The following is a 71,798-nucleotide window of genomic DNA, read 5'->3' as shown; positions in this document are numbered from 1 at the left end:
TTCATAGCATATCAAACATATTAGAAGGCATTCACCAGCCTCACTAAATATTTTTTTTGGTGCAAAGATATTTTAAAGGTTTTCGTATTTCAGCTTTTGAAATTATTTGACTGTGAGTGACTCCTTTAAGAGGACAACCTCTGTGTGCTTGAGAAGTCTTACGAAGGGAGATCATCTCAACTTGCGATCATTTAAGAAAATACAGTAAAATATTTATGACTGCTCAATTCTAAACCAAAAGGTGACAGGGTGTTTTGGTTTTTTTGCCTTTTATTAAACAGTAATTTTAACTTTATAGGGTTCTTTTTTTCATATCTTGAGGACAGTGCATTGTTTTCAGATCTCGTAGCTGTCGGCGGTTAGTACTGAGACCGTGGGAATACTGGTATAGTCCGAGAGTGCCTGATATTTAGTCCAAAATATACTCATTACTCATGTCACTTGCTACCTCAGGGTCTGTGTTGCTCAAATAAATGATGGGAGCTCAGAATGCCTAGTCAGCTTTTGATTTGTAATCCGGACTTGGGCCCCATAAAAAAATAATGTTCAGTCATAGGCCAAATTGATCATTTTGACTGTTTCTAGGAAAAAGAAAAGGCTTAAAAGTGATTTGGTTAGGTAACCATCTTATCGGACTTTGAATGTCCCACTGTAAGAGCATTCTGCTCATTCCTCTAAGTTTGGCTTGCTGGTCCTCCCCTGCGGAAGCGGGTGTCACGTGCTCTCTGCATCTCGCTCATTCTAGAAACATTTGTGAAGTTCCTACTAAGCAGAGGCCTCTGCTTGCTGTGGAAGAAAAGAAAAAGCTGAATGAGGCACAGAGGCCTGGAGATGGTTGGGAGGACCAGCGTAACACTTCTACAAGGGAAGACGAAGTCGGCGGCTTAGTAGGGAACAGGAAAGTGCTGTTCCGCGGAGAGAAGACTCGGTATTTCAAAGGCAAAGGAGAGGGATGGAGCGGGTTTCACGGAAGAGTTGCCGTTTGAGCTGAGCTTTGCAGGTGGATAGAGGTAGAATGGGACCCCCAGGTAAGGAAACACCAGAGCAAAAGCAGGGAGCGGGGGACAGGCAGAGCAGGGAGCCGAAAGGAGCCCCAGGTGAGAGGGCAGAGTCCACGCGTGGACTGGGAGGGCTTGTGGTCTGAGCGCGTCCTGAGGAGGATGACGCTCTACACCTTCTGTCTTCTCCCCCCACCTGGAGGGCAGCATTTTGTTCATTTTAAGTTTTCAACAAAGGTTTTGATTCATTTAAAAGGTCATCTCGAGGGGGGCCCGGGTGGCTCAGTCGGTTAAGCACCCCACTCTTGGTTTCCGCTCAGAGCACGATGGAGCCCTGAGTTGGGCTCAGCGTAGAGTCTGCTAGAGATTCTCTCTCTCTCTCTCTCCCTCTGCCCCTCCCCCTGCTTGCACATGCACGTGCTCTCTCTCTCAATCTTAAAATAGGAAAATCATATCTAATATAGATCTGGTACCAGAAATGCTACTATGTGCAGAACAAAGTCTCTGATTTCATAGAGCTTTTAATCTAGTGGGAAGAGACCCACTGTTGTGATCTCCTGGGTGGCTATGGGTGCTACAAGGAGAATGGAGTAGGTAAGGAAGGAATGGGAAAGGGGTGGGGAGGCCATGGCTCACCCTTTACGTGTAGTGGTCAGGGAGGATGTCACTGGTGAGGTGACGTTGGTTTGAGTAGAGATCAGAAGGCTGTAGGAAAGAAGCCAGGGTTGATGAATTGAAAAAGAGGGGGGGGCCTGGCTGCCTCAGTCAATTGGAGAATGCAACTCCTGATCTTGGGGCTGTGGGTTCGAGGCCCAGGTTGAGTGTCGAGATTCCTTAAAAGTAAAATCTTAAGAAGAAAGAAAGAAAACTTTAAAGGGAAATGAGTGACGTTTGCTGTTTGACCCCCTTGCGTCTGTTTCCGCGGTTTACGGTGTGGGGGCCGTCTTTCCCCGCGCCCCGAGAATGTCATAATTACACCCCTCGGAGTTCAGCTTTGCGGGAGGCTGCACTGAGCTGGCGGAGCGGCCTGGCCGGGACGCGGGCCTGTCTGCGAGCGGGGCCGCCCGCGCGTGCGCCTGCGAGTAAGCGCGTGGGGGGCCCGACTCAGGGTCATCCAGTTGTGGTCTCTGCTCCCCCGCCACCCACCACCCGCCACCCGGACGACCTCTGGGACACTGCACAAGGCAGGGGACCTCGCCGAGCGCATTTTCCTAGCGCTGATGGGGAGCTCAGCCAGGTGGGCCCGCAGGAAGCCCCCCCCCCCGCGCCCCGCCTCCCGCAAACCACATTGGCGGTGCCCGTGGCCAGTAGTCGCTGTGGTCGACCAGTGAGAGCGGCGAGCGGAGGATGTGCGGTCCTGGTTCGGGTCCGGGGACCCTGTGACTCGGTCCCGCCTTGCCCCCCCTCCCTGGTGCTCTAGGGCCGCTTTCCTGGACCAGCCCGAAGTACTCTCGAGGACAAAATAGGAGCCCGATGCCGGCTCCATCCATAGTAAGGCTCCCTAGTATTTGATGGCGAAGGGAATCGTGGACTGTAATCCCGCTGGAAGGGGCCGGAGGGGACCGAGCTGTCCAGTAGAGGAAAATGTCTCATCAAGTCTCAGGAAATGAGTTTCTTTTTGTCCAATCTGTTTCACGAAATTCTTCATCATTGCTTCCAAATCCCATTCTTATAATAGTCATAGTAGCATTACAGAGATCAAGGATAATAATTTTTTTTTTTTAATGTGTAGCTCTGGGTTTTGGGAGTGAAATGTGCCTCACTTGTAGGGTCTAGTGTATTTAACCAAAATACCCAATGTGGCAGAAGTGGGGAGGCCAGGGACAAAGTGCCTCTTTCCAACTGACAGCCTCCAGTCCGCCAGGCCGCCTGCCCCTGGCCTGAGTGGGGAGCTGTGAGTCAGGACCATGAACCTGTCTCCCCTTGGAGGGTTTTACAGTTTCCCCTTACATACAAGGAGCTCTGAGGTGAGGGGGGCATGGGAGCTCAAGGTACCCTCTGGTTATGATTGTAAAACCCCCGAGCCCAGCTCAGGGGCAGTGACCAAAAGGGGACAGAGGCTGCCTCGGAGTCCACAGACCCCGGCTGGAAACAGTGGGAGGGGGACCTGATTGCACAGACACACCAGGCCCCACAACTGCCTCTGGAGGGCAGCTTCTAGGGAATCAGAGGGGCTGTTTCAAGCCAGTGTCTGAATATCCTAGGATCTCACCAGCCAAAGGGCCATCATGATCTTTTCACTGGAGCCAGATTGATCCCGGTCGTATGTGAACCACAACTCTGACAGGGCTCTGACTTATGGTGAGACAGCTGCTGCTCGTTTCTGAACCCGTCACCAGAATGTTTACACAAGGTGTTGAGCGAAGGCGGCGTGCTCTGTTTTGCCATCATCCTTCCTGCAGTGCACTTCTGGTTTGCACGCGCCAGTTAGCCCATGAGTGCACACATGGGATGAGTGCACGCGTGGGATGTGTGCACGCGGCGGCTCCCCTTTCCCAGAAAGGCCGTGGTCCTTCCTTCCCCTTTCACTGAGCAAAGCCTATTAGTGTGTCAGGGAACGGAGGAAGAACACAGGGATTTAGAATCCTTCCAGCAGGTGGCAAACCTGGCTTTTAGTCAACATCAAGAAAAAAATGGTGATTGAATTTCACATTTTCTTTTTGGATCGAGTCATCCTGGTTTGCAGAGATGTTGGGAAATTGGGAAGTGGGAGGAGAGGGAATATAAATGGCCCTCCATCGTGGTTGTTGAAATAATCACAGTCAGCCACGTGGTGGCAGTCGGAGTGCAGTGTTTTCTTTTCATGCATTGGCCTCCTGACTGCTTTAAGAAGTTCCCCCATCTTGGGGGTACTGGGGTGTCTCAGTCCATTAAACATCTGACTCTTGATTTTGGCTCAGGTCATGATCTCAGGGTGGTGAGACTAAACCCCACCTTGGGCTCCATGTTCAGTGTAGAGTCTGCTGTCCCTCTCCCTCGGCTCCTCCCACACCCCCGCCCTCAAATGAATAAATAAAATCTTAAAAAAAAAAAAAAAGTTTCACCATCTTTAGAGAACCAACATGCTGGTTGGGGTGGTTTCCAGAGCGCAAATACACATGGCAATTTAATGCTATTTTTTTTTTCTTTTGAGAGAGAGACAGAGAGACCCTGAGAGGGGGAGGGTCAAAGGGAGAAGCCGACTCCCGGCTGAGCAGGGAGCCTGACACCGGGCTCTATCCCAGGACCCTGGGATCATGACCTGAGCCGAAGGCAGTCGCTTAACCAACCGAGCCACCCGGGCGCCCCTGAGTGCTATTATTCTTGTGGAGCCAAACTGCCCAGAGAGGTCACCCTCGTCAAACCTGCTTTGTCCGTGTTCTTTTCCGTATCTTTACCAGCGACCTCTGGAGAGGGCAAGTGAGGTGTGCTCATCCGGTTCACCGGACCCCAGCTCCATAAGACCACTGATCCTCGGTAGTCGAGACCTCAGTAACAATCTAAATGGCCTCAACGAGCTTATCAAGTGTTCCCACAAAACCAGAATGCAATTCCTTGGGGCAGATGCCGGGTAGTCAGTCGCTTGGGAACAGTCCCCCCGCTACCATCCCAAGCGAGAGAATGGAGCACAAGCCAGCTAGAAGAGGCTGTGGGACCACTTAGGGTAAGTGGCTCAACAGAGACCAGCCCCTTGCAGAACTAGATTCAAGGGTAGAAATCCCAGTACCGGGGCTTTCCCGTGAAAGGATGCACCCCTCTCCTGCTCTATCCCTCATGCACACCCAACTAGGGACACACACGGGGACACACACACACGGCACAGACCTTCTCCGTGGGGTACTTTCTATGGGCCGGGCAGCACCCATTTAATCCTCACAACGGATCTACCAAGGGTTCTCTCTCATCTGTGTGATGGAATTCAGAAAGGTAGGGCACCTACCTACCTACCTACCTACCTAGCCACCTACCAGGATCCCCCAGACAGAGACTGAGAGAAGGACGGGCGAGCGCGTGAAGGTTTCAGGTTCCCTGCCCAGAGCCAGGAGCCGGGTGAGAGCAAGCAGGGCTGCCACGTGCTCGGGCAAGCTCCCAGTCAGGATTAACTCCCTTGTCTTTCCTGAGATGCCATAGCGTTTGGCAGTCTGCTAAAGAAAATGATGAATGTGTTGCCGGTTAAAAAAAGAAAGAAAGACAGAAAAGGTCAAAGCCAATGAATCATTGGACGTCCTTTACCATTGTGGGGCCCCCAGCTTCAGGGTTGCCGATAGCCGGTCTTGCGTCTCGAAGGTGACTCTGGCTGGACAGAAATGTCGCCCCGACACTCCAGCTCAGGCTTTCGATGCTGCCGTTCCTGCAGGGCTCTGGGAGGGGGGAGCCAGGAACTACTTTCCCCCGTGGGATGTCTGATCTCATGCCTCTGTCTGGGAGGCCATCCGTGAGCGTTTATGCCACCGAGACCAAGAGGGCTGAAAAGGTGAGAGCGGAACGAGGTAGGCAGGGTTGAGTGAAGGGATAGGAAAAAATCCGAGTACCAGATGGGTCATTTATTCAGCCTTCAGCAAATCCTTACTGCGGCTCTGGGAGGCCAGCGTCTGCCCGAGTAGGACTATGTTCTGATGCACTGGTGACAGGCATGATCTGGCTGTCCTAAGACACAAAGCCACAGCAAAGGGGTTCCAGCGTTGCAGTTGTCATAAGTGTAAGGATGAGGGCGAGAGTCTGAAAGAGAGAATTTGCGGGGAGTGAGAGAGAAAGAAACGTGTTGCCAAGGAAGACCTCTCCCTAGAGAGGGGACGTGCCGGCTGAGACCGAAGGCCACACGCGCCGTGGGTGTGAGCAGTGGTAGGCGAGAGGATGTCACCGTTCTATCACACGACTTCTGGAAAGACTGAAGTGGACCATGTGTGGTGGCAGGAAGCCCAGCTCGGAGGCTGTCCTTCCTAGGTCGAGGGAGCTGCGCAAAGATGAGAGAAGTGGAAATGAGAGAAGAGGGTGTGTGTTTATGGAGAGAGCCTTAGCAGGACGTTGTGGGGGGCTGGGTACGAGAAGGTGGGAGGACGGAGTCAGCGACCACTCAGGGATCTCTGACTGGACAGACATTTTCTAGATGGAGAAAGTAGGCGTCAAAGCAAAGGGGCTCTGTGGTGCTTGTATGGGGTCCTAAAGAGCCAGGGGAAGAGAGAGCAGGGAACGCTGGTGGGTCCACTGGTCAGGGGTGATGTGGGGGGAAAGCAGAGGTGGGAGTTCTTGTAAGAATCAAATGAGGGTGTGAGATAAAGCCCTCGGCACGATGCTGGGAGCACCGTGATGACTCCTGAACGGGAGCTGTTTTCGCATTAGGAACAGGCCAGATCCCTTCTAAGAGCCAGGAGAGGACAGACAGAACAGGGAAGGGCAGGTGAGGCCTTCAGGGCAAGGCTGGAGGGCCCTATAAATGCTGGATGTCCCTTAGGGTCACCAAGGGAAAACTCGAAAGCAGTGTAAGGAGGAGGGGGTTTCCATCTCTGAAAACCTGGTGAGACATAGATGAGCTGTCAGTCTGTCCTCAGAGGTTCATGTTGCCCTCCAGGCTCCGGGCATGGGCTGGAAGCTTCTAGATCTCTGACTCTTGACTGCAGCAGCATTCAAACACGGTGCCTAGCCTGGCTCCGACGCCCTCAGACGGCAGTTGCCCTCACATTGCACCTGTCTGCTCTCCGGTCCCTGGAAGAGAGGAGGTCGCCGGCCCCTGCTGGCTCCTGGGGCTCTGCACTCTGCTGGGTCCCCAGCCCCTCTGTGCTGCCCAGTTCAGCCGGTCCACACAGACACAAGGGTGGTGAGGACACAGCAGTGAGATGATACGCAAATGAGAGCTGGGGCCCAGATGTTCCTCTGTGATCCCAAATGCTTTCTGTAGCAAAATACACTCTTCTTTTAAGACATGTGCTTTTTAAAGCTTCTAAATTGAACGTGGAACTTGAGCTGAAATCTTTAGTCTCAAAGTAGATTTTCACCGACTTTAAACAGGTATTTGACCTGAATAAGCCCGGTGCAGTCAGACATCATCACGAGGAGCTGGTATTAGTCATCGGGAGCACCTGTCTTCTTACCAGAAAATGGGGACAATCACAGTTATTCATTTCATAGGATGGGCAAGCTGTAATTACTGAAAGCTAATGCTATTTTTTTTAAAGATTTAATTTATTTATTTGACAGAGAGACAGCGAGAGAGGGAACACAAGCAGGGAGAGTGGGAGAGGGAGAAGCAGGCTCCTTGCTGAGCAGGGAACCCCAAGTGGTTCTCAATCCCAGGACCCCGGGATCATGACCTGAGCCGAAGGCAGACGCTTAACAACGGAACCACCCAGGCGCCCCTGAAACCTAATGTTTTTAAAAAACAGAACTTGAGTTTTCCCCGTGGGTGCTTTTTATTTTTAATTTTAATTTTTAAAAAAATTTTAGTTAACATACAGTGCGATATTGGTTTCAGTGAACTCAACACCCCGTGCTCATCACTAGTCGCCCTCCCTGATCCCCATCCCCCATCCAGCCCATCCCCCCCACCTACTTCCATCAACCTCAGTTTGTTCTCTGTTGTTAAGAGTCTCTGATAGTTTTTTCCCTCTCTTTTTTCTCCCTTCCCATATGTTCATTTGTTTTGTTTCTTAAATTCCACAGATGAGTGAGATCATATGGTATTTGTTTTTCTCTGACTGACCTATTTCTCATAGCATAATATATCCTAACTCTATCCATGGCATTGCAAATGGCAGGATTTCATTCTTTTGATGGCTGAGTAATATTCCACTGTGTGTGTGTGTGTGTGTGTGTGTGTGTGTGTGTATGACCACATCTTCTTTATCCACTCATATGTTGAAGGGCTTTTGGGCTCTTTCCATAATTTGGGCATTGCTGATAACGTTGCTATAAACTTTGGTGTGCATGTGTCCCTTCGAATCAGCATTTTGTGTTGTCTGGGTAAATACCAGTAGTAAAATTGCTGTACCGTTGGGTAGTTCTATTGAAGTTTCTGAGGAACCTCCATAGCGTTCTCACCAGTGTGCATTTCTGTGGGTGCTTTCTTTTTTTTTTTTTTTTTTAAAGATTTTATGTATTTATTTGACAGATCACAAGTAGGCAGAGAGGCAGGCAGAGAGAGAGGAAGAGAAGCAGGCTCCCTGCTGAGCAGAGAGCCCGATGCGGGGCTCGATCCCAGGACCCCGGGATCATGACCTGAGCTGAAGGCAGAGGCTTTAACCCACTGAGCCACCCAGGCGCCCCTGTGGGTGCTTTCTAACTACAGACGATTTACCCCTTCTAACACACGCAGACACACACGTGCATATGCACGCCATCACCCCTTCTCATGAGACCGCAAATATTTCCACAAGGTTCTCTCACCATCCTGATGAGAATGGCTGGCGGGGGCCACGATATCACAGAAACGAAGGCCACGTTGCAAGCTTTAAGTCAGGTGTTCTCCCTAGACCCTTGCCTTTGCAGTTTGTCATCGCGGGCGTATCAAGATCTGAGAAGATCTCATGGAGAAGCCTCTGGGAAATACGAAGCGTGGCTTCTGTTCTCATGTTTGGGACCTTCCCAGGCCTTCCCAGGCCCCAGGAGGAACCTGTGCCTGAGTCCGCGGCCCCCGGCTCCCCGCCTCTCCCTGAATTCTCCTCCCTTTAAAGCCCGGGGAGCCAGGCTGGGCAGGAGGGACATCAGCGGCGTCATGTTCTGCCCTAGAGGGGCGACATCTGGAGCCTTCCTGAAGGTTCTGCGCTGCCTTCCTGCGCACCCATTTCCCATGTCAAGACTTGTTCATTGAGGCCCACTCCGCGAGGCCGACAGGGTGAGCCTGAGGGAGGTTTCGCAAAATCATCCCTGGGCCGGGGGGCCTTTTCCTAGCGCTCTTAGGGCAGGACAGCTCACCGGTTCCCTGCCAGGGACCCTCGATGGCAAAGAAGCAAAGTAAATTGCTGCCCTCTAGGGGCTGAGGGCACAGCAGGGGTCAGTCACAAGCCCTGAAATTGCCTGTTTCATCACAAAACTCCTGCATGATGGTCCCAACACGGGCAAAGGCGCTCTCTTCCGACAGACAGCTCTGTTTCCATCCGCCGGTCCTGCTTTGGGCTCTGTCAAACCACGGAACCCCCTGCCTGCCGCTCCTCTCCTGAGGCTCTGGGAGCATGTTTGGTGTTCGTCGGAAGGGTTCTTGGTGTACCCAGGTGGCCCTGAGCCCTCCCTGGCAGCACCCCCCAAGCCCTCCCTGGCTGCCCCCCCCCCCTGCAGCAGAAGGGCCCCTGGCAGCTCGCAGAGTTGTTTGCACCCTGTACCCTGGGTCTTCCAGACACTCCTCGCTCTTGGGGCCGCCCGCAATCTGGCTTCCTCCCACCTTATCCTTCTGCAATTATCTCGCCTCTCCTACCTGGGTGTTTCCCCAGCTCCCACTGCTGCGTCTGTGGGAAAGTGAGATCCTTATCTCTCCGCCCCTTTTTCCTTCTTGTTTCTCCAAGACTGGTCAGACCTGGCAGACTTTCCTGCCAGTTTCCCAGCTTTGTCTGCTGTTTGAATATGTGGGCAGAGCTGGGGACCTAAAACAAACAAGTCAACAAACAAACACAAACAGGGCATTTCCGTGGCTGCATTTCTAAAGGAGTAGACATCACACCTCTGTTCCCAGACCAGGCTGGAGCTAGAGGGAATTCGGAACAACAGCATAAACCCCACATAGACGTTGTTCCTTCTGCCTCTCCAGCAGCGGGTCTGGAAGGCAGCCTCCTCGGGCTCATGGAGGAGATGTGGCCCGATACCCATGATTTAACGGACTCTTCCTAAACTGAGTCTGTTCAAGCCTCGTATGCGCGGAATCTTAAAGGAGTCTGTGGTTGCTAATGTTGTGATTTAGCAGATGATGTGAAAAATGTAGGGAAGACATTCTTCTAAGCTAAAGGAAAAAATGTGCAGTAATCAGGGACACAAGGAGCATCTTGGTGACTTAAAAAAAAATGGTGTCCTGTCTGTCATCTAAGAGTCTTATAAATGTAGACAGTAGTGGGAGCACTAAGCACTCACAAGCACTTCCTGTGACCCTTGGGCCCTGTGCTAAGGGTCCGCCTACATACTTAGTACTCCTTACACCTTCTGAAGTAAACTCTTAGGACCCCCGCCCCCATTTTGCAGATGGCTTAAGGGGACTTAAAAACGTCCCCAAAGTCACTTTGCTTCAAAGCAGTGGAGTCAATATCCAAATCCTGGTCCCTCTGACTCAGAAGCTCCACCGAACCCACACCCACTTCTTTCTCTGCAGAAAGCTTGCTTTTCTTCACGATAAGAAACAGTATCTAAAACTAACAAGGGAGCCAGAACTCTGGAACCAACGTTCTCTTTGTGGTTGGGAGTGTATTTCCAGCGTTTTTGTTATTTTATATTTAGGGAATGCGTTTAGTGAGGCAGTGTGTTTATTTTTCTGCTAGAGGTTATCTTGTCTCTTAGCAGTTAGAATTATTTCTGATAAGGAGATATTTACATCTATAATTTAGCCAGGATATCTTCTGGGTTAATTTTGTTAGTTCCTGAAAGCTGCCCAGGGCTACAGCCAAGTCCTAGGAAGGCAGCTTTCAACATCTTTCCGAAAGCTACCTCAAGAGGGCGCTCCTTGCAAGCCTGAGATGTATTTGGTTTTCTCAGGCCTGAAACTTGGTTTTAAACATGATTTTCAGACTCATAGAGAACAGGGTGGTGGTTGCCAGAAGGATTGAGAGGGGGCCAAAACGGGCGAAGAGGATCAAGAAGTGTAAGCTCCCAGTTATAAAATAAATAAGTCGTGGAGGTGTAATGTACAGCCTGGGCAATGCTACAATCAATAATATTGTATTAACTTTGGATGGTGACTGATGGTGACTAGACCATTGTGATGATCAGTTTGCAATGTATATCAATTCATTATATAATACACATGAAAGAGAATATTGTGTGTCAATTATACATCAATTAAAAAAAAATTTTTTTAAGAGACTGGATTGCAATCCTATAGGAAGTTCATGGAAGAGGCATGAGGAAACAAAATAGAAGTCCAGGAATTTGAATTCTTAGGATGTAGGCCATGAAGATCCAGGGATTTAGAATCTATAAAAATTACTATAAAGAAAACTTGAAGAAAAAACTTCTGTAATTCTTTTAGTATGTAGAGTCACAGTACTAAACAGGCTCCCAGGAAGGCAAGGAGAATCCCCGCATGTTTCTCTATTGTTAAGTACTTTGGGGAGGATACAGCAGGGAGGTGGGAGGCAGGATTCTCAGCTCTCCTCAGGAACCGTAAACGTAGTTTAATGTACTGATTTGGTATCCCAAGGCAGGGGGTGTGAGGGCATTTGTTTTTGTGCTTTATAAAAATCACATTAGCTCTTCTGAAGAAAATGCAGACGCACAGCTTAAAAAGCAGGAGAGAAATGAGAATGGAATTCTAAGAAAAAAAAATTAATTACTCCAGAAAAATGTATGAAAAGAGGAGCAGAGGAATTAAAAAAAAATAACAGTTGGGACAAACAGAAAACAAATCAGAGTAGCAGATTTAAATCCAATCACATCAATAATTAACATTAAATGTAAGTGGACTAAATACTCCAATTTAAAGGCAGAGATTGTTAGATTGGGGGGAAAAAAAGATCCAAAGATATGCTGTCTTTAAATATAAATACAGGTAGGTTAAAGGGAAAAAGATGGAGTAAGTACATCCTACAAATGGTTCAGAAAACTGGAGTGGCCATACTAATACAAGATAATGGACTTCAGAATGGTAAATATTATCAGGGATAAAAGGGACAATTTTCCAGGAACACATCACGATCATAAGTCTGTATCTAGTAATAGAGCTTAAAATACATGAAGAAAGCATTGACAGAATTTAAGGGAGTGAAAAGCCTACAACTGTAGTTGGGGATTTTAACATCTTTCTGACAGTAATTGATAGAATAACTGGACAAAAAAACATTTCCATTCATCTAAACGGGCCATCCACTGGGGGACTGAGTCGGTGTCAGCCACGGGATGCTCTACTCACAAGAGGTTTCCGTTCCATTTTCTTGACTAATGAAGTAGCAGCTGTCTCAGCATCCCCTGTTACACAAAAGATGTCTTGAGACTTATCATAATTGCTATGAGAGTGAACCTGAGGTCTTTACCTTGGCAAGCAAGTCGCAGAAGATTTCCTCTTCATCCCCACACTTGGGATCAACACCATAGTCTAGACAGAGGGAGTTTTTAGTGACCAGAGTAAATTGCTTCTGCCCAAATAAAGCCAAGGCCCCTTTCTCTGAGGAGCAGCACTCTGTAACTACTCAAACCCAGGCTGTCAGGAAAAGTGGGCTCCTTGGAGGGCTCTCCAGGCTCAATGTTTGACTATGTGAATGAGCCCTTGAGTTGAGACTGGAGTTTTACTTATACAGTTAAGTGACACTTAGCATCACGGACCATCTTTCAGCCACTCACTTCAAGACCAGACTGTTGTTGGAGGAGCTCCTTAATGGGATTACCACACACAAAGAACAGCCTCCCGCTTCTGGCTTCAGGCAGATTCTGCCACCCCTCCCCGGTCATCTACCCACGCTCAGTTTAGCCATCTCCCGTAGTGATCTGCGGAACATTTTTCCCAGCCTGCAGAGATTATGGATTCAAAAATTTTGGAAACTCTCTCAGGATGATACAGAGTAGTTATTTAGGTTAAAGCATCTTATGCTTCTGTATCAGTTAAGGCACTTGTGGTTGTGGAGACTGAACCCTTTGGAATGGTCTGGAAGTAATTCTTATTTCTGAATTAATACTTTCTTAGTTCAATTTAAGCCTCGTTTCCTTATGTTCTAACTTAAAGGGAGCTGGAACATGCAAGATCTCCTATTATTCAACTCTATGGAATCGGTGGAAATAAGGGCACACAAGCTCAAGTTGAACCAAGAAGTTATGAAAGAAATTGCACCTATTTGGTTATTTGGGAGGAAATATTCAAGATCAAAATACTATATTTTATTAGGCGAGGGAGGGAAGTCCTAAAATATGTTGAATTAACAGGGAATTGATTTGTAATGGGCTTTCTCATCTGTAGACCACTAACACACACTACAGTTAGAGCCAGAGCAGGAGAAAGTCAGAAAAACATTAGGGACTAATCCATGGAAAAGAGATAAGACTAAGTACTTGGGCTAATCTGTGGGATCATTTCACCTACCCTGCCCTGAGACACTTGGGTGCCCAAGTCGATTCTTTTATTTTTAGAATCGAGATTGTGATAAATGCAGTATTTGTTTCTTTTGTACAGTACATTTGGCATCTACCGCTCTTTCCATCTGGTTTCCTCAGATAGGTTTGTAACTCTACCTGATGCCAAAGAAAGCCTTTGTGTGCCCCTTAAATCCTTACTGGTCCCAGGGGTGAGTCCCCAGATGGAATATGACATTTCCCCATTTTGCCTTTAGTGAAAGAAATGGAACACAAAAGAAAGACTTTTCACTCTAGTCTCCTGAAAGACACTACCATCTCCCCCAAACTTTTAGTACTACCTTGATAATGGGTGGGGGAGATGATGGTATCATTTCAGAAATAATCTGATTAATCACCTAAATTCGTTACTTCCATTCTAATGATTTAATTACATCTTCCAAAGTGGAGAAAGACATTTGGAGCCCATTTATTTTTCTGTAATAGATGTAAGAAAGGAGAAAATGGTGAAAAAACATTTTTTAACCTTTTTTCTTCAAATCGTTTAATGTGTCAAGAATCATGGCACCGGGGGTGCCTGTGTGGCTCTGTTGATTAAATGTCTGACTCTCAGTTTCAGCTCAGGTCATCATCTCAGGGTCGTGAGATGGAGCCCTGCATGGGACTCCAGGCTCAGTGGGGAGTCTGCTTGAGATTCTGTCTCTCCTTCTCCCTCTGTCTCCCCTTTCCCCCAACTCATGCTCTCTTTCTCTCTCAAAAAAACACAAAAAACAAAAACAAAACAGAACAAAAAAACAAATCATGGCACTTTACTGGAAAAAGAGCACAAGACTCAAGTCAAAGAGGTGGCTTACTAATGTGGTGACTTTGGGGCTCCTCTGAGCCTCAGTTTCTTCATCTGTAGATGAAGAAACTCCCTGCGTCTTGAACGTGTGTGAGAGGGCCATGCTGCAGGTGAGAGGCTCACACAGGTGATGGTCTTCATGGACACGATGCACTTGTCAGGAAGTCCTACAGACCAGTCTTCATTACCATCTGGAGCTCCTCTCTCCAGCTAGTGAGGCCTTCTCATTACCCACTTTTCTTTTCCCTAAGTTCAGGCCATTATTCCCACTATAATGTCTTCCTACTTTTCTTTTTTCTGTTTGCTCTTTCACTCCACTGGTCAACTCTCATGTTTTTCATCATTTACCATGAGCCCAAAGCTGCAAATATGACATTTCTGTCTCCAAAACAATCCTTTTTTTTCTTCCAAATTTTATTTATTTGACACAGAGAGACACAGCGAGAGAGGGAACACAAGCAGGGAGAGTGGGAGAGGGACAAGCAGGCTGCCTGCTGAGCGGAGAGCCTGATGCGGGGCTTGATTCCAGGCCCCTGGGCTCATGACCTGAGATGAAGGCAGATGCTTAATGACTGAGTCACCCAGGCGCCCCTCCAAAACGATCTTTAAACATTTCACAATACTTTCCTGTTTTAAGGGATTAATTCTTTAGATTCATTTTTCTAATCTCAGGAGTCTGTAACTTGGTATTCTATACTGAGCCGCAGGATTTGAGTTCTGGTTGGGGAACTTGATCTGATGAAAGATTTGAGGACATTTGTGTCTGTGACTCCCTTTCCCAGGATGCTGGGTACCTTTGCCTCTGTCCTCTCCTTAGAGCCGCTTAGCAGGACTCCCACCTCTAGCAACAAACTCATGTTTTCCAAAGCTCCTTTCTTTTTCTATTCTTTTTTTCTTTTTTCTTGCATTTTTTTAGCTCCAGATAAAAGTCCCTTTTTAAAGATTTTTAACAACTGATTTGTTGTAAGACATTCAGCTAGAAAGTAGTTTTATCCCACATTGCCTTTTTAAAAATTTTTAGTTCAAAGATCTAATTGGCTTTATTAAAAAATTCACCAATTGGGCAGCATTTCATCTAGCAAGTAGAGGAGAACTCTGAGAATGCTACAAAAAAAATGGAAGGCTTTTATAGGAAGGAGGGTGGGGCAAGGAAGTGATTAGTAAAAGAAAAGATCCTTTCAGGCAAGGTCACCTTCCCTGAGGGAGAAGAGCAGTGGGTCTTATCATGCCGATGACCTCATCTTCCTTTGAGAGACGGAGAGGGCCCATTGGACAAATGCCCTCACTGGTGTTGACCAGAGACTTCCTGAGTGGTCAGTCCATTCTTCATTTCCGGGGGATGCTGAAACTGCAGTTAGATGAGGTATGAAGCCCCAGTTTGGTGACAGAGCCTAAGTGACACCATTTTAGCCTGTGGTTTTCTTTTTCACACTTACAAATCACAGTATTACAGTCCACCCCCTGGTCTTTGAACATGGATCCCTTGTAGCAGAACAGTAGTAAAAGTCAAAAGGTCCTGGCATGTGACTAGAATCTCATCCAGGCATCAATCACTACCCAGTCCATCATTGTATCTTATGAAAATGGCTCCGAGGTGAGGCCACTTGGGTTTGCAGTTTCTTCTGTTCCATCCGGTCAGGTCCCCAAAGCAGGAGTGGTCTCAGGAATAGAGGCTTTGCCAGAGGCAGAGATGCACAAGGTGACATATGGGGAGAGGGTACCAAGGTTCCAGGCCATGCCACTGTCCCCACATCTCCACATAGTCGCCAACCTGGGAGCTCCTCTGCATTACTCTCACGCTCGCACAGTTGAGGATTGGTGACCCAACTTTTCTTATGAGGCTATGTTTCATTGATGTAATTCTAAAACAATTTTAAATGCACAGATTAAGAACATGTGTCTCTTCATGTCACATGTTAAAAGAGACTTCAACTCATTCTGAAATCTATATTGAAGAATGTCTTAAAGCAAAATTAAAACCGTGTAGCTATATTAACTATAAATTCTATCAAATCACAGTGGAGTGACCAAGAGAGTCAGGTTGGAGGCCCATCTAACCTAGAATTCTCCCTCTGAAAAAGGCATCCAGGCTGTTTTGTTGGGCAGGAAAGGGGGTGGAGGGGCAGGTGTGTGATCAGTTTGGAAAGATATGGTTTCCCTCCCTCGTGTCAGTCTCAGAATGTCAAGAATGTTCCTCAAAGGTGGATCTGTCAGCATGCCCTTTGCTAACTCCTGCTTCAATCCTTTTATATTGTATCTGCTACCTCTTGGGACATAAGTTTCATATTTTTATTATCTACAGTAGTCCAGTATTTCCTCTTTTTGTCTTAAAATTACTTCTTTCAAGTTTCAAGAAGTGTGCCTTTAGGATCTGGAAGCAATGATTCCATCTGCAATTTCTCTATTCAGTTCCACTTGATCCTGGAGGCTTTGATGGTATCTGCTCGGCCTTTGTCAAGACAGAGAAAGCTAGTTTTGCTTCTGAAAATAGAAAATTTTCAAAGGAGCCTTCCTCCAATGAGGCAAATCGTTCTAGAGCTAGGGTGCAGTGACCCTCATTGTGGAGAGGCAGGAACACAACCTGGAGACTGTTGACAAAGGGTTAAGCATCACAGACAGCATGAGTAGAAGCAAAAAACAGAACTGATCCAAAACATATAACGTACACTCCAAAATAAGCCAGGCTCGCCCCACTTAATGGGATCACTGCAGACATGCCAAATTCTACAGCTAGTCAATTGTATACATATGGTAAAACTTTTCATACCATTCAACTTTTGCTGCCATATGATTTTAATTAAATACAGATTGGGTAGCTGGAAGAAAGCACTGGAATTAAATAGAATAAAGTTAAACACAAGCCCTTTTGTAAGTGGCCCTGGTTTAGGTTAGGATGTATGCAAATGCCCGTGGAGGACAGAAGAGGAATGTGTGGTTTGGGGGGGGGGGTGCCTCTGGGGATGGGCATGACTCATCTCCAATCTGGGGACCCAGTTGTTTATCTGGAAGGGGAGCGTTTACAGAAACGGGGATTATTCTCCTTTTGAAGTTGAAATTTATGCTGATCCTTGCACCTTGTTACATTCTTCCTGCCCAACTACAGGGTTTTCTCTACAAGACGAAATTGCTCTCTGGGCAAACATCGCCTTGAATTTTTTGAAAGGCTGTGGGTTTTAGAGATGCCAGATTGGTAGATGGGAAACTCCCTCCCACCCCCAGACTTTATTAGTCCCTGCTCCTTGTTTCTCTGGAGCTGATTTTATGTAATGAATTTAAAAGCGAGGCTGTTTACTTCATTTGAGAAAAGGAACGGAAAGCCAATTTTGCTTCGGATGGGCCTCAGCTGGGCGGAGGGGAACCACTGCTCTGAAATGTGCTTTTCTCAGACTTGAACAGCATTTCTTTGGTTTTCTCCATAACTTACCATTATGGCTTTTACTTACTGAACATCTTTTGGGTAAGCCACTCTGAATCCCAGTTTTCTCTTTTCTGAGATGAAGATCCTGGCTTAGTGAGGTTTCCCTTGATTCTTAGGACTCTGACCTGGCCAATCCCAGACCCTGCAGGCAGAGGCAGCCTGACACCCCCACGCCCCAACCCCTGGAGGAGAAGAGACAGAGCTGGGGTAGTAAGGAGGAGAATGCCACCCGGTCTCTGAATCCTGTCTTACGAGCATATCAGATCTTTCAAGGAAGGAGCAGACTCCTAACCCTTCCTTTGCGAGATAGGGGTCCCAGGGAGTGCACGGCTCAAGGAGCAGGCAGAGGCTGGACCCGGCATGTAAGGTTCTTCATCCCCCTTTCCACGGGAAGGCAGCTGAGCAGGCTGGGAGATTTCACAGTCCTGCAGCGATGAGCTGGGGAATCCCAGCTGTTGGGCAAGAAACCATACCTCCCACGGCTGCCCCCTCAGGCTGGGGCAAGCACCAGGGATGACAGCCTCTGCCCAACCCGGCCCCACCCTCCATGCCGATCTCAAGGGCAAACGTCTCCATCCATGTTTGCCCACCTCTCTTTGTATTGGTAAATATTTACGTGCAGACACTGTTCTGCAAACATACACACTCCAGTCTGTCTTTCAGTTGCTTGGGCTTTGGTCCAGTCACTTTTCTTGAAGAAGTCACCGGTTTCAGCCTCGAGGGAGTTGCGTTCCCCGCCCACCCGCGCCCCCGGGATAAATGTCTGTGGATTGAAGTGTCTCAGTTTGGGGGAAATGGCAGAACTATCGATGAACGTAATGTCGCCACTAGATTATGAATTTCTTTCATTTTGTTTAAGATTTTATTTATTTATTCATTTGACAGAGAGAGATCACAAGTAGGCAGAGAGGCAGGCAGAGAGAGAGAGGAGGAAGCAGGCTCCCTGCTGAGCAGAGAGCCCGATGCAGGGCTCGATCCCAGGATCCTGAGACCATGACCTGAGCCGAAGGCAGAGGCTTAACCCACTGAGCCACCCAGGCGCCCTAGATTATGAATTTCTTGAGGGCAGCTTCCATATCTTACCCTCTTTCGTGGGATAAATGAAGACTAAATGGATGACAAATTAATTTCACTTAGTTGAAATGGATTTTTTCTATCTCTCTTTTTTTTTTTAAGATTTTATTTATTTCTCAGAGTGAGCACAGGCAGACAGAGTGGCAGGCAGTGGCAGTGAGAGAAGCAGGCTCCCCGCTGAGCAAGGAGCCCGATGCGGGACTTGATCCCAGGACGCTGGGATCATGACCTGAGCGGAAGGCAGCCTCTTAACCAACTGAGCCACCCAGGCGTCCCTGAAATGGATTTTTTAAATAGGCTGTTTAATAATATATTCAGGTATATAAAAATGACATCTCTCAGTCATGCAAGTTAGTTTTTCCATCTTTAGGAAGGAAAGAAGGAAGTCATTTGTACTTAATTTCAGGTATGATTCCTCATTTCTTCTTTCATATTTATGCCAGTTGCCTTCACATATTGGCCTCGGGCAAAGGTAACCACTTCTAGAAACCATGGAACCCAGATTCTTAGTTACCAACCTCGAGAAGCAAGAGATACTGGAGTTAGAGGCCGGGGATCTTTTGCTGTGCAGGGCAGCCCAATGAACCCACTCTGTTAGGAGTTTGGCGTCCCTTCCTGGTGCTTCCCCCCACCTCTGCCTCACTGGGACTGCAGCCCTCCGGGGCCTGGGCTGGGCTCAGCCACCCGGAGAACATCTTCCCCCACACTGAGGAGTAAACAGGCTTACAGGAGTGAAACAGGGGCTGAGGCAAGACCGACCGAGTGCCTGCTTTGGATGGGAAGTGGCTCCAGCCCTGGGGGCCCGGTTTTCCCTTGCTGAAATGGACCGTTCTGCATGGTGAGCCAAGTCGTAGGAGAGGAGCTGGAGAAGTCACAGTTCCTTAAAATAGAGGGGCTGCCTTCAGTGTAGCAGAGAGCAGAGACACTAAAGCGAATGATTGCAGCACAGTGTAAGAATTTGCTAGAGTAGGGGTATAAGTCAAAAACAAGCAGCCCTAAAAAACAAGCAAATACTTATGGCCAGGAACATCGCTGGATATGAGACTGGCACGGCAGCTTGGGGCCATACTGCACTCACGGTGGTCGATTAGAATTGCTTATTTACATGTTAGTCTCTCCGACCAAAGTGTTTACACCCCGAGGTCTGGGGATGGGTCTTACTACTTTTCTTCAGTTCTTCTGAGTCCCATTGTGTGTGTGTGTGTGTGTGTGTGTGTGTGTGTGTGTGTGTGTGTGTGTTTAAGACATCTTTATTTGTAACTTTGTTGAGATATAATTGATACATAACATCCTGTAAGTTTAAGTTGTGTTGCTTCGATACCTTCGTATATTGCAAAATGATCACCACGGTGACACTAGTAACATCTCTATCCCGCTGAGCTTTTTAGAGGACCGAATGGATTTTCACTGAATGAATGCATGATTGGATGTTGGTTGCTACTGGAAGTCATTGTAATCCAGACTGAGGAGCTGATTGGACTTTTGACTGGTCATATACTACAGAGACTTGTTTGGACTTCATCTCTTGGGGAATATAGAGCCCTTGAATGTTCTACAGCAGAGGAGTGACCTAAACCTATCTGTGTTTGAGAAAGAAATTATTGCTATAATGTGACAGACTGATTTGCAAGAGACTGGAAGTTGGAAGACCAGTTGAAAAGCTACTATAATGGTCTGGAGGAGATACAAGAAGGCTTGAGAGGGTAGAGACTTGAGAGAGATTTATAAGGTAGAATTAGAATCCAGCTCCAATTTGGGTGACCAGTGGAATGGGAAGGAGGGAAAAATCAATGATCACAGTGAACTCAGGTGAAATTAAGTCTGACTTTCAAGTAGATTTATAATTCAAAGATTAAAAAGAAGAAGAACCTCACACTTAGGCTCTAAACATAATTAGCTTATTATCGTTGGTTTAGAATAATGAAACTTAGTGTGTAAGAGTTGATAAACAAATAGGATTTACATGGGTATGTGACAGAAGCAACAGATTTATATAGCATAAGAACTATAAATATTGTTCTTATAGTACACATAATATGCAAATATACAAGTAAAGACTATATTCTGATGCTATAAGAATAATCAGGGCTGCCATATGTAGTCTCACAGGTTGTGCACTGCACAACTCTAGGGGACATTAGTAATAGCAATAGACCACCATGCAAAGCTATTGTATATCCCTCTTACGCTTCAGCACAACATATTCATAGACGGTTGCTTTGAACAACAAATAAATCAGCTGTCTAAGATGGGAATTTGATAGACTTGCCCTTCCATGGCCAGGTCATTAGTATTGGATGTGCGGTAGGTGGGTGGGGGAGAGTGTCTTTTCATGTTGAAAATGAGAGAGGTTTTTCTCCTTTTATGGGACTTGAGGGATTATGCTCTTATACTCCATTTGGACAGCAATGGGAGAATTCAGCTTCTTGTTGGTGTTTATGTTTTATGGCTTCACGGTGCGTAGTGTGTCCTGTGCCTTGGTGCTCTGCGTTTCCGCGTGTTGTTCAAATGTGGAATGACACGTGGACTTAGCCATTCGAGGGGAGAAATTCATAGAAGCCGACGAAGAAAAGATAATCCCCAAATTCTTTCCCAACAATTATATGTTACTTAAAATTTGTGTGGATTTTGCTCACATGCTTCTGGGGAAATCTCTTCAAAATGTAACCACAGACCAGAATGTAGGTTTGGCTCGGTCCCAGCTGTGGCCTGGCGTGGCTGGGGCGTCTAAGCCATCAGAGCACTGCTCAGTGGTCTGCGACTCCGTTGGCAGATGAGGGAGGTTTGGCAGAACGTGTCAGAGAGGAGCATCTTCCCTGATGTCAAACCGCCAAGGGCCGATGGAGGAGACGGGAGCCTTGTGAATTTCCCAGCAACCCGGGCGGCTTGGCATTGTAGCCGGGGTCCAGACACTCAGGCCCTTGGGAGCCAGTTGCCATACTGGGGTCTGGAATGGGGCCTGGGCATAGCGCAGATAGAGCACAAAGCGTCGTGCTTCTCCACGCTTAACTCATCTAGTGGAAACATGTCAGGCTGCCTCCTCCAGGGCCCTGCATTTATTTTAAAGAATGTTAGAAAGGAAATATATCACTTGCCATCTTCCTCCCTCTTTGGGTGTGTTTATTGTGATTGGAAATCATTCTCGTCCGCATGGCTATGCCTTTCCCCCACCCTTTGTGCCCCTCTGTTGAACAGCCCTCTGTGCAAATAAACAGAAGAGGGCGAAGCATTTTATTCCGCCACAGAAACAAGAGCGAAGTTAGACTCCGGAGAACTAGAATCGCATAACCTCGGCTCGCGTCCTCTGTAATGTGCTTGCTTTTCTTGTCCGTGGACCCAGGCCAGGAGGTACCGCAGAGGCCTTTGCCAGGCTGGCTGGGGGCCCAGACCCAGGTATTCTGCTGTACATGGGACTGCTGGCCCGGGTGTGTTCCGTAGAATTCGCCTGGGGTTTATCTTGACCGTGCCTCCTGAGAGAGGAAATGCTGAGCTGCTCCGAACTTGATTAAAACCTAAAAGGGAACATGTGCTTTCATTTTCTCTCCGTCCTACCAGACCTGAAAACAACAAGTAATTGATCAACGTATTGTTCGTTCCAAATTTTAAAACAAATGTTTTATTTATGGAAACCCCTTTGGTCTAGAAAGAAAAAAATAAATAAACAAAAACAAAAAACCCTGCCAGTACAGAAAGCCCCACAGATCAAGTGCGTGGGTTTATGAATTACCGTAAGGGTACACCACCCAAGTCAAGGAATAGAACTTTGCTACTACCCTGCAAGCCCCTTCCGTCCGTCCCACCCCAATCACAGGCCCCCTCCTCTCCTACAAGTAATTCTTCGGCTGAACTTCTATGGTAGTATTTCCTTGGGTTTAGCTTTTTTTTTTTTTTTTTAAGATTTTATTTATTTATTTGACAGAGAGATACAGAGAGAGCACAAGTAGGCAGAGGCAGAGGGAGAAGCAGGCTCTCCGATGGGCAGGGAGCCTGATGCGGGGCTTGATCCCAGGACGCTGGCATCATGACCTGAGCTTAAGGCAGCTGCTTAACCGACTGAGCCACCCAGGTGCCCCTGGGTTTAACTTTTAATAGTTTTACCACCCAAATGCACATCTCTAGATTAGAAAGTTTAATCTCACACATTTAAAACCATTGAATATATCTTTTACTTTTAAAAACTGTAGATACTTCCTCCATCCCCATAAAACTTATCTGTTGAACAACCTTTAAGTAGAACTTAACATATTTAAGTTAAATTATACCAGCAACACACCCACTTTAGTTACCTTTCTTGTGTGAGATATTATTTTGAGACTTTCCCCCCCAAACACAAGGCTGTGACACCTAATTTTAGTTGAAACATGGCAAAACCAAAACGAAAACAAAACAAAATTTAAAAAGCTAAGGAGCCAAAAAACTTTTGAATCTAGACTTACCAACAGAAAAGATGAATTTGTCTTGCTGATGTTCAGGGAGAGCTTTTCATTCTATGATACTGTTGACTCTGTGATGTGTGTGATTACGATATATAATTGTTACATTACATATGATCATCTATGTTCTGGACAAAGAATAGAAAACAGCTCCTGGCTGTGTATGAAAAAGCAAACCAACAACCAAGATCATGAGCGAGGTTAGAAGTTAAGACGCAAGGACTCTGGGGGCACCTGGGTGGCTCAGTGGGTTAAGGCCTCTGCCTTTGGCTCAGGTCGTGATCTCGGGGTCCTGGGATCGAGCCCCGCATCGGTCTCCCTGCTCAGCAGGGAGCCTGCTCCCCACCCCCCCACCCCTGCCGTAAAAAAGATGTGAGGACTCTGGTGTCACGGGGGTCTGACTTTTATTCTGATTCTGTGTGATGCCAGACAAATCACTCTACTTCTCTATCTGTACAATGAAGATCATTGTTACTAATCAAAGTCGATCTGTACTTCTCTTAACGAGGAACAATTATTTATTAAACTTTCTGCCTATTTATTGTTAACCCTTGAAAATGTTAGTGACACCTGAGTCCTTGGTTTAAAACTAAAGATGTATGAAAAACAACATACTCGGGAAGCATCAAATACAATTTTACTTACTTGTGGGCACTAATGCTTTTAATTTTTACGTGGCAATAATTTATTGGCATTGATAATAACTAAAAATGGTTAGGACTTACAGAGTACCATGAAGTTTATGAAGCACTTTGACAGCAACTATTTAATTTGTTTTTAATAGAATAAATATTCATACCCTAATTATTTATTCTGCTTTCAACATAGGCTAGAATTTTTTCCTTAACCATCACCTATAGCGCAGGGGGGCTTAGGAAAGACCTTGTTTTTTGTATGGTTCTGTCATATATGATAGGTGAGGAAACAAAAACATAGACATCTAGTTGTTATTTTTCTATATATTTTGGGGGGCTGCTTATTTTCTGTAGTACGCAGTTCTTGTTGTGAGTCTGGGGGCATCTGGCTGGCTCAGTTGGTAGAGAATGCGACTCTTTGATCCTGGGGTTGTAAGTTTGAGCCCCATGTTGGGTAGAGAGATTATTAAAAAAAAAAACTTTATCATCTTTATTATCACAAGTCTGTACAAGGGAAATGTGGATTAAATAATATACATAATAATTAATCTTGACATCAACCCATGTCATTGCTTATTAAATGATAAATATGCAAAAACAAAATCACCAAAATAAATAATGGATTTGACTGCCCCCCCCAGCTACTTTTAAAAAAATTAACATATAATATATTATTTGTTTCAGAGGTACAGGTCTGTGATTCATCAGTCTTACACAATTCACAGCACTCACCATAGCACATACCTTCCCCAATGTCCATCACCCAGCCACCCCATTCCTCCCATTCTCCTCCCCTCCAGCAACCCCCAGTTTGTTTCTGGAGATTAAGAGTCTCTTATGGTTTGTCTCCCTCTCTGGTTTCATCTTGTTTCATTTACTCCTCCCTTCCCCTATGATCCTCTGTCTTGTTTCTCAAATTTCTCATATCAGTGAGATCATACGATAATTGTCTTTCTCTGATTGACTTATTTTGCTCAGCAGAATACCCTCTAGTTCCACCCATGCCATTGCAAATGGCAAGATTTCTTTTTTGATGGCTGCATAGTATTACATCATATATATATATATCTCACATCTTCTTTATCCATTCATCTGTTGATGGACATCTAGGTCTTTCCATAGTTTGGCTATTGTGGACTTTGCTGCTATAAACATTCGGGTGCATGTGCCGCTTCAGATCACTGCATTTGTATCTTTAGGGTAAATACCCAGTAGTGTGATTGCTGGGTTGTAGGGTAGCCCCTGAGCTACGTCTTGTTGCAGCCACTTAACTCCCATGTCAGAGAGCCTCACAACAGAAGTGACTCATGTTATTCTATAGGAAGGTCTTTAGTTCTCTTGCCCTGAATCCTCGCTCGGAACCTGGAGAAGGTGTCTCTGCATGGCAGTCTAGTGGCTTGCCAGCGATCCTCAAACGATAACGTGGTGTCTAGCATATCTGAAGGTAGCTTTATTAAAAGCTTTATTAATGATTTTTTATTAAGGATTTTTATTAAAAACTTTATTAATGATTCTATCCTGATAAGGGAGATTGCAGTAACCTGACATCCCAAAGGGGGCGCTGCTCTTGAGAGTAAGATCACATCAAGGGCCTCACCTCCAGCTTCGCATCTCCTTCCAGACTCCAGAGGCTCTCTCCTGCCCTCTCTCCACAGTGGGATGATGGCAATTCATTCCAGACCTAGCTGGTGCTGGTGGACCTTCTAGCAGCTTGCACACATCTAGCAATCAGGGCTAGATAGGGGTTCCATCTTCTTGAGAATTAATTACCTCTTCTTGAGCCTGGCTGCATTGTACAAACACAGAACTAATATTGTGCCCTCTCTTGGCCGCAAAGGTACCCACCTTCTTTCCAGCGTTGCAGAAGAAGAGACCCCTACCTCTAGTCCCTGAAGCTTCATACCAGTCCTTGCCGAGCATGTCCTAATGCTGTGCATTGTTAGGTTTGGACATCCCATCCTTAAAAGAACTTCTCTTTTAGGAGAAGTTCTCCCTCTGGAGCCAGGTGCTAATAGTTCTACCCACCGACAGGACACTCGCTGACTCCTCTTTGCCCTCACCATATTGCATGAACTTCTAATAGAGCGCTTGTCACTTTGTTCTGTAACTGGAGAGCTTTCACACTTTTTCTCACCATGACCCACAAAAGGAAATCTATCTTACACTGCAAACCAGTGCACGCAGACATATACACAATCGATACAGATACACGACTTCCATCTATGTGAGTTTCCTTACCTCGTGCGTGTTGACATTCCTTACTCTGTGCTCTTCTGTTCTACTTTACTTATTTGTTCATTCATTTGTTTTTTTTTATGCTGATCAAGACCCACTACATTAATTTCATGATCATGTAACAAGTCGCAAGCTGCTGTTTGAACAACACAATGCTAGTTAACTCACCTGACTCCCTCTCCCCCACCCCTGTTAGACTGTGACCTCACTGCAGGCAGGAAACAATGTATGTCTATATCTCCTTTGTATACTTTGGTGCCTGGTGTGGAGCAGATGCTCAGGGAAATATTTGTTGGGGGGAGGAACTCAGCCCGAGTCTTTATACCTTGCCTGGCAATTTTAAGAACTGAGTGAGATCATGTATTTCAGGGAGGGAACACAGGGCTTAGCTCCAACAGATGCTCAACTAACATATGTTTCTTTAGGATTTTCTAGACTAGCTGTTCCTTTAATTCACTGTCTGATTGTGCTGCAGTTTTTGGGGGGTGTGTTGGGGTGTGTGTGTGTGTGTGTGTGTGTTTTAAAGGTAATGAGGGTTTGAGGTCCATTAGCCTAAGGCCTCAGCCAGCCCAAGTACTTTAAGCTTTTCTGAGTTGCCATGGAGTCAGGGACTAAGTGCCCTCCAGGAACAGGTTGAAACTATGGGAAGGTCACAGGGGAGAGTGCTTTTTGTCCTACCCTTGCCTGGGACTCATTTCTCCATGAAAAATAAAGACTTGAGCTTATTAGAATTTCTAAAATGCAAATTACTTCCACGTTTTAAAAAGATTATAAAGTAAGTTTAAACTTAACATGAACATGGAAGGCTTTGTGACTCAAAAGTCTTTATGAGAGCTCTCACTTCAGAGGTACTTTTCTATCGTAGCAGAAAGACACTGGTTAGTGAACCTCTGATTCCAGTAGTAACTGCGGCGGGGCAGCCTCTGCAGGTATCACTGCTTCATCTATGAAAAGGAAAATCTCACCCGTCCTCAAAATTCTGTGATCCCAAACATGAACCTCGGAATCCTTCATTTTATGCTCCTGGGAATGCGTTGGCCATTGAGGAGATAACAGTCCAATGAAAACCTATTGCATTTGCAGAGTCTGAATCAAGTACGGTGCCTGAACCTTTTTCTCTAACAGTTTCTTGCTACTCTCATGTAGAAGCTCTTAACCAGTGTTTCACTGGTCTGAGGTCCAACGAGTCAGGTTGTGAGTGATGTCAATTAAGCCTCAGAAATCAAGCTTTTGCATGAATCGTCACAGTAATTTGTTTTGGAATTGTACTTCATCTTGCCCACGAAATGTAAGCAGTTGATTTCATGTGGTTTGAATTTATAATTCACATGCAGGTGATTTAACAAACCAACTTGTTTCTTTCCAGGACAGAGTGGCTCAGAGGATCATGGAGCTTCTAAGCCTAGCAGAATATGAAGTGTCTCCCCTCTGGCTGTCTGGATTAAATTTAAGAAGGTCAGTAGTGAATTCCATTGGCCACCAGTTCCTAGTGTGCAGGCTGTCCTGAAGTTAGCCGGGTGATAGGGAACCTCTGACCTGCCCTGACATTAAATTTGCAATTTTTTCAGATGTCTAGGAAAAGTCAAATGCTTGGTGTGGAGAGGATATCAGAAGCTTCTTGCGTGCTCTCTTCTAGGCTTTGCCCCCTACAGAGATTCTGATGGAGAAGAAAATCAGATAATCAGTGGTTCAACTTGAAAGCTAAGCTCTCCCCTCCCCCCACCCCCCAAATGTCAGAAAGGACTCCCTTACCTTTGTTGTTTTCAAAATGAACATGTATTGAGTTTCCACACAATTCAGGGGCTGTCACGTGGGTGCTGGTGTAGAGAGCAAAAGAAGGTGACGTCAGCAGTGGTCTCCTAGCTCATTTCTCCCGGGCTCCTCTCGCCCATTGCGTTGACATTCTGATCAGTTTCCGTGGCCTGCTCTGCCTTCCCGGTAAAGCAGGATGCTTGTCCTACCACGGCCCTCCCCTGAGAACGGCCCTGAGTGGCTCCCATCTCCCCCAAGATTAAGCCCAGCTTCCCAACCTGACTTTCAAGGGGCTCTGTGACCCGTCCCCACCCCCTCCTCAGCCTCATCGCTCGCACCCCTTTCTCACCCTGGGGCCTGTCATGCGTTGGGTCCCTCTGTGTCTTTGCTCTTACCCTTCTTTATCTGGCATGATCTCCAGCCCCCTCCTCCCCCTACCTCGCAAGATGCCCTCATGTGACAGTGCCTCTGGGCAGCTTTTCTGGAACCCACCATTCCAGGCTGCTGCCTCCCGTGTGTGCCCGAAGCCCTTGCACATACCTCCGTCCTACACGCACCACATCGCGGCCATGTTGCCCTTTTACTTTTCTCGCCCTCCTGCCGGACTGGGCGCTCTTCTAGTCAAGGACTCCCTTACTCTTGAGGTGGTAGAGCATAGTGGTCAAGGGCACAGTCCCTGGGACCTCCCTACCCAGGATCTCAGTTCTATCGCTTCTGACTGTTGTTAGACCACCTCCCATCTTACTTCCCTTCTCTATAAAATGAGGGTCATAAAATTTCGTGCATCGCAGGGTTTGCGTGTGTCAAGAGCAGTAAGGCATATGAAGTACCAGAGACAGTAGCCGGTAGTGGTACGAGCCGTGTACGTTCTATCTATTACTAGTGCTCACTAAAGACTAAGTTCAATGAAACTGGGTGTTTTCCCTTGAAGATAAATGCCAGGCAAATACAACAGTGATTTGTAGGCAGTGGGTCTTTTCTGGAAATTTTAGAACGTTTGGCTGAAGGAAGCTGAATGGAAATATAATATTTTGTGAAATGTTAGGGGTTTCCTCAGTCACTCTTCATTAAATAGTAGGATTGCCAGGCTGGGAAGGCATCACCACTGCTTTGATTCTAGATGCTTCTAAGTGTATAGGCCCTTTAGAGGTCTCTGAAGTCCATTTTAGGTTCTTTTAAAGCCTGTGTTCGTTTGTTCGGGCTGCTATAACAAAAATGCTTAAACTCAATGGCTTACGAGCAATACACTTATTTCTCAGAATTCTAGAGGCTGAGAAGTCCCGGGTCATGGCTGCACAGATTTGGCGTCGGTGAGAGCCTGCTTCCTCACAACGTTGCCTTCCCAGGTTTCCCCACGTGGCACAAGGGGCGAGCTAGCTCTCCAGGGTCTCTTTTGTAAGGCCACTAACTCTAATCAGGAGGGTGCCAGCCTCATAACCCAGTCACCTCCCAGTGGCTTCCCCTCCTAATACCTTGAAGTTAGGATTTTAATATATGACTTTGGGGAGGGGAGACACAAACATTCAGACCAAAGCACCTCCCACTCCTACAGAAAAAACATAAGGGTCATTTTTTTTAAAAGATTTTATTTATTTATTTGACAGACAGAGATCAAGGTAGGCAGAGAGGCAGGCAAAGAGAGAGGGAAGCAGGCTCCCCGCTGAGCAGGAGCCTGATGCGGGGCTCGATCCCAGGACCCCGGGATTGTGACCTGAGCCGAAGGCAGAGGCTTTAACCCACTGAGCCACCCAGGTGCCCCCATAAGGGTCATTTTTGAGGTAGATTGAGAAGGGTGTGCCTCCTTGTCACTATTTTGTGGGACTACCCTTTGCCTGAATTTCTATTTTTGAGTAAGTTCTTTTAACACGTATTGCTATTGAATTTTTTATATGAATATCAAAGTCAAATACTGAGCTAAAATGAAAATGGCCTTCTTGGAGATCAACTTTTATTTTTTTTTCCCCCAAATGCCTAAAAAAGGGCTGCTTTCAGGTAAGGTGAGATTGATAGTCAATTTTGCTCTCTTTCTGTGAAGTGCTCTAATTTTAAGAGCGCCCCTTGGCTGCTTGTGCGATCCTCACAGATAAATTTGAGGGGAAAACCTCTGTGAACTGAAGCTCTGGAACGACGATCTCACATCAAGAAAATTCCATTTCCGTGGAATTTTCCAGCCTGTGCTCATGGTCTGACATTCATGAGATTCTGTTGTGCTTGGATGAGAAGAAAAATTCTCTGTGACCTTGAAACTTTTGTTTTGGATCGCTCCTCCTTCTATGACTTCCTCATGGCATTAATGGCAGCCCCTGGATCCAAGATAAACCATTTTCCCATGCCCGCTGAGGGACCGGAGCTTAAACGTTTGACATTCTCTGTTGTCACGGTGTTAGGACCAGCTTCCTCATTTGCGCTGTAAAATTCTGGAAGGTAAACAGTTGTGTGTATATTTTCACGTGTATCAAACTCACACTGGGCACACGTGCCTTCTGTTACCTCGTTGAACTCCTTGAGGTTTCAAGGGTGCGCACGGAGGGGTAGAGCCTGTCTTTGCGTTGGGCCCGTTCCCCATTCCAGCCCCGCCTGCTCTTTCCTCTCACCTGAACGTCTGAGCCAGTGGAGAAGAAACAGGCAAGGGCCACCCACCCTGCCCTGTGGGCAGCCCTACCTTATACACACATACATGCACGCACACAAACACACATGTACACACTTGCCTGTAGCCATCCGCCCCCAAGCTTGCACACACATACTTCAGGGTTTCTTTTTTTTTTTTTTAATTTTATTTATTTATTCAACAGACAGAGATCACAAGCAGGCAGAGAGGCAGGCAGAGAGAGAGGGAAGCAGGCTCCCTGCTGAGCAGAGAGCCCGATGTGGGGCTCGATCCCAGGACCCTGGGATCACGACCCAAGCCGAAGGCAGAGGCTTTAACCCACTGAGCCACCTAGATGCCCCTACTTCAGGGTTTCTAAAAGCTTCTCTTCAAACATGCATGGGAGATCTGCATGTGGAATCCAAGTATGGAAGGAGATCGGCTAGAGGCACAGCTTGAGTAATCTCTGAATTTCCCTCTTTCCTCTTTGCACGTCACCCTTCCACGCTTCCCTTCGCCAAGACGTATTTCCACGAGACCTTCTCTCTCAAGGCTCCTGTCTCTCCTGCCACTGTCTTCTTTCCCTCGTAAGGCTCCAGCCTGAGGTATCCGGCATAGGGGTGCTACTGCGATCTGTTTTTCCGGTGATTATCCTGAGCGATCCACACTCTGCCCCTCCCGCTTCTAACCAAGGCCACTGGCAAGTCCATTGAACCATCTGGGCAAGAGAGGGCTAAGCCCAGGACGGGGAACCAGCCCCGAGCCCCATTGTCAGTTTGTTCTAACCAGTCGTGCTCCGAAACTGGTAGTTCAGGAGGAGCCTCACCAGGGACTGATGCTGTAACAGCAAAGCTCACGCAGCTAAAACCTTATCACCTAACACCCAGTGGCGGGCTGACCACTCTCTGAGGATATATACAAGCCCCACGACCCTGCGGTCAGCTCAGATTTTATTGGTCAAGTTCAGGCAAGTTGCGGTGCACAAAAACCATTATTGCAAGAAATCTGGGGCCCCGCCAGTGGGATCTGATTTTAAGGAATGTGCAAAAAACACAGAAAGAGAAGAGTGAATAAGCAGGGATAAACAAGACAAGAGATTTAAGGCAGCAGAAGCCTTAAGTGAGCCTTGGCTTGCAAAGATGCAAAGAATGGTTAAAAGGACTTCCAAACTATCTTTAGATGGAAGAGGGTGAGAATGGGGATCACAGAGGGGATTAAATGAGCAAAGGGATGGCTGGACTAGGAGATCGCTCTAGTCCTGGCAGTCAGTGATTCTACCAGACAGATGTCAGTGTTCTGTATGAGGTCCACAAATGTCCAAGGATGTGAATGAGGAAGATAATTCTAGAGGCAGAAAGATGGGCTACTGAGGCATTATCAGTTATTATTGCTTTTCAGTTAAAATGTTTAATGTGGGTCCCAGGATTACTGAATTTGTTCCCAGGACATGTTTATTTTCTGGGAGAATCTGATTTGCTCAGGGTGCCCTGTCATTGGCTGATCACACTCTGGACTTAACGGCAACTTTCATCTGTGGATCTCAAAGAATTTTATAAATATCATTTAGTTCTCACATGTGACTTTGAATTCTTTCACACACTCGTGAAATAGGTGGTAAATACTTTTCCACCCAAGCAAAGCCAGAATACTGAAATGGATGGTCTCCTGGGTGTGTGAGTGGTGGCTGAGACCCGATCCTGACACCCAAATGAACTCCGAGCTCTTCCCACCATTTACGTCAGATCTTCCTCTGACATTAAACTCTCAAGTGAGATGTGAAGTCTGGGAGCTATTTCCAGATTTCCAATCAGTGTGTGGATTTAAGAATTGTGTTTCCCTTCTGGCTTTACAAAATTAGAACTGCCTTATATTCGGTCACATACACAAACTCACACACAAAACCAGAGCTGTCTGGAAGGTTCTGGGGCAGGATGGAACACTTTGCTGTGGCCTCGCCAGTCCGACCTCCTGTTCCTCTTCCCATCCCATTAGCACTGTTTCACTAGCCACGGGGAATGCCTCTGGGGTCCGAGATAAAGGGGGAAAGCTCACACATTCCAACCTCCCACCCCACACACTTCTGACTCTGATACCCACGTCTTCATGGCTGAAATCCAAATACTACTTGCTCCCTTAATTTCCTCTCCATTTGTCCCTTCTTAACCCCCTACCGTCCAATGTCCCCTCTCTCTCCTCCAATGAATTCACTTTCTGAAAGTCTTCAGTGACTCCGTGCAATTCCGAAAGGTATTTCTCAGGTCATTCCGCTTGACCTCCCTGATGCTGTTGTCCAAACCATCCTCCTCCTTGAGAGTCTCTCTTCCTATGACCTCTGTGGCCCTGAAATTCCCATTTTTCCTTTCACCCTTCTGGTGGCTTCGGTGCATGACGAATTCCTTGAGCCCTTGTGCTCCTTGAGCTTCTCCAACCCTCCTGTGGGATCAAGTCTTGCCCTCCCCACTCTGACAGGGATACAGAAGCGCTCCCTGTCTCCTAGACTGAAACACCGAGAGCTTCTATTCACACTTCCTTTCCCTTCATTTCCTACAGCCAGTGGTTTACTGAGATTCTATTTTCCCTCCAAAGTAGCTCTCAGCACTCACTACCATCTCAGCCCGGGCCCCTAGCATCTAGAGCATTTTTCCACCAAACTTTTTGGTCATGCCCATTAGCAAAATATATTCATATATGGACCTCAGATTTTAAAAGTTTTTTTTTTTAATCGAGATATAACTCACTCTCCCAGATTTAAATTGTTTACGTGTTATCTAGCGTATTAGTCTGCTGGCATTGCCACAGACGGGGTGGCTTAAAGAACAGACATTTGTTTTTGCACAGTTCTAGAGGCCAGAAGTCTAAGATCAAAGCGTCTTCAGGGTTGGTGTCTGGTGAGAGCTCTCTTCCCGGCTTATAGACAGCTTCCTTCTCACTGTGTCCTCACATGGGCTCTTCTCTATGCGTGCACAGGGGGCGGGGGTGGCTGGGGGTACAGAGGGAGAGAGGAGAGATCCTACCTCCTATCTTTAAATACAGTCACATTAGAGGTCGGAGCTTCGGTACATGCATTCGGCAGGGACACATGTCAGTTGGTAACATACGCAGGTTCTATTAAACTATTTAAAATACATAAAATATACACTAAACAACATGGCACTTTTAAAGGTAAATGCAAATAAGAATGCCGATATTTTCTTCCCACTCTCTTAGTGGATCTCCTTGAGTGCATGTAGGAGTGCACGTCTGTCACTTGACCCTGGGGGCCTTGGGGATGACGACAACATCCTGACGGCTCTGACTGCTGCTGGGTTTCTGCTTTGCCTTCTGATACAGCCCAGCCTCTGTAGTAATCTTTATAAAACTTTGGTTCCTTCTTTTCCCTTCTTCAGAAAACTCTGGTGCCCCAGGGTGCCCAGAGGACAAGCCCATTGCCAGCTTGACCCTCAGAGCACTCGGTGTCCCATCAGGACCGTTGTCCTTCCTAGTGACCCACTTGGGGCCCTTCCCCCTCCTCTGCAGGTCGTGGGCCTCCAGCTGGCCTCAGCACCACCTCGCCTGTTCCTCCAACATGCTCTCCCTCCCTTCTAGAAGTTCTGTCCCACCTCTTGGTCCATGGTTACCTGCTGCTCGGCCATGTTGCTCATTCTCTCATGGGCACCATCTTATTTTTCAGCTGGATTATGCGTTCCAAGAGCTCATGGCCCAGGAATTTCTTCTTCATTTCATATCCTTCTCTAAACACAGACTCTGAACCTGTCTCTGTTGCCGCGGTGCTTCTCGGTCCTCCTTCCAGAGTGGCACCATCCACGGGGCAGCCCGAGCGGTCCCAGGGGTGGTGGTTGGGCAGAGACGACCATGGAAGCCTTGTAGAGACCATCTGACTTGCCAATCACACGTGTACCCGTGGTCCGCAGCTTTTTACTGCCAATTCCTCAACCTACTCCAGCTCGGCTTCTTGCAAATGGTATTTCCCAGAAGTTGGTAATATATTCTCCTAAAGATTTAATGGAAGAAAAGTTGGCTGCTTATTGGAAAAGTACGCTCTTGGCTGCCAACTCGAAGTGCCTTAAATTAATATTGACAAATGGGAGATGTATTAGCAAAGCATCCATCTCTAGTGCCTGATGGGGCTCAAGACGGGCATGTACATCATTCAGATGACAATTTTCTGGGCTGAGCGCTCGGTGTTTACCTGCCACAACTCAGCGCACCTGTTCACAGATGACAGCGCTGGGACACTGAGGATGATTTGAGATGACGGCCACTCAGGAGCAAAATGACTTCCAAAAATCGAAACGCAAGCTTGGAGCTGTCTCCCAATCTTCTCGAATTCCCCTTTAAAACACATCAGCAAATGCTGACCTGGACTAACGTGAAGATATCAACTTACCTCCTGGACTTGAACTTTATGGCCGTCGGGCTGCACTGCAACCATCCAGTTTCCCTGGGGACTGTCAGTCCCGGGATGGACGGCCTCGGAGACCTGTTCACTGAAACCCACCCTTCTTTGGGTTGAATGAATGAATATGTGCAAGTGGAAAATTAGTTTCTGGGCCCATTTTAGGAGGTGATTGTCCCCAAACCTGAAGGGTTTAATATTTAAACTACCTATTTTTTCCTTATTTACCCGGTAAACTTGGCAGAGTTGGCGACTGTCATAATTGTGTTCAGAGTCCAAAAATCATTTCACAGAGTATATTTCAGGTATAATATGGTTCAATGTCCTGAACCAAGGTTATCTTGCCAACGCCTTTGAGAGCTTTGTGGCAGCCAAGGATGGTACCCGGTACAGGGGGTCGTGTGCGTGACATGCCCGGACCTCGCAGGTTCCCATCGGGTGACGCTTTGCGGATGAGAGTGTATGTGCAGCAATCCTGTAAGGGTTAGTTATTGAATTTCCTCTTCGTTTCTCTGTACTTTTTCATGGCAGCCACCTGTGCGTCTCTCACACTGACAGGAAAGGGCCGAGTGGGTGACAGTGGCAGATTTGGGGAAAGGCCAACACTGTACACAGAAATCTCTGCCAGTTGATTTTTTTTTCTTTTTTTTTTTTTGGCCAGTTGAATATCTCTTTGAGATTTTTGATCGTTTTATTTTCCCAAGAGACCCAAAGAGAAAGAAAGGAAGGGAAGAAGGAGGATTGGCAGAGAGAGGGATCCACGGAAAAAGAAAAGAAAGGATAGAGAATGAAAAGAAGGAAGAAAGGAAGGAAGGGAAGGTGGGGGTGGGGGAGAAAGGAGGGAGGGAGACAGAAATGGAGAGAGTACGAGAGGAAAGGGAAGGGAGGGGAAGGAATGGAGAAAGGAGAGGAAAAAGGAGAGAAAGAAAAGGACAGAAAAAGAAAAAAGAGAAGAGAAGAGGAAAAAAAAAGAAAAAGAAAAAGAGAGCCTGCCCTGCAGTCCAGCCCACCCACTTTTAAAACGCTGCCTCTCTGAGCAGAGTTTAGCTCAGGTCACACTCTCCCGTCCAGCCTCCATCTTCCACTGTGGCTGTTGGCACAGGCCGCTGGACCGTCGCGGATGGCACCAGGGGAGGGGCTGGGCCGGCCTTCTGATTCCTCCTGGACTTGTGCTGAGGCCCGAGTGGGGGATACCCACGGTGGCTGCCAAGTGAAGCATTTTCGTAGCCTGAGTCACACAGACAGACCTTTCGTCTGTGAACAGAATGCTGATCCTGGAAGGCAGGGGAAGGATCACTGTTCCGTACCATGACACCCACTCGGGGTAATTCTTAACCCCATTAGTCTGTGCTTCTGTGTTGTGGGAGGGTCATGCAAACTGCTAATGAGAGGGCAAGCTGGGGTCCCCTCCTCCCTGTTTTCTCTAGACCCCGCTTTGAAGCCCCGTGCCACAAACCAGCACGAAGGCTGGCAAGTCTGTTCATCACTGGGGCTTAATTAAAATACACTGAGCCTCACAGAGACTTGTGGTTTAGAGTAATGGAAAGTTTAGGGAATCAGAAACATAGACAGATCCCAGGAAGAAAGGTCAAATTTCCCCTCCAGCCCGGGATTTCTCGCCTTCCATTTCCTCTCAGACTTCGTGTTCATTCCTTCTCAAATGTATCAGTTATTTTTCTAACATTCTCAAATGTATCAGTTATTTTTCTAACAAGGAACAAATCGATTTTATGATTGCAAGTATTACAAGTATTTGGTATTTACATACACAGAGGCATTATCCAAATGTTCTACTGTTCTACTATTTCATATGCCTTTGTATTGGATTAACTTATAAACACGTATTTTTTCATGCCCCTACTATGTGTTCAGCAAGTGTGGGGTGCCAGGGATGCTGTTGTGAGCCAAGCTAGATCAGGTTGGCTGCTTTCCTCCAGGATCTTCTCTCTGAAGTCTTGGTGGTGTCTCTTGGTCTTTCCATCATGTTAAGAGAACAGCATTTGGCTTGGTCTTGGGAAGTGCACTCGACTTTCACAAAGTGTCAAATAGTTAAGATAAATAAATGGTTTTGAATACAGCACTTGTTACCAGCATATAATGACATATCATTGAACATGTCTCTCTGACAGTGATGAGACAGCAGTATCCTGCAAAGCATGATGTACACACGTTACTTCCAGCTCCGTGAATCAGTCAGCACAACTTCCTGCAAGTGCTGCCTTAGTTGTTGGCTGAGCTAAGGCGCTTTGGGACAGTGTCCCAGCGTACAGCTTCTACATCCAAATCAACTGTGTGTGTTTGTAAAAATTCCCATTTTTTTTTTTTTTTTTTTTAGTCTCAATGCAGGTCCACAGAATAGAATCTCGGGTGTTGGGATCAGACACCCGCCTTTCCAGCAAGAACGCCCCCAGTCATTATTGTTCAGAGTAAAATTTAGAAGTGTTGTTTTTGAGGGGCATCTGGGTGGCTCAGTCGGTTAAGCATCCTACCCTTGATTTTGGCTCAGATCATGATCTCGGGGTCATGAGATCAAGCCCCACATTAGGCTCTGTGCCAGGCATGGAGCCTGCTTGGAATTCTCTCTCTCTCTCTCTCTTTCTCTCTCCCTCTGTTCTTGCCCCCTGCTTGTGCACACGCATGCACACACACTCTCTCTCTCTAAAAAGAAGAGAGAGAGAAAGTATTATTTTTGAGCTTTTCTCATTAAAATCAATGCAAAAGCGATCCATCAATTGGGTCAAACTAAACAAACCTAACCCAGCCTTTGGGGTGGGGAGCTGATATCAGCTAAGTCTATGATAAGTTTCCTTTGGCAACACATAACACTTCCCCTCCCAAAGCAATAAATAATGATATAATATTGCTTATGTTCAGCTGGTTGGGCCAAGGACGGACCTTCATCAGGTCATTTGCTTTCTCACTTTCTTTATCTGCAGAGTGAAGGCTTGGACTGAATGATCTTTATGCACCTTCTTTGTTCACGTGAAGACACGAAGCAGGTGCCTGCAGTGATGGCCAGTACTTTTATCCCTTCCTGTCTTCACCACCTTCCCACATCTGACACAAACATTGGCCACCAGGAGATTAAGGCAGAGAGAAAGAATAGGATTAGCACAACAGAAGCACGTCTTAAGTAAATTATGCCTCCAGACTCTAATTCTAATTATTTTTTCTTGTCTTCTTCTTTCTCATGAACAACGTCCTTTGTTCTGTTAGTGACTGAGTTCATCATCTTAAGTGATTCATTCATGTATTAACCCATTTATTGAACACTTTAGAGTGCCCAGGATATTCCAGGACAGGGCCATGTGTTGAGGATGTAGAAATGCACAAAGAGTTGGACGGACATCATATGGCCTTCTCCCTCCTAAAACTGGTATATTTTAGCCATAGTCCATCGACATCCATTTCAATCCTAAGTTCCTCCTCCCGAAGGAGTGGTGTAGAAAATATTTTTAAAACATAAAGACAACAAAAGAAAAAAAAAAAAAAAAGACAAGTTGGGGAAGGGCAGAGGGAGAGAGAAAATCTCAAGCAGGCTTCATGCCCAGCGTGGAGCCAACTCAAGACTCGATCTCATGGCCCTGAAGTCATGACCTGAGCTAAAATCAAGAGTCAGATGCTTAACCAACTGAGCTACTGCAGGAACCCCTAAGAACCCTCCTTTAAAAACACCTTGGGTTCCTGGGTGGCTCAGTGGGTTAAAGTCTCTACCTTCGGCTCAGGTCATGATCTCAGGGACCTGGGATCGAGCCCCGCATCGGGCTCTCTGCTCAGCGGGAAGTCTGTTTCCTCCTCTTTCTCTGCCTGCTTCTGCCCCTACTTGAGATCTCTATCAAATAAATAAATAAAATCTTTAAAAAAAAATAAATAAAAATAAAATAAAAACATCTGGGGGCCCTGGGTGGCTCAGTCAGTTAAATGCCTGACTCTTGATTTTGGTTCAGGTCATGATCTCAGGATGGTGAGATCAAGCACTGCATAGGGATAGGGGCTGGGTGCGGAGCTTGACTAAAATTCTCTCTCCCTCTGCCCCTCCCTCACCCTCACAAGTGCACTCGTGCGCCTTCTCTCTCAAAAAAATTTTTTTTCAAACTGATTTTCTCTTAATTATATTGGAATGTTTTTAATGACAAAACTCACGAAAGGGCTACACTGTTTCCAAAATTCTTCTTGCTTAGTTGATACCACTTAAGTGTTTTAAACTAGGGGGCTGCCTGGACTTACGAGTTTCTATATATATCTTGGATTCAAGGTGGAAAAATGGTATTTGGATTTATCTTCCCGATCAATTTTATATTCAGGAGAGAACTCTACCATGACGCTGTTTTACTCAGCTGTTGTTCATTTCACACAACCTGAGCAGATTTTTGATTAAGGTTTACAGGCAAGTCACCATATAAATTATGCAAACGCCCTCCCCCCCAAGACATGCACAGACTCTGCCCTTGTTTTGTAGGAAGAGCCGGTGAGTGAGCACTAGACGTCTCCCTCCCTCCGCATCCTGAGATATGAAACAGTCTGTGCCATCCCTCTGCCTCCGTTTAGAAACATGCATTTCCCCATCACAGAGAACCTCCTCTGTCATGATTACTAAGTTAAAGCAACTCAAAAAATTGTTTTTCCTTCATCATGTATGCAAAGCAATACCCAAAGTTCCGCAGTCCAATTCAATGGTGAGCTGACCCTCCCATGGGACCAAGAGAGGCAGGAAAGTGTCCCATCCTGGGGCAGCCAGAAGTATTTTCCCCAGAAGTTTGGCAGAAATGGGAGCTGTTGCCTCCTTCATCGGGCAAACTGTCGTGCGGGTGAGGAAGAAATGCCACGGCGGCAATCAGAGGGGCTGTGCACAGCCCTGGGTGGGAAACAGGTGCGGGTGGCTCCGGGCGCTCGCGGTGACACATGGTTCCTGCTTCCGATTCCAGACCTTTCCCAGCATTGCTCGTGAAATAGAAATCCTGAATGCTCTTTTCTGGTGCCTTCTTACTACGCAGTAAATGACTGATTTCATATAATTGGGGAAGCTTTTTCCAAAGACTAAAACTAGACTCACGCTGCTGGAGAAAGTAGAAAAACATATGTGCATGTGGGAGGTGGGGCGATAATTTGAGGCACGGCTGCGTTTGCTTTTTATGAATGCTTCACACTTCTACAGAGAAATGCAGAGACTCCAACACGCAGGACCGTGCAGTGCGATTTTTAAAAGCAGGTACAGGCCAGCTTGTTTTATTTTTTTATGAGAGAGAGATAGAGAAACAGAGTGTAAGTGGAGGTGGGAGGTGGGACAGAGAGAGAATCTTAAACAGGCTCCATGCCCAGCACTGAGCCCTCGGAGGGCTCGATCTCCATGACCTGAGCCGAAATCAAGAGTCCCATGCTTAATGCACTGAGCCTCCCAGGTGCCCAGCTTTTTAAAATTTTTATATTGAAAAATCACCTCCTTCAAACCATCTGAGAATCCTCAAAATTCCATATATATAAGAAATCACACATAATACCAGTTATAATTTTGAAAAACCTGATATTTAAATACTAATGATGTTAATGTATTCAAATATGCATATATATGAGTCCTGGCGGGGCCAGGCCCTGACCACCACACTTAACTCTCCACGACAACCCAGTGATGTAGGACTGTCCCCACTTTACATAGGGGGAAACTGAAGAAGCCTAAGGAAAATGAAGGAATTTATCTGAAGTCAAGCAGCTAGAAACTAATGGAAGCAAGGTGAGAGCCCACGTGTTTATTTTGACTAGGGACCATATCCAGCGGTTCCGCATTTCCTCAGCAAGGACGTGAGCAGAGAAGCTGTGCGAGCTGTTTGCTCATCCTCTTATTATCTGGAATATTTTCTACTCCTTTTGTCTAATTTTGTTGTCACCATTTTTCACAGCCACTGGATCAACAGCCACATTTGTCCCTTTCATTTTAATAATGTCGAGGGGGCGCCTGGGTGGCTCGGTTGGTTGAAGGTGTGACTCTGGATTTCACCTCAGGACACGTTTCCAGGGTCCTGAGATTGAGTCCCGCAACAGGCTCCGCACTCAGCGTGGAGTCTGCTTGGGAGTCTCTCCCTCTTCCTCTGCCCCTCCCCTGGCTCGTGTGCTCTCTTTCTCTCTCGCTCAAATAAATAAATAAATCTTAAAAAGAAAAGAATATCTATATATTTATGGGAGTCACCGAAAACAAAGCCAGAGGAAGACCGGATTACCTTGGAGATAGTGTTGAAGAACTAAGCTTTGAAATGCTACATAATCTTGTATTTTTCCCTTTGATTCAAGCTCTGGCATAAGACTTAGATATTTTACAAAGTACCCCATGTCCTTTCTAACGGCAGCTCGAACAGGCCTTCGGGTAGAGATGCTCCACTTGGGCATTAAGCTAAGGCCATAACTGTCTGCGAGCCTCCAGGCTGATGACGGACGGACACATGACTCCAGTTCCCCGGGCCGGGCTCCTTCGCTTCCCTCTCGAATGACAGCATGCTAGGTATTAGGTGTCGTTGCCCCCACCTCCTTGGCCCCCCAAATGTCCGAGAGTGGGATAAGCCTTACTCGTCGTGCTCCGGAATGTCCTCTAGAGCGGAAGCCGTGTCTTTCTCTTTTCAGGGCCTTGTGCTGTGCCTGGCACAGAGTACATCCTTGGTTGATGAATAAGGAATATGTAAATAAATGAGCCCTGTTTGAGCAAATGGCAGACGCAATGGGTTCTGCGTCTTGATATCACACTATTTTTATGAAGATGTGGTCGTAGAAGAATGTTTCAGCTCCCAGGTTGGGAAACTATGGGCCAGACGTTCAAATAAAGCCTCAATAAAAGAACTGGAAACTCGGAAGACTTCCAAGAAAAAAGTGCGCTGCACAAATAAATTGTAAATATCGCTTAGATAGGAATCTTCCTCATGTCTTCCCATGACCAAATTTTGGGACTTTAAGCTGGCCCTAAATCTGTAGGCCTTCCTCTAAAATGGGAAGTTCCAAACAAGAGCCATTCTGGGGTAAACCACAGTGCCTAAGTATGAATATAAATGACTGAATGCAAATATTGAAGTTTTGGGGGGCAACTTGTAGGAGCTTCCACAAATGGTATATTATAGTAAACATACGGCAATGACAGTGAAATCATTACTTTTTTTAAAAAAGAAAATTACTATTGTCTATAGATAATATAACCCACAATCATTTATGGAAGCGGTGTTTCCCATGTTGCTGTCCTTTTGAACAGATAAGAGGTTGTCTATAGTGCAATAAAAATTCACGAACATTCCATGGCCAGAAGGGCACTTGGAGAGCACCGAGGCCCCCAAGGTCTTTTCAGGGTCTTGCCTGTGGTGCTGGGAGGGACCTGGCGGAGGCGTGGCCGGGAGAGGACATCCTCGAGGCAGCTCTAGCTTTTCAGTTATACTCCACTGATATTTAAATCCAAGATCTTTCCTCTGCAAGGAGGAATTCTGAAAGTGTCTGCTCAGCTCAGCCCCGCTGTGTCGTTATAGAAAAGGCCTCCACTTTGAAAATTCAGTCTTTTGTAACATTGTAACATGGAGATAAAATTTCCCTCCTCACCTTAGTATTCCTGATAGAGTCCCCTGCAGCCAAAAAACGGTCATGACACTTGTTCTGGTCCTGTGGCACTTGGTCTGTCTGGTGGACAGTGATTTGTGTGCACCTCTTGTCACATCTTGGGCTGCTTTCACTAGTTACTAGACCCGTATGTTCATGTTTTCCTTTGGCCTTGCTTTGGAGCACAGGAACCTTGGATTTGAACCCCGACTTTACGACTTCTATTAGCCATGAGAACTTGGACAAGTTATTTCTTCTGTCTTGGCTTCAGTTGCCTCATCTGCCGAACAGTTTCTACCCTTTTGGGTTGATTCGAAGATGAGCTGGGATAGCGGGACGCCTGGCATGCCGTGACCACCGGGGAGGGCCCTCTGTCATCAGTAATGATGCTCTTGAGTAGAACCAAGGTTTGACCCTGGCTCTTTCCTCGTCAGGGAGGAGCGCTGAGGATCTGCTCGCAGCCCAGAGCTGCCAGAGCTGCTGAAGCCCGTGGTCCTTCTCCGGGTGCCCCGTTGCTTCTGGACGGCAGCTTCTCCACGAAGTCACCCCACTCTGCCGCTTCTCCACGTGGGACCTGCAGACGCGTTTGTACCATGACGCCTCGAGTCACGTGAGTGTGGCAGGTTCTTGTTTCAAAAGGTTTAAGCTGAGTTCAGGATGTTCCTACTCTTCCTTCCCCACAACAGCACCCCTCGGGGGGCCGGGATGGAGAAAAGCAAATACTTCCGAGCAGCGGCTTTGCTCAAGAAACCACCAAAGCTGCGGCATTTAAAACAGAGTGTGAAGCACCGTCCTGCCTTTTAGGACCCTACAGTCCTGTCGCCGAGACGGGGTACAGGATCAGAAGGCAGCTGACCACCCCAGGGGTGTTTTATGCAGCGGCAGCATGGTACAGAGGAAAATAAGGGAAAATCAAGGTGGCTAGAGAGGTCAGGTCTGGGAGTGGGGGTCCTTGGTCTCGAGGAGCTTGCTGTCTTTGTGTTCTCTGTGCCAGAGGCAGGACACTGAGAGCAAGTTTGCTTCTTGGGGCAGAAGGAGTCCTTGGGTTGATGGATTCCGGCGGGACTTCAAGAAGATTCAATAGCCCATTGAAACAAGCAAAATCTGGAGGTGAGCCCAGGAAGGTGGAGTGGTATTTCACCTCGAGAACTTGAGTTTGAAGGTGGGGAGCGTGAGCAGGCTTTGCCAACAGGCAGATGCCATTGGGCTTAATGCTGAGATCCAAAGAGTCATTCCAGTCCTAATGATGTTTCTGTCCTTTTTTACACAAAGACCAAGTACACTAAAAGCTATAGCTCTGATGTTTGATGTCAAGGGTCTGTGTGACGAATGCTGGTTTTCTAACATTTTAATTAAAATTACATCAACACAGAAAAAGACACTGATTCTCAGATACAGCTTTGCAGATCTACTCTGATGATCACACCTGTGTAACCACGTCCTGGTTCAACAAATAGAACACTACCAGCGCATCTCCCTTCCCTGGTCCCTTCCCAGTCACCAGAGGCAACCACTATCCCGATGCCTACACCAGACATTAGTGTCACCTGTTTCTAACTTTCTAGAAATGGAACTACCTAGTACCAATTAATTTATGCCTGGCTCCTTTCTCTCAACCTTACGTTTGTAAGATTCATACAAGAGTTGATTTATTTACTATACTGTGCAGTATTCCATAATATGAATGCGTCACACTTGCTCCATTCTACTATCAAGGGACAATTGGATTGTGTCTTCTTTGGACTATCACATACAAGTAACGTTGCCATAAATGTTCTTATACCTACGCTGAGCACATTTAAATGTGTTTCTGTTGGGTATATGCATGGGAGTAGAATTTCAGGATCCTAAATTCTGCATCAGTTCAATTTCTGTAGTCGCTGTCATAATTTTTTCCTAAGTGACTGTATGAATTTATACTCGCATAGGAATTCTGAGCCTTATACACAGCTTTGCTGACACTTGAGATTATCGTTTTTTTAGTTTTAGCCATTCGGAGGGCATACTCTAGGGTTTCTTTGTTGTCTTAGTTTTTAGTTCCCTGATGACTGACGTAGAATATTTTTTCACATGTTAATGAGTTATTTGGGTATATTTTTTGTATAGTAAGTTTTCCAATCTTTTGCCCATTTTTTAATTGCAATGACTGATTTTTTTTATTTAATTGATTTGTCTAAGTTCTATGCATCACTTGGATGCTAGACTTTTATGGGGCCCAATTCTTGCAGATACCTTCTCTCTGGCTGTCTTGGTAGCTTAGTGATCGGCAAATGTCTCTAGGAGAAAAAGAAACTGAATCGTGTGCTCCTCTCTCCAGAATTCTCTTTTCTCAGAGATTTTGGTCCTAGACCTCAGTTTCTGGGCAGCTCTTTCATGACTCCAAACATGAGTTTGCATGCCTGATGGTTTATCCGGATTTACTGCTAGTTTTTCACTTCCGAAGGGTTGGTCTATTATAAGCTCTTCTTCCATCTCTAGAAGCATGAAGTTAAGAACTTTTGGGCATCTCAAAGGAAAACCGCAGAATAGAGAAGCATGTGTGATATCCTAAGGACAATGACCCCCGACCCCATGCGCAAATGTGCTCTGACCCTGGAGAGAAACACCTGCCCTGGGCTGGGGCGCAGGGCCAGGGGGAGCTGAGGTACAGAGACAATCAGAGAGTTTAGCTGGTGGCTGTGCGAGGCTGTGCCCTTGTCCCTGGAGATGGGGATAAAACAACCTAGAGAAGATCTGGAGATCCCAAAGCAGCATCCCTGGGGATCAGCCCCCAGGAAATTGGGGCCTCTTGAGAAGCCCCCATCCAGTGGAGCAGTGAATTGAAAAAAACAAAACAAAACAAAACAAAACAACCCAAACAGCTTTAGACTGAGAGCCAGAGGACAGCTTTTAAGTCCTGTGTATCCCAAAGGCCCCAAGTGCTGTGGGAGGGAGACTTCCCAAACCTGTCTGTTCCCCAAAGAAAGGCACAGAGCTGGGCCAAAAATGGCCCAGCAGACTGGAAGAGGCCTTCAGGTTGAACCAAGAACACACCCTTTGGAGTCCTGCTGGTGGGAGCCTGTGCAGGGCTTGTGCGGTGCTGTTTACCATAAAGGCCAAGTGTGATGTCAGGTCCAGGCTAGATAGACTCAGAGCCCTAAGGCGTGTGTGCCAATCACATATCCCTCATGCCAGGCCGGCTCTGCCTTCGTTCTTAGGAATCCCTCACCTGCCCGCACCCCCTGGCCTCCTCCTGGAACTTATTTCAAATCCAGAGAGGAGAAAAGGAGCAGGGAACTGGGGGAGGGGGGGCATCCAAAATTAACAAAATAAGTGTCTGAAAGAGACCAGATTTCTACACTGGAAGGGACTGAATTTCTTTGGTCATGACATTTAGTATCCTTCTCCTGTTGTGGCTTGAATCATGGTTCCTCAGAAGATATGCTCAAGTCCTAATTCTTGGTATTTGTGAACGTGACCTTATCTGGAAATAGGGTCTTACTGATGAAACCATGTTAATTGAGGTCGTTAGAGAGGGCTCCAATTCAGTATGACTGGTGTCCCTAGAAGAGGAGAAGAGACAGAGACCCACAGGGAGAACCCCACGGGACGTCAGAGATTGGAGTGATGTATTCACAAGCCAGGGAACGCCAAGGATTTCAGGCAACTGCGAGAAGCTAAAAGAAAGTCATGGGACAGATTGTCCCCTAGAGCCTTAACAGAGATCGTGGCCCTGCTGACACCTTGATCTCAGATTTCTAGTTTCGAACTATGTGAGAATAGATTTCTGTTGTTTAAAGACACCAGTGTACGGTGACTTGTTACCACCCTCTAGCAAACTAACACAACTACTAACTAGAAATGGGGGTTGGTGGACTGAATTGAGTTCAAGAAGGGAAGAAGAAAGATAATTAGATTTCTGTACCTGTCCCCACATTTTATATTCAACTCAGGATCTGAGCCCATGTTTTCCTTACGAGGGGGATTCGGGTGACCCCGTGTCCTCAGTGTGCAGATCTGCCTCTCTCCACGTAGGAGTTCTCAAGTTTGTATCTACCTTAAGCACACCAGTGTGGCAAGGCTCAGGGGACTTTTGCTTTTCTGGTTCTTGTTTCATGACTAGCCTAAACTTGCTTGAGTCAAGGCTGACACCGATTGAGGAAATAGATACAGTTTTCAACCATGTGAACTTTGCAGTAAGAGATAACTCCGGCCAAGGTCTCACCGGGAAGCGAATTACAGAAAGTACTCAATGCAGTCACAATATTTTCTCATATAAATGTGTACCATCAAGGTCGATCTGTCGGAGTGATTGACGGGCTGCGGGGAGGCCTCCTCTATTAAATTGCCCTCATTGCTCATATGAATATCTGAGAGTCCACAATGTCTCATCATTCCTTTCATTCTCAAAGGCATCATCAGTTTTTCAATTAAACACCAATGTCCCCTGAGAAGGTTCATGGCGTGAGCTCTTAGCAACAGCCAGTGGTTGTTTCTTGTGTGATTTCTATCCTGGGACCTAGAGGAGATATTGGGGAAGGGACCCAGAAGGCCATGGCCAACTTCCCAATGTGGTCTAGGGCTCAGTCATTATAATCAACAGCTAATATTTAATAAACATCCATGTGGTAACAATGATAATTAACATGGAAATCTGGAACTTCGTTTTCCAAATGGAAAGGAGTTCATGAATAAAATGAAGAGTCCCGTCTTCCGCATGTAGTTAGTGACCTGACCAATCCACTCTGGGTCAGCTGGGAGACAACTCTATGACTGCGGGCAAGTTGCTTACCCTTTTTATGACCCAGATATCTCCTCGTCTGTGAAATGGGACAATGGTGTCACCTACCTCATAAGGCAGTTACAAGATGCAAATGAAATACATTATCTGAATCACTGAGCTCAGGGCTTGGCACAGAGTAAACGCTCAATAAATGTTAGTATATCATCGGTCTCTGAATTTCCTCTCCCTAGGCTAGTACACAGTTGAGTTTCTTTACGCAACGCTGGTTTTGTGCTAAAATCATCTGCGTTGTTCCACGGAGTGATCCAGGGCTGTGTTGTGAATGTGAATTCAGATATCAGTCCGTCAAAGAGCAATAAAGAACTCCTGCATTGGACAAAGCCCACACTGTGCCACATATTATGTATTTTTCGTGTTTGAAAATATGTTGGAAAGCAAGCATCAGGATAAAAGAATTCTGTAATTGTTTGTAGCTTGTACGACACATGGTGCTTACTGTGTGCTTTACAAGGTAGGAACTCATTTACTCCCCAGCTGATCCCATCTGGCGCACTCTATTATTATCGCCATCGACACATGAGGAAAGAGGCTTGGAGGGGTCACAAAACGAGTGAAAGACATGGAGCCAGGATTTAAACCAGGAATTCTGACTCCAGTAGGGGCCGTTAGCTGTTACACTGTGCCACAAGAGTGCACGAACACACACATGGGTGCACATGTGCGCACACACACGCATGCACACACATATGCGCACACACACACATTCACTTTCCCTGAAAACATATGATGGTCAGTGCTTTACAGACATCTCCTCGTGTAATCACATCTGGCATGATGCAGCATGATATACCCAGGAAAGGAAGGGCGCTGGGTTTTTATCAAAGGAGAGCCTCCGCCAACCATGTAACTTCTGGGGGCAGAGAGGGTTGGGAGGGTTGACGTCTCTAAAAAGCTCCAAGAACATTCCTTATCTCTGCTCTCCGATGAAGGTGAACTCAAGCCTGCAGAGAAGTGTTACACACGAGCAGCTCCCGATGAAAGGGGAAAAGGAAAAAAGGAGATTTTTCAGAACCTAGTTATGGTAATGAATAGAGTAAGTTAATGTGATGGACCGGGAAGAAGTAAGAGACTCCCGCCCATGGGGGCTGAGCATCCCGTGGCCATGTCACTGAGTGGGACTTTGCACCATGTGTGTATCCAGCAAGAAATGGACCAGCTCCATCAAGGGAACTGCCTGCTCGTGTGGCAAGCGGCCCTCAAGTCCCTGGGATGTTCTGAGTCCTGGTCCGGGAACAGTGAAACCCTCACTGTCTACTCACCCAGGGAGAGGAGATTCTTGAAGTTTCCTCTGCAGAGCACTGAGCTCCGTGCTGCAGATAACATATTTCATTTGCATCTTGTTACCGCCTAAGGCGACAGGTAATGTTATTGTCCCATTTCCCAGACGAGGAGTATACCCCCATCCTAGAGTCCACGGATAGTTAGGGAGGGGAACAAATCCTCAAAATGCAGTGAAAGGACACCGCTGGTGCCACCCAGACAGACACTGGGAGGTGTTCACAGACAGATGCCACTTTGCCAGGTCCCAAAGCATCAGAGAGTTACCAGGACCTTGTGATTGTCGGGGCTTCTGCCCATTCCCATTCCGGCGGGAATGGTGGAGAGGAGGAGAGGTTTGGACGCTTTTTAGGAGGTGACCAGGAGGAGGCCGGAGGACCAAATTGTTGTGGGCGTGAAGGTCAGGAAAGGTCAGAGGCAGCTCCGAGCTGTGTGGGAATTAGGGACACCACTGAGTGAGGGAGGGAGCAAGACAGAGGAGGAGGGAGTCTGGGGAGGTGGCGGCAGAATGGTGAGGTGGGTGTGGACAGGGCAGGGGCTGGGAGTTCGGTAACAAGGCATCATACTCTGGAACTTTCTTTTTTGTCCTTCTCCACTTGTAAGTCTTTGTTCTGCTGAAATTGTGTAGGATGGGAATAAAATGGGAGTAAAATGTAACTTTTAGGAGGAAAAGATGAGGGTGGTGGTGCCTGGACGGTCTGGGTGACCCTCTGACGTACTTCTTGTTCAGTTACTCCTTGTCGGAGCTGGATGCCTGTAGGGTCACCACTGCATCACTGGGGTTAGCCCCCCCCTCCCCCCCCCCCCCCCCCCACTGCTCAGCTGGCCCTCAGGACAGTGCTGGCGAGACAGGAGAGTGCTCCTCTCAGAAGGGCTTGTTTCTCATGACCTCATTGTGATGACAAAAGGCAGATTTCTCAGCCACTTCCTTCTCCAGTAGGCAAACCCGGACCGCCTTCAGGTTTCTGTGTGAGCAGGTAGCGACAGGAACGCTGCTGGCTCATAATGGTCGTTGGGGGGGGCACATTTCTCAGTTAAATTCCAGGTTGTTAGGACTCCGCATCAATTAACAAGATCTTGTGATAGAAAATGGTGCTTTAACAAAGAAATTTTCTAAAACATGTGATAAATTGGGTCTACCTCAGTAGAAGGAACCGAAATTGTTTTATAAATTCTCTTGTGGCATTGCTGGCAAGGAGTAGAGATTTGCACAGCCAGACTGTGAGGTGAGAGGGAAAAAGTACAGCAGCCCCCCGCACTGAGCTTCTGTGTCATCTTCCGATCTCATGGCTGCTTGTTTAAAACAGACTGTTTTTATTAGGGAATTCCACAAGAGAAAGTGTGTTTGCAGAGACTCATTTCAATGACGGAGTAATAAAATACACAAACGTAGTTCCCCATACTTTCTTGGGTGGGGTGGGTAAAACGGGTGGGGTAAGGAAGGAAGTAAACTATCCCAGAGGCATAAAGAATAGACAACGGCTCTATTTCCTTTCTTTCTTTTCTTTTTAGGAAAATGGTAAAATACCAGTATTTTAAAAATTCAATATTGGAGAAAAATTCATGGCAGAAAGATGTCATCAGTCCTGTACCTTTGACTGCAGATACTGATGGTAATTTTAAAATAATCTAGAAGAGAAAATGTTAATGTCAAATTTGTTTTTTATTTTTTAATGGGAACCTATTCCTTATAGTGTAAAGATACAAATCTAATCTCTTACAGAAAGGTTATAAGTAGACCTATAGAAAACTATATCTAATTTTAAAGACTGAAGTTTGGATTTTAAAGCTCGTGGCTTATGTAAAGCTTATAGTTTGAAAGTTTGGATTAAAAAAGGGAAAGAATAGCTACACATTTAAGGTATTATTGCTCTAACTTAAGACAACAAAGATTCATTAATTCTGTATCTGTTAATTCAATAAGTATTTAGGTTGTATTCTAGACATGAAGTTTAAAAATCAGATTTTTTTCTGTATGATATCAGTTCCTCATTCTATTACTAATGTTTGTAAACTCCTTTTAAAAAATGTAATAGGGTAAGGCCATTAAGTGAATCAGGTAAGTCCATATGTACTGACATGCAAATATATATATCCCATATATACATAAATAGTTGATATATATGACACATTTGATGAATGTCCACTATAATAGTTACAGGGTACCCTAAGACTTTTTCTTTCTTTTGAGATATACTGGACTTTTAAAAAATTGACAAGCATATAAATCTGAGCTCCAGGTCAGGTTTTAGCTCATTTAATACCCTTGTTTTGAATATCTAGTTTGCACCCCAACCCAAGTACTATATCATCACCAAATTATAACTTTCTAAAGAGGTACAAAATAGTTCATGCATGCCTCTTCAACTATATACCAGTGCACCTGAACAGATTTCATACCTCTGCTTACAAAGAGAAAGCTGCTAGTCTAATATCCAGGCCAAGTCCATTCTCTAGGTAGTTCAATTTCAAAAAATCACTTCCCATCTAAAGATCCTGTCCATAATCAGTTGACTCCATGCCAGCAAGCCTCCACTCCACATGTGGCATAAGCTATCTTTGTCAGCAAGCAGAAGTGTATCTATTTCTCCTTTCTTCTGGCCCACTTAGAACTGTGGCATCTAAATGCCACATGCAAATGCTTCCGATAAGAAGCAGCAGTAGCGTGAACCTAATAGAAGGTTAGGAAGAAAATGCTGCTCAGGGGAGAGTGGAAATGTCTGAACATAATGAACAGGGTTGGGAAGAAGTAAAAGGAATTCAGGAAGAGTCCAACCAGAGAAGCTGTGATGGTGTCCAAGAGCAAGTGTCACGGGATGAGGGGATTGAGAAAGTGGAACTCGGGGCCATAAAGGGAAACTTGAGAGAAAAGCTGTGCTTGTGTTTTGTAAGCTTTGCATTTTACAGAAATTTTGTGGGTTCAGCAAACACATTTCCTATGCTGAAAGCTCCAGTGAAAAGATACTGGCTATACAACCATCTGGTGAGCAAGCATTGACTGGACATCCTTAAGGTGTATAGCATTATAATAGGCACTTTATTGGATTCAGAAAATAGTTAAAGAGACAGCACAGAGAATCGCCCCAGGGAGATACAGCATAGAAACAGTTTGAAAAATGTTGCCTGAGGTATACAAGCGGGAGATTTGTTTACTAATCTCAGAGTGTATGCTGCACGGAAGGGATCACTGGGGGTCTTCTCTGGGAGCAAAGGACCTTGCTGGCACTAGAAGCCCAGCTGCTGCACTCTTCTGTGGACCCACCCCCTCCAATACACACTTGTCTGGAGCCCATCCAAAGTGGGGCCACAGGCCTGGCAGTGAGCAGGCAGCCCTGACAGTGGCCAGCACCACTGTAAGGTGATTCCCACCCTGAGAAGACGGAAAGATGACCCAGTCCCAAAAGTGGGTTGGGAGCAGACATCTGGTCAGATCGCAGGCCCTACTCACCACCAAAAGCTTCTTGTCGCAACATGGAGAAAGAGCCCTGAAGTTCAGTGTTAGCACATCTCAGGCAAATGTCTAGTCTGACTCATTAAAACACGAGACAGCCCCAGACTGGCTCACTAACAACCATGGGGACAGACTTCTGTCCACAAGAGGCAAAGAGAGCCATTGCAGACAACTGGTCTGAAGGCAAAAGCAGCTAAAGCCCAACAGTAGGGCACACACAACACACATAGGAGTCACCCCTGATGTGCCAGGTGCTGGTGAACAGGGGACACTGTGCCACAGGGCACTACAGAAGCTCTTCTACAAAACTACTTGCAAGAACAGGAGATGTAGCTGACTTTCCTAGCACATAGAAACAGGCACAGAGAGTTAGACAAAATGAGACAGAGGAATATGTCCCAGATGAAAGAACAAGACAAAATGACAGCAAGAGACCTAAATGAAATGGAGATAAGTAACGTGCCCAATAGAGAATATAAAGTAATGGTCACAAAAATACTCACTGGACTTGAGAAGACAGTGGAGGACATCAATGGGACCCTTAACAAAGAGACAGAAAACATAAAAAAGAACCAATCAGGGATGAAGAGATAAATAACTGAATTTAAAAATACACTGGAGGGGCTCCTGGATGGCTCAGAGGGTTAAAGCTTCTGCCTTTGGCTTAGGTCATGATCCCAGGGTCCTGGGATCGAGCCCCACATCGGGCTCTCTCCTTGGCGGGAAGCCTGCTTCCTCCTCTCTCTCTCTGCCTGCCTCTCTGCCTACTTGTGATCGCTCTCTGTTGAATAAATAAATAAAATCTTAAAAAAAAAATACACTGGATTGGTGAGGGGTGCCTGGGTGGGTCAGTCAGTTGATCAGCCAGCTCTTGATTTTGGCCCAGGTCATGATCTTAGGGTCCTGGGATTGAGCGCCATGTTGGGCTCTATGCGCAGCAGGGAGTCTGCTTGAAGATTCTTTCTCTCTCCCCTCTGCTTTCTCTCTCTCAAATAAATAAATAAATCTCTCTTTTTTTTAAAAAAAGATTTTATTTATTTATTTGAGAGAGAGAAAGCATAAGCAGGGGAAGCAGGAGAGGGAGAAGGGGAGCCCAACATGAGGCTCCAATCCAGGACCCTGGGATCACAACCAGAGCCGAGGCAGACACTTAACCAGCTGAGCCACCCTTGTGCCCCTAAATAAATCTTTTTTAAAAATACACTGGATGGAATAAGTAGTAGACTAGAAGAAGTAGAAGAATGAATCAGTGACCTGGAGGACATAGTAATGGAAAGTAATCAACCTGAAGAGGAGAGAGGAAAAAAAAATCAAAAAAGTTTCAAGGAGCTCAGTGACACCAACAAGTATAATGACATTTGCATTACAGAGATTCTAGAAAGAGAAGAGGGAGAAAAGGGGGCAAAAAATTTATTTGAAGTAATAATAGCTGAAAACGTCCCAAATCTGGGGAAGGAAACAAAAATCCAGATGCAGGAGGTACAGAGAGCCCCAAACAAAATCAAGTTAAGGAGGTCCACACCAAGACACATAATTAAAATGGAAAAAAAGTAGTGATAAGGAGAGAATTTTCAAAGCACCAAGAGAAAAGAAAACAGTTACATACAAGGGAAACCCCATAAGGCTATTAGCTGATTTTTTAGCAGAAACTTTGCAGGCCCTGGGCACCTGGGTGGCTCAGCCAGTTAAGCATCTGCCTTTTGGCTCAGGTCATGATCTCAGGGGCCTAAGATCAATCCCTGGGACAGGTTCCCTGCTCAGGGGGGAGTCTGCTTCTCCCTCTTCCTCTCCCAATCCCTCTGCCCTCCCCCCCACAACTCATACTCTCTTTCCAAAAATGAATAAATAAATAAATAAATAAATAAATCATAAAAAAAAAGAAAGAAAGCCAATGAACTATGAGAGAAGATAGCAAGAGAAGAAAGGAACAGAGAAGAACTATAAAAACAACCATAAAACAAGTAATAAAATGGCAACAAGTACATATCTATTAATAATTACCTTGAATGTAAAGGGACTAAATTCTCTAATCAAAAGACACAGGGTGATGGAATGGATAAAAAAGGAAGGCCCATCTACATGCTACCTACAAGAGATTCATTTTAGACCTAAAGACACATGCAGATTGAAAGTGAAGGGATAGAAGAGCATTTATTATACAAATGGAAGTGAAAATAAAGCTGGAATAGCAATACTTATATCAGACAAAATAGACTTTAAAAAAATTATAATAAGGGACAAAGAAGGGCACTATATAATCATAAGGGGGACAATCCAACAAGAAGATATAACAATTGTAAATATTTATGCACCCAAATCCAAAAAGCAGTTGATAACAAACATAAAGGAACTAATTGATCATGATATAATAATGGTAAGCGATGTTAACTCCTCACTTATGTCCATAGATAGATCATCCAAACAGAAAATCAAGGAAATAGTGGCTTTGAATGACACATTGAACCAGGTGGATCTAACAGATAGTTCAGAACATTCCATCCTAAAACAAGAGAATACATATTCTTTTCAAGTGCATGTGGGACATTCTCCAGAATAGATCACATAGTAGGCTACAAAACATATCTCAGCCAGTTAAAAAAAAAAAAAGTCATACCATGCATCTTTTCTGATCATTGCACTATAAAATTAGAAATCAATCACAAGAAAAAAATTAGAAAGAACACAAGTGCATGGAAGTTAAATAACATGCTACTAAGCAGTGAATATATCAATCAAGAAATCAAAGAGGAAATTAAAAATACATAGAGACCAATGAAAATGAAAACACAATCGTCCAAAAATCTTTGGGATGCAGCAAAAGTTGTTATAAGAGGGAGGTTTGTAGCAATACAGGCCTACCTCAAGAAGAAAGAAACATCTCAAACAACCTAACCTTATACCTAAAGGAGCTAGAAAAAGAAGAATAACCCCAAAACCTAAAAACAGTAGAAGGAAGGAAATAATAAAAACTAGAAGAGAAATAAATAAAAAAGAAACTAAAAAAAAAAAAATAGATCAATGAAACCACCAGCTGGTTCTTAGAAAAGATTAACAAAACTGATACACCTTTAGCTAGACTCCTTAAAGAGAGAGAGAGAAGACTCAAACAAAACCAGAAATGAAAGGGGATACATAACAACCAACACCACAGAAATACAAAGATTGTAAGAGAATATTATGAAAAAGTTATGTACCAACAAATTGGACAACCTAGAAGAAAAGGATAAATTCCTAGAAACATATAATCTCCCAAAACTGAATCAGGAAGAAATAGAAAATTTGAACAGACCAATTACCAGCAAAAAAATTGAATCAGTAGTAAAAAAAAAAAAAAAAAAACTCCCCCACAAACAAAAGTCCAGCTTCACAGGTGAATTCTACCAAATCTTTAAAGAATACTTAATACCTACTCTTCTCAAACTATCCCAAAAAATAGAAGAGGAAGGAAAGCTTCCAAATTTATTTTATGAGGCCAGTATTACCCTGATATCAAAACCAGATAAATATACTACCAAAAAAGAGAACTGTAGGCCAATAACTTGGATGAATATAGATGTAAACATCCTCAACAAACTCAGCAAAATACTAGCAAAATGACTGTAACAATATATTTAAAAAATCACTCACCATGATCAGTGGAATTTATTCCTGGGATGTATGAATGGTTCAATATTTTCAAATCAATCAGTGTGATACCCCATATCAATAAAAGAAAGGATAAAAACCATATGATCATTTTGATAGATGCAGAAAAAGCATTTCACCAAGTACAACATCCATTCATGATAAAAACCTTCAACACAGTAGTTTTGAAGGGAACATACCTCAACATAATAAAGGGCATTTATGAAAAACTCACAGCTAACATCATACTTAATGGTGAAAACCAGAGCATTTCCCTAAGGTCAGGAACAAGACAAGGATGCCCACTCTCACCACTTTTTTTTTCTTTTTTTAATTTTTATTTTTAAAATTTTTAATAAACATATAATGTGTTTTTATCCCCAGGGGTACAGGTCTGTGACTCGCCAGGTTTACACATTTCACAGCACTCATCATAGCACATACCCTCCTCAATGTCCATATCCCCACCACCCTCTCCCATCCCCACTCCCCCCAGAAACCCTCAGTCTGTTTTTTGAGATTGAGTCTTTTATGGTTTGTCTCCCTCCCGATCCCATCTTCTTTCATTTTTTCTTCTTTTCCTATCCCCCAAACCCCCCATGTTGCATCTCCAAATCCTCATATCAGGGAGATCACATGATAGGTGTCTTTGTCCGACTGACTCACTTTGCTAAACATAATGCCCTCTAGTTCCATCCACGTTGTCGCAAATGGCAAGATTTCATTTCTTTTGATGGCTACATAGTATTCCATTGTATATATATATCATTTCTTCTTTATCCATTCATCTGTTGATGGACATCTAGGTTCTTTCCATAGTTTGGCTATTGTGGACATTGCTGCTATAAACATTTGGGTGCATGTGCCCCTTCGGAGCACCACGTTTGTGTCTTTAGGATATATACCCAGTAGTGCAATCGCTGGGTCATAGGGTAGCTCTATTTTCAGCTTTTTGAGGAACCTCCACACTGTTTTCCAGAGTGGTTGCACCAGCTTGCATTCCCACCAGCAGTGTAGGAGGGTTCCCCTGTCTCTGCATCCTCGCCAGCATCTGTCATTTCTTGACTTGTTAATTTTAGCCATTCTGACTGGTGTGAGGTGGTATCTCATTGTGGCTTTGATTTGTATTTCCCCGATGCTGAGAGATGTGGAGCATTTTTTCATGCGTCTGTTGGCCATCTGGATGTCTTCTTTGCAGAAATGTCTGTTCATGTCCTCTGCCCATTTCTTGATTGGATTATTTGTTCTTTGGGTGTTGAGTTTGCTAAGCTCTTTCTAGATTTTGGATACTAGCCCTTTATCTGATATGTCATTTGCATATATCTTCTCCCATTCTGTGAGTTGTCTTTTGGTTTGGTTAACTGTTTCCTTTGCTGTGCAAAAGCTTCTTGATGAAGTCCCAATAGTTCATTTTTGCCCTTGCTTCTGTTGCCTTTGGCGATGTTCCTAGGAAGAAGTTGCTGCAGTTGAGGTCAAAGAGGTTGCTGCTTGCATTCTCCCCAAGGATTTTGATGGATTCCTTTCTCACATTGAGGTCCTTCATCCATTTTGAGTCTATTTTCATGTGTGGTGTAAGGAAATAGTCCAAATTCATTTTTATGCATGTGGCTGTCCAATTTTCCCAGCACCATTTGTTGAAGAGGCTGTCTTTTTTCCATTGGACATTCCTTCCTGCTTTGTCAAAGATTAGTTGACCATAGAGTTGAGGGTCCATTTCTGGGCTCTGTTCTGATCCATTGATCTATGTGTCTGTTTTTCTGCCAATACCATACTGTCTTGGTGATGACAGCTTTGTAGTAGAGCTTGAAGTCTGGAATTGTGATGCCACCGACTTTGGCTTTCTTTTTCAATATTCCTTTGGCTATTCGAGGTCTTTTCTGGTTCCATATAAATTTTAGGATTATTTGTTCTTTTTCTTTGAAAAAAAAAATGGATGGGATTTTGATAGGGATTGCATTAAATGAATAGATTGCTTTAGGTAGAATAGACATTTTCACAATATTTGTTCTTCCAATCCATGAGCATGGAACATTTTTCCATTTCTTTGTGTCTTCCTCAATTTCTTTCATGAGTACTTTATAGTTTTCTGAGTATAGATTCTTTGCCTCTTTGGTTAGGTTTATTCCTAGGTATCTTATGGTTTTGGGTGCAATTGTAAATGGGACTGACTCCTTAATTTCTCTTTCTTCTGTCTTGTTATTGGTGTAAAGAAATGCAACTAATTTCTGTGCATTGACTTTATATCCTGACACTTTATTGAATTCCTGTACAAGTGCTAGCAGTTTTGGAGTGGAGTCTTTTGGGTTTTCCACATATAGTATCACATCATCTGCGAAGAGTGATAGTTTGACTTCTTCTTTGCTGATTTGGATGCCTTTAATTTCTTTTTGTTGTCTGATTGCTGAGGCTTGGACTTCTAGTACTATGTTGAATAGCAGTGGTGATAATGGACATCCCTGCCGTGTTCCTGACCTTAGCAGAAAAGCTTTCAGTTTTTCTCCATTGAGAATGATATTTGCAGTGGGTTTTTCATAGATGGCTTTGATAATGTTGAGGTATGTGCCCTCTATCCCTACACTTTGGAGAGTTTTAATCAGGAAGGGATGTTGCACTTTGTTAAATGCTTTTTCAGCATCTACTGAGAGTATCATATGGTTCTTGTTCTTTCTTTTATTAATGTGTTGTAACACATTGATTGATTTTCGGGTGTTGAACCAACCTTGCAGCCCTGGAATAAATCCCACTTGGTCATAGTGAATAATCGTTTTAATGTACTGTTGGATCCTATTGGCTAGTATTTTGGTGAGAATTTTCACGTCTGTGTTCATCAGGGATATTGGTCTGTAATTCTCTTTTTTGGTGGGATCCTTCTTTGGTTTTGGGATCAAGGTGATGCTGGCCTCACAAAATGAGTTTGGAAGTTTTCCTTCCATTTCTATTTTTTGAAACAGTTTCAGGAGAATAGGAATTAATTCTTCTTTAAATGTTTGGTAGAATTCCCCTGGGAAGCTGTCTGGCCCTGGGCTTTTGTTTGTTTGGAGATTTTTGATGACTGTTTCAATCTCCTTACTGGTTATGGGTCTGTTCAGGTTTTCTATTTCTTTCTGGTTCAGTTGTGGTAGTTTATATGTTTCTCGAAATGTATCCATTTCTTCCAGATTGTCGAATTTGTTGGTGTAGAGTTGCTCATAGTATGTACTTATAATTGTTTGTATTTCTTTGGTGTTGGTTGTGATCTCTCCTCTTTCATTCATGATTTTATTTATTTGCGTCCTTTCTCTTTTCTTTTTGATAAGTCTGGCCAGGGGTTTATCAATCTTATTGTTTCAAAGAACCAGCTCCTAGTTTCATTGATTTGTTCTATTGTTTTTTTTAGTTTCTATTTCATTGATTTCTGCTCTGATATTTATGATTTCTCTTCTCCTGCTGGGTTTAGGCTTTCTTTGTTGTTCTTTCTCCAGCTCCTTTAGGTGTAGGGTTAGGTTGTGTACTTGAGACCTTTCTTGTTTCTTGAGAAAGGCTTGTACCACTAAATATTTTCCTCTCAGGACTGCCTTTGTTGTGTCCCACAGATTTTGAACCATTGTGTTTTCATTATCATTTGTTTCCATGATTTTTTTCAATTCTTCTTTAATTTCCTGGTTGAACCATTCATTTTTTAGAAAGATGCTGTTTAGTCTCCACATATTTGGGTTCTTTCCAGCTTTCCTCTTGTGATTGCGTTCTAGCTTCAGAGCATTGTGGTCTGAAAATATGCAGGAAATGATCCCAATCTTTTGATATTGGTTGGGACCTGATTTATGACCCAGGATGTGGTCTATTCTGGAGAATGTTCCATGTGCACTAGAGAAGAATGTGTTTTCTGTTGCCTTGGGATGGAATGTTCTGAATATATCTGTGATGTCCATCTGGTCCAGTGTGTCATTCAAGGCCTTTATTTCCTTGTTGATCTTTTGCTTGGATGATCTGTCCATTTCAGTGAGGGGAGTGTTAAAGTCCCCTACTATTATTGTATTTTTGTCAATGTGTTTCTTTGATTTTGTTATTAATTGGTTTATATAGTTGGCTTTATATAGTTATATACTATATATATACACACATATATATACATATATATAGTATAGTATAGTATATATATAGTATAGTATAGTATGTATATATATACACACACTGTATATATAGTATATATATGTATGTATATACACTATATATATTTATATATATAATATACTGTATATAAATTATAAATTATATAGTTGGCTTTATATAGTTATATACTATATATAGTATATATGTTATATACTATATATAAATTATATAGTTATATACTATATAATTTATATATAGTATATTATATATATAGTATATACTATATACAGTATATATGCTATATATAGTATATTAATTGGTTTATATATTTGGCTCCCATGTTGGGGCATAGATATTTAAAATTGTTAGGTCTTCTTGTTGGACAGACCCTTTGAGTATGATATAGTGTCCTTCCTCATCTCTTATTATAGTCGTTGGCTTAAAATCTAATTGATCTGATATAAGGATTGCCACCCCAGCTTTCTTCTGATGTCCATTAGCATGGTACATTGTTTCCACCCCCTCACTTTAAATCTGGAGGTGTCTTCGTGTCTAAAATGAGTTTCTTGTAGGCAGCATATTGATGGGTTTTGTTTTTTTTATCCAATCTGATACCCTGTGTCTTTTGATTGGGGCATTTAGCCCATTAACATTCAGGGTAACTATTGAGAGATATGAATTTAGTGCCATTGTATTGCCTGTAAGGTGATTGTTACTGTATATTGTTTCTGCTTCTTTCTGATCTACTACTTTTAGGGTCTCTCTTTGCTTAGAGGACCCCTTTCAATATTTTCTGTAGAGCTGGTTTGGTGTTGGCAAATTCTTTCAGCTTTTGTTTGTCCTGGAAGCTCTTTATCTCTCCTTCTATTTTCAATGATAGCCTAGCCGGATATAGTATTCTTGGCTGCATGTTTTTCTCATTTAGTGCTCTGAATATATCATGTGAGTTCTTTCTGGCCTGCCAGGTCTCTGTGGATAGGTCTGCTGCCATTCTAATGTTTTTACACTTGTATGTTACAGACTTCTTTCCCCGGGCTGCTTTCAGGATTTTCTCTTTGTCGCTAAGACTTGTAAATTTTACTATCAGGTGATGAGGTGTGGACCTATTTTTATTGATTTTGAGGGGCGTTCTTAGCATCTCCTGGATATCGTTGTTTGTTCCCTTTGCCATATTAGGGAAATTCTCTACAATAATTCTCTCCAATATACCTTCTGCTCCCCTCTCTCTTTCTTCTTCTTCTGGAATCCCAATTATTCTAATGTTGTGTCGTCTTATGGTTTCGCTTATCTCTCAAATTCTCTCCTCGTGGTCCAGTATTGTTTGTCTCTCTTTTGCTCAGCTTCTTTATCCTCTGTCATTTGATCTTCTATGTCACTAATTCTTTCTTCTGCCTCATTTATCCAAGCTGTAAGAGTTTCCATTTTTGATTGTACCTCATTAATAGCTTTTTTAATTTCAATTTGGTTAGATTTTAGTTCCTTTATTTCTCCAGAAAGGGCTTTTATCTCTCCGGAGAGGGTTTCTCTAATATCTTCCATGCCTTTTTCGAGCCCAGCTAGAACCTTGAGAATCATCATTCTGAACTCTATATCTGTCATGTTACCAATGTCTGTATTGATTAGGTCACTAGCCTTCGGTACTGCCTCTTGTTCTTCTTTTTGTGTTGAGTTTTTCTGCCTTGTCATTTTGTCCAGATAAGAATATATAAAGGAGCAAATAAAATGTTAAAAGGGTGGCAACGACCCCAGGGAAATGTGCTTTAACCAAATCAGAAGAGACCCCAAATCGTGGGAGGGAGAAAGGGGATAAACAAGAAAAAAAAAAAAAAGAAAGAAAGAAAGAAAAGAAAAGAAAACAAATAAGGAAAAAACATTAAAAAAAGAAAATACATGTATATACAAAAAATACAGTTAGATACAATGGATGATAAAATATGACTATTAATAATGAAGTTTCAAAAAAAGATTATTATTATTTATTTATTTTGGGGGTAAGGTATTGTTAAGATAAACTAGTTAAAAAAAAGTTAAAAGAGGAAAGGGTAAAAGTTAAAAAAATATTTAGTAGAAGAAAAAAGAAAAAAAAATATTAACTGTAAGACTAAAGAATCATGGGGAGAAAGCCATGAATTCCTTGCTTTGCTTTCTCCTCCTCTGGAATTCCGCTGTTCTCCTTGGTAATTGAAGTTGGTCTTGGCTGGATTTCTTGTTGATCTTCTGGGGGAGGGGCCTGTTGTAGTGATTCTCAAGTGTCTTTGCCGCAGGCGGAATTGCCCCGACCTTATCAGGGGCCGGGCTAAGTAATCCGCTGGGGTTTGCTTTCGGGAGCTTTTGTTCCCTGAACGCTTTCCGCAGAGTTCCAGAGGACGGGAATGAAAATGGCGGCCTCCCGATCTCCGGGGCCCGGAGGAGCCGAGAGCTAGTGCGCCCTCAGAGAAAAGCACCCAATTGCTCCCGTCTCCCTGGCCTCTGGTTGCATTTGGAGAAAAGCGCCCAGTCGCTTCTGTCTCCGTGGTCTCCGGCCGCGCTCTGAGCTCACCCAGCCTGCGACTGGCTCAAGGTAACCCTGAGTTGAGAGCTCACTCCTCAGCTTTGTCGCTGTAGCCGGTTTCCCTCCTCTAATACCTGCGAGCTCTGCGGCACTCAGACACCCCCGGTCCTTCTGTGACACCGCAGGATCTGTGGTTACGCTGACCCCACGTGGGCTTAACCCTGGTTTAGCCTCTGGAGCGATGTCCCTCCGTGGAGCAGACTTTTAAAAGTCCCGATTTTGTGCTCCGTTGCTCTGCCGCTTGCCAGGAGCCGGCCCCTCCCTCCGCGGTCTATCTTCCCGTTGCTTCGGACTCACTTCTCCGCCGGTCCTACCTTTCAGAAAGTGATCAATTTTCTGTTTCTAGAATTGTTGCTCTTTTTTTCGATTTCCCGTTGGATTTGTAGGTGTTTGTAATGTTTAGATAAGCTCTCTAGCTGATCTCCTGCTACCTGATGTCGTCTCAGCCTGCTACTTCTCCACCATCTTGATTCCTCCCCCCACTCTCACCACTTTTATTCAACATAATACTGGAAGTCCCAGGCACAGCAATCAGACAAGAAAAAGAACTAAAAGGCATCCAAATTGGTAAGGAAGAAGTAGGACTTTCACTATTTGCATATGACATGGTACTATATAGAGAAAACCCTAAAGACTCCTCCAAAAAAAAATTATTAGAACTGGTAAATGAATTCAATTAGGTCGTGGTATACAAAATCAATGCACAGAAATCCATCTCATTTCTAAGCACTAACAATGAAATGGCAAAAAGGGAAACTAAGAAAATGAACCCATTTATAATTACACCAAAAATAATAAAATGCCTAGGAATCAACCTAACCCAAGAGGTGAAAGGCCTGTACTCTGACAACTATAAAACACTGATGAGAGAAAGTGAAGATGACACAAATAGAAAGACATTCTGTGCTCATGGATTGGAAGGATAAAGATTGTGAAAATGTCCATAGTACTGATAGCAATCTGTAGCAATCCCCATCAAAACACCAACGGCATCTTTCACAAAACTAGCATTGACAATCCTAAAATTTGTATGGAACCACAAAAGACCCAGAATAGCCAAAACAATCTTGGAAAGGAAGAACAAAACTGGAAGTATTACAATGCCAGATGTAAAGATATAATATATAACTGTAGTATTCAAAATAGTATGGCACTGGCACAAAAATAAATACACAGATGAATGGAACAGAATAGAAAACCCAGAAATAAACCTGTGATTTTATAGTCAATTAATCTTAGACAAAGGTAGAAAGAATATGCAATGGGAAAGAAGTCTTTTCAACAAATGGTTTTGGGAAAATGGACCACTTTCTTATGATGCCATAAACAAAAAAAATTTAAAATGGATTAAAGACCTAAATGTGAGAACTGAAACCATAAAAATCCTAGAATAAATCACAGGTGGTAATGTCTCTGGCATCAGCCATAGCAACTTTTTTCTATATATGTCTCCTGAGGCAAGGGAAACAAAAGCAAAAGTAAACTAGTGGGACTATATCACAATAAAATCTTCTGCACAGCAAAGGAAACAATTACAAAACTTAAAAGGCACCCACAACTATATGGCAACTAATCTTCAACAAAGCAGGAATGAATATCCAGTGGAAAAAAGACAATCTATTTGGGTATCTGGGTGACTTAGTTAAGCATCTGCCTTTGGGTCAGGTCATGATTTCAGGGTCCTGGGATCGAACCCCTGTGTGGGGCCTCCCTGCTCAGCAGGGAATCTCCTTCTCCTTCTCCCTCTACTCCTCCCCCACTTCCATTCATGCAGTCACTTTCTCTCTCAAATAAATAAAATCTTTTTTTTTAAAAAAAAGGCAGTCTTGTGCTTGCTTTGGCAGCACCTATAATAAAAAAAAAAAAAGGCAGTCTCTTCAATGAAAGGCAGTCTCTTCAATGAAATACCTTCACCTTCAGTGAAAGGTATTGGGAAAATTGGACCACTTACACCATAAACAAAAATAAATTAAAAATGGATGAAAAACCTTAGTGTAAGACAGGAAACCATCAAAATTCTAGAGAATACAGGCAGAAACCTCTCTGACCTCGGCCTTAGCAACTTCTTACTAGACATGTCACCGCAGGCAAGGGAAACAAAAACAAAAATGAATTACTGGCATTCAAAAAAAAAAAGCTTCTGTACCGTGAGGTGAAGAATCAACAAACTAAACTATGAGATATCACTCACATCTGTCAGAGTGGCTGAAATTAACAACACAAGAGACAACAGATTTTGATGAGGATGTGGAGAAAGGGGAATGCTCTTATAATCTTGGTGGGAAGGCAAACTCTTATAGCCACTCTGGAGAACAGTATGGATGTTCCTCAAAAATAGAACTACCCTATGACCCAGCAATTGCGCTACATGTATTTACCCAAAGTTTACAAAAATACTGATTCAAAGGGGTACATATACCCTAATGTTTATAGCAGCATTATCTAGGACAGCCAAAATGTGGAGAGAGCCCAAATGTCCATCAACAGATGAATGAATAAAGAAGATATACATATATGCAATGGAATATCACTCAGCTATCAAAAAGAATAAAATCTTGTCATTTGCAATGACATAGTTGGAGCTAGAGGGTATTATGCTAAGTGAAATAAGTCAGAGAAAGACAAATCCCATATATTTCACTCATATGTAGAACTTAAGAAAGAACACATGGGAAGGGGGAAAATTATAAAGGAGAGAAACAAGTCATAAGAGCACTGAGGGTTGATGGAGGAGGTGGGTGGGTGATGGGCTATATGGAGGATGGGAATCAAGGAGGGCACTTGTTATGATGAGCACTGGGTGTTGTATGTAAGTGATGAATCACTGAATTCTACTCCAGAAACCAATACTGCACTGTATGTTAACTATCAAAAATTTAAATAAACTTAGGGGTGCCTGGGTGGCTCAGTGGGTTAAAGCCTCTGTCTTCAGCTTGGGTCAAGATCCTGGGGTCCTGCAATCAAGCCCCAAATCAGGCTCTCTGCTCAGCAGGGAGCCTGCTTCCCCGTCTCTCTCTCTCTCTCTCTCTCTGCCTGCCTCTCTGCCTACTTGTGATCTCTGTCTGTCAAATAAATAAATAAAATCTTTAAAAAATTTTTAAAATAAATTTAAAAAAGAAAAGTCTTAAAAATAAAAGAATAAAAAATGCTGTTAAGCTTGTCTCAGTATGATATTTAGGGTCTCTTTCTTTTTCCCTTGTTTACAAAAGTAATCCATGTTTTGGAAAATAAAAGTCTAAAAATTTTTAAAAAACTAAACTAAAAGGCAATCTACTGAATGGGAGAAGATATTTATAAAGACATCTCTGATAAAAGGTTAATATCCAAAATATATAAAGAACATCTACAACTCAACACCCAAAAAACAAATAATCCAATTAGAAAATGGGTAGAAGACATGAACAGAAGTTCTCCAAAGAAGACATCCAGATGGCCAACAGACACATGAAAAGATGTTCTATAACACTCATCATAAGGAAAATGCAAATCAAAACCAGAATGAGATACCACCTCCCCCTTTTTGGAATGGCTAAAATAAAAAACACAGGAAACAACTGGTGTTGACGGAGATGTGGGAAAAAGAACCCTTGTACATTGTTCATGGGAATGCAAACTGGTGCAGCCACTCTGGATAATAGTATAGAGGCTCCTCAAAAATTAAAAATAGAAAAAAAAATTAAAAATAGAATTACCATATGATCCAGTAATTCCACTGCTGGGTATTTATGCAAAGAAAACAAAAACACTAATTCACCAAGATATATGTACCCCTGTGTTTATTGCAGCATTATTTATAATAGCCAAGATATAAAAGCAGCCCAAGTGTCCATCGATAGGTGAATGGATAAAGATGTGTATAGGTATACAAAGGAATATTACTCAGCCCTGAAAAGGTTGAGATCTTGCCATTTGCAACAGCATGGGTGGAACTAGAGGGTATAATACTCAGTGAAATAAGCTAGAGAAAAACAAATACCATATGATTTCACTCATATGTGGAATTTAAGAATCAAAAAACAAACAAAAAAAGAGACCCATAAAAAAACAGACTATTGACTACAGCGAACAAACTGATGGTCACCAGAGGGGAGATGGGTGGGGGATGGGTGAAATTGGTGAAGGGGATTAAGAGCACACTTACGATGAGCAGTGAGTAATGTACAGGATGGTTGAATCACTCTATTATACACCCAAAACTAATATAACAGTATGTTAGGCACACTGGATTCAATTTAAAAAAAAAAAAGAAAAGAAAAGAAAAGATTTTAAAAAATGAACTTGGCAGTGGGAAGGAAAACTGGTCAAATGAATCCAGGAGAAAGAACATGCATCATCCATGTATGCGGGGCGCCCACTGCAGGGCTCTGCCTCTCAAATGCACACCATACACACAGGCAAATGGTTTAAGGTGATGGATCTAGAGGGTGGATCTAGAGTTTGGGTTTAAAGACAGCTTTTTGGAATTGTAGTCAAGCCTCTGCTTTCTTTCTTTCAGGAATTAGAAAAATGCAGTGAAGTAAATCATGCAAGTTCCCAAACAGCCCGAGGAAAGACCCATTTATGAAGGACCAAGTGATCTTCAGAAAAGAGAGATGTGCCCTTCCTTGAAAAGGCTATCTTCTAGAACTTTCGACTTTTCCAAAAGTTGCCTGACACAGGGCGGAGTGGCCTGCCTCTGCTGGAGGGACAGCTGGACTAGAGAGGCACGGTGCTCTTTGGCTCCCTACTAGATCCCGGGGTTGCTGGGAGGAAGAGTGTGGGTAGCGTGTTCACATTAATGGCATGAAGAACAGAAGAGCACTTAGTGCAAGTACAGGAATCCTCATTCTTGCCCATGGACTGTAAGACTGTAATACTGCTTTTGGGCTCCATGGAGCTGTGGATTAAACACAACCGTTCTTGAGCGGTGTTGGGTGTGTGTGCGCATGTGGGACGTCGGTTCTATAACCTGTAGGGTCTGGGCTGTAGCAGAGACTCTGTGTGGCAGGAAGACTCTTTCCTCAACTGCTGGGAAAGGGTGAAAAAGGAGCAAAAAGCCACAACTTAAAAAAGAAAAAAAAAATCTTCCCAAAGCGAAGGTGTTTTTCAAGAAAACCTTTGCTGACGTTGAACTCGGGAAGGGTGATTTGCTGGTTGACACCATTAGCTCACTGTCCTTCTATCAGAAATACTGCACAACACCGGAAAGAATTTGCAGACAAAATTCAATTCTGTAAACACAGCTAGGCACCTTCTAGATGCCAGAAAATGCGGGGGGAAAGGTGAATTGGGGATGATCTTTTACTTTGAGTTTAGATTTGGGTAACTTAAGTAAAGATTCTGCCAGAGAATATAACAAAATGGGTATTTCTAGGAAGTGGGATTGTAGCTACTATTATTTTCGACCTTTCAGAAAATAGGAAACTGGCTGATCAGTTTTGATGGCTATGAAGTGAGTGCATGGCGAGGAGAGTGGGGCTGCCTTTTTAAATCCTTCATGCTGTTCTTGTCGTTGCCAAGCATGGAAATTTGAATTTACCTTTGGGAGTAGATTTGCTTTGATTGGGCCTTTGGTTCTTCTACAGGCAAGCTGATCTTGCCATATAACGAAGATGATGTGTAATTTCCCGATTGTCCGCCATCCCACGGGCTCTTCCTTCTCAGTTCTCTTTGCTCACCCAACCCCACCTTGAAAGAGTTCTGTCTCTTCTGTCCACAGTCTTTACTGGGGCCACCTTTACCACACCCGGGGCTATGCTTTATTTCTATGGACAAGTTACTTCTCAGTCTCTATCTCCAGGCCCAACCTCTGTTCAGAGCACTCGTCTCATACATTCTCCCCAGGCCCTTCCCAGATGTACTTTCCAGTCTGTTCTCCACCCCTAGCTAGGCTGGTTGGTGTTTAAAACCCTCCAGTGGGTTCTCATTGTTGGAAGGATAAAATCCAAAATTCTTAACATGCCTATATAAGCATGCATGACTGCCTCATTTGTCCCTTTGGTCTCATCTCCTGGTGCTTTGTCCTTAAACCCTTTCTTCAGAACCTTCCCCACCGCAGCTCTTCCCCACTGCAGAGCCTCAAATTCACCATCCCCTTTTTCTAGAATGTTCCAATTCAGTCCTTTAGAGCTCAGCTAAGTGTTGCTTTCTCCAGGGGCCCCTCTCTAATTCCTTAGTGCTCGGTTAACTCATTATGATATGCTTTGCATCTTAAGCAGAGATATAAAAAAGAACTATCTGAAAAGTGATTTGTAAAGTGATTTGCTCTCCCTCAGATTGTAACAATTACACAGATTTTATCTCTACCGCCCAGTTCAGTGCCAGGTGCTGAGGAGATGCTCCATTAAGTGGATTAATAAGTGAGTTTAGGTACTGGGGACTAAGTTTCTCTTCCTAACATAACATGTACGTTCATCTTTACTGTAGACAAAGTTGCATCTCTGCGGATTATCCTGTATTCAATGGAGCGGGATTAGATGAAGGTGAAGAGAAAGTTGTCTCTCCCTCACTAGGCCCTCATGGCACGGCAGCCTGGACTCTGGTGGGGGGCACACACTGGCTGCCTGTGTGCGGCTCTGGCTAAAGAGAGAGAGACATGCTGCAGGGAGCTCTGTGGATGGTTTCATATTTGGGGGACCATTGTTAGGTTTTAACTTTTTTCTTTTCCTTTCTGTAATCCCATTTGGTTTCTCCAAGCCTTCTATTCAATCGTGTTGAGCCTAACAACTTGGTCAGAGCTGTGCTGGGAGGAACTTGGGGAGGAGGCGTCCCTGCCTCCAAGTGGGGCAAAGCTGTAGAGGGGAAAGGCTGAGGCCGCTTGCAGGAGGCGGCCTGGTAGCCAGGAACAAAATGGCCACCTGCGGGACAAGATTCATAGACGTTGACCGTGTTCATCTGGGATGTGCAGGTGTGTTTGGGGAGGGGCAGTGACTACGCCTGGACTTTTTGAGGTTGCCTAGTGTGCTGTTTACCTCCTCATTGCCCCTCAGTTCCAAACTCATCCTTTTTGCCTTCTCCATAAAAATGGATCTAGGCCTTTTATGTAATTTCCCCTGCCTGTCACTATGCGGTGTGGGGGAGATACTGCAGGAGGACAGAACTCTGTCCGGGGCTGCCATGCCCTTGCTTGGGTAGCTCCCCACATTTTGGGCATTGCCTCTGGCACCAGGACCCTGCAGTGGAGGGCAGCCACCAGTGTCTCCCAGCCCCTTCCTCTCTGGGTGATTTTGCAGTGAAGCGCTTCCAGGAGACACTGCTCTGTGAGCACCTTTCCTCACAACCTCGGGGTAGATTATCAGCAAACTGCAGAGCATAGATTTCCAGCAAATTTCCCGGCATGATACCACAGTGACTTCTCTGCTGTTCCGTGAGCCATGGCCATGCTCTCCCCCAGCACGGTGTGGGTCTCACTCTGGGGGAGCAGGAGGCTCCTCCTTTGGTGCTCTGTCTCAGCCCTAGAAGAAGGGGCTGTGCCTAAATCCTTTTATCTGCTATACCTATTTTCTTTTTTCTCTGCTTCTTACTTGTCCATCCCTCATTGCTCCAAATCCGGTTGTAGTTAAAGATTCTTTAAACTGTTTTGCTGGGTGGTTGATCTCTCCTGACTGGACCCAGACTGATGACACATGGAATGGGGGCTCACACTCTGATTAATTGGCTCTCAAGGGAAGCCGTCCCTAGAAGATTAGGGAAGTTGGAGGTATTTGGGTATTTTTCCGTTTGTGCAGTGAACATATTACTTGTATAACTGAGAAAAAAAGAAATTTTATAAAATAGTGTGAAAAATTGCAATATAAGAAAGGGGAAAAAATATAAAAACAACAACAAAAAACCCCCAAACAAACAAAAAAACCCACCAACCAAAAATCCAAAAAATCCAAACCGCAGTGTGGTAAGTCAGAGGCAGAATTAATTCATGTGTCAAGTGGGAAAAGCTCCTGAGAGGCGGTGACGCTTGAACTGAGTTTTGCAGGGTGAGCGGAGTGAGGAGGCATTTTCCTAGGTAGAGCCACCTGCGCAGGTGCGGAGGCAGGGCCAGGGGAAGCCTATGTAGGCGAAAGGGGTCAGTTCCAAGTTCAGCGAACAGAGCCCGACTCAGCTGAAGGTGGAGAGAGAGCCAGGTCCGTCTGATCCCAGCCAACCCTTGGGGCTTCATCGAAAATGTGTAGGTGTGTGTGGGAGAGCTGATTCTGTTTGTCTTCTAGACTGGGGGCAGCCGTGAGAATCTTCTTTCAGCTGTCTTGGAGCTCAACTGACCAAAGGCCCTGGCTTTCCTACTCTGAAATTCACCTCTGGGTTTGTGCGGAAGCCACACTTCGCAGCCGATGACTGGTAGAAACACGACTAGGTGGCATTTGGGTCCCAAGAATTCGGAATGTGGGTTTCACGATGGTCCTCCTTAGACTGCGGGCAGGGAGGCCAGGGGGCTTGCTTCCCTCTGTCCTTCCCTGGGATCTGGTGTGCATACAGCAAGCTGTCTCCCTTTTCCATTTAACCCCACAGCCATTCCCCCTAAGAAATTCTTCCACGGCTGGTCCTGTGTCGGCGCCTTCTTCTTGGACGACCCCACTGGGGCTACATCTTCCTTCCCTTCCCCGTCCTCCTCAGGGGAGAGACTCTGCAAAGGCAAAGACTGGGATCGCAGGAGCACAGCCTTCACTCCCGCCTGCCCTGCGCGCCCGCCCGCCCCCATCATCCCGGGCCCCGGGAGCACCCAGGTCTCTCTCCTAAAGCCCGCAGGAGCGCCCGCATTCTCCTGCACCCTCGGGTGTCCACGCGGGCGTCACCTCCATCTCTCCCGCCTGCCCAACGAGACCGGGGAGTCCGCCCGCTACTGTTCTCGGCGGTACCCGAGGAACCGTCTTCTCCGCTCTCCGCTCTCCTGCCGAAGGAACCGGAGCTCACTCGAGCCTCGAAGGCAGGCGGGACTCCTCGCCCTGGGTAGGCGCCCACTCAGAGTTTGTAAGTTCTGGGTGTTCGTTAGTGGGCGCGCCCCAAAGAAAGTCCTGGAGGCGACGGTCGGGGCCGGGCGGCGGGGGATCGGCGCGGGCCGGGGTGAGGGGAGGAACGGGGGTGGGGAGGGACCGGGGCGGAGGGGAGGGCTGCGCCGCGGGCGGGGAGGGAGGCGGGCCGAGCGGCCGGGGAGGAGGTGCGGCCGCTCTCGCCGCCACAGGCGCTGCGCGCAGGGCGAGGGCCGGCCGTGCCCGCGGCCGCCCAGGAGGACCGAGGGACCCCCCCCCCCAACAACTTCTCGCGCCCCGCGCAGACGGCGTCCCCGCGGGGCCCGGCGCTGGGGCCGCGGCGGGAACAGCAGCGCTGCGAGCAGGGCGGCGGGCGCGCAGGGCTGGGCGCTCCGGCTGAGGTAAGGGGCGGCGGGCGGGCGGAGCGGACGGCGGCCGGCGCTCCCAGGGCCCCGTTCCCCGCGCGCGGCTCCCGGCGGCCGCCACCCCTGCGGGAGGCCCCGGCGCCCGGCCCGCCGCCCCACCTCCCCTCCGCTTTGTTTCCCGGCGCCGGCCTCCCTATTCCCCGGGAGGGAGCGGACTGGGAGCTGACGGGGGCTCCTGGAGCGCAGAGCCGGACGCGGACCCCGCGGACGGCGGCACCGCGCCGGGCGCTTCCACTCTCTGGGCGCAGCCGGCCGGGCGACGGCCGCGGCACTCGCCAGAACTCGCTTCCACGAGGTGCCCGGGCGGCGCGAGCGCGCGGGGCTCACTCCCGCCGCGGCCGGCCCGGACCTCGCGTGTCAGCGTGTCGCCGCGCTGAGCCGTCGTGGGGGCCGGGAGCGGAGCCCGGGGCGGGGGCTGGAGAGCGGATCGCGGCCCGCGGCGGCTCAGCTTCCAGAGGCGCGCGCGGCCCCCGTGAAGCCCTCGGGCCCTGCGGGCGGCGGCGGCCCCGGCGCGACGGGGAGGACCAGGCGGGGGGTGGCGGGGGGGGGGCAAGT

General features: G+C 45.3%; 1 protein-coding gene across 2 annotated transcripts; it reads left to right on the top strand.

Annotated features, from left to right (window-relative positions):
* Positions 1-34,936: 34,936 nt before the first annotated feature.
* On the top strand, positions 34,937-66,924 carry LOC308344209 (uncharacterized protein). Of its 2 annotated transcripts, none has more exons than XM_080805715.1 (4): positions 34,937-35,020; positions 42,538-42,713; positions 49,677-49,777; positions 66,375-66,924. In XM_080805715.1, exons 1-4 carry the CDS (start codon positions 35,006-35,008, stop codon positions 66,392-66,394), a joined length of 312 nt encoding a protein of 103 aa, XP_080661841.1. In that variant the 5' UTR covers positions 34,937-35,005; the 3' UTR covers positions 66,395-66,924. The 2 variants fall into 2 exon arrangements, 1 of the variants encoding a protein (XP_080661841.1); XR_013966972.1 differs by lacking the exon at positions 34,937-35,020 and adding an exon at positions 37,480-37,676 and having other exon boundaries at positions 42,538-43,213.
* Positions 66,925-71,798: the final 4,874 nt, after the last annotated feature.

The sequence above is a fragment of the Martes martes genome (genome assembly GCF_963455335.1).
Source record: "Martes martes genome assembly, chromosome: 6".
In the NCBI taxonomy this organism is placed as follows: Eukaryota; Metazoa; Chordata; class Mammalia; order Carnivora; family Mustelidae; genus Martes; species Martes martes.
Note: the sequence above shows the minus strand (reverse complement) of the source record. Positions and strands in the feature narration are given on the sequence as shown.

Coding starts and splice junctions, on each gene's coding strand:
- LOC308344209 (XM_080805715.1), top strand. Junction 42,714..49,676: donor ACCATGACGCCTCGAGTCAC/GTGAGTGTGGCA, acceptor TTTTCTTTTTAG/GAAAATGGTAAAATACCAGT. Junction 49,778..66,374: donor TTTGACTGCAGATACTGATG/GTAATTTTAAAA, acceptor TCTTTCTTTCAG/GAATTAGAAAAATGCAGTGA.